This window comes from Rissa tridactyla, chromosome 1, assembly GCF_028500815.1.
Source record: "Rissa tridactyla isolate bRisTri1 chromosome 1, bRisTri1.patW.cur.20221130, whole genome shotgun sequence".
In the NCBI taxonomy this organism is placed as follows: Eukaryota; Metazoa; Chordata; class Aves; order Charadriiformes; family Laridae; genus Rissa; species Rissa tridactyla.
Genome location: NC_071466.1, coordinates 103,435,633 through 103,496,580, shown reverse-complemented (window position 1 = coordinate 103,496,580; position 60,948 = coordinate 103,435,633). Strand labels below are relative to the sequence as shown.

The following is a 60,948-nucleotide window of genomic DNA, read 5'->3' as shown; positions in this document are numbered from 1 at the left end:
ATTCCTTCTCACCTGTCCCTGCTGTGGTGTCTTCGGCCCACACTTTTACCCCTACAGCCCCACTCTTCCTTCATTTCTCAGCTGTTTCCTTCCAGTCCTTCCTGCAGGGGCAACCCTGCCCACGTGTCTAAGAGCCATATTCCCAGCTAGATACTTCAGGAGCCCAATGTACGAGCTTACAACAGCCCCGTCTATTAATATTATCTCCTTCACTTCAGCTTTGCTTGCTCATCTGCTCCTTTGGGACTTCTGATATTTCACTGTTTTGACCCAGCTCCATCTGTCACCTCTTTGGAGTATGTCTAGACCACAGTCACTGCTGTGACTGCAGAGCCACGCGGGTGTTCCCATGCACCCATGTACTCCCTAGTTCACCTGCTGTAACCTCAAATGTACAGTGCTCAGCTACAAACCTTACTGAGAAGGTGAGTAAACGCTAGGGAGAACAGGCAGGTATCTGTGTCTGTATCTATATCCCTGTCTATAGTCTGTAGACAAACACCAGTACAAGCAAACAAAAACACACTTGGCAGTGGAATTACTCTTTCCACAGGCGATCCCCCTTTTCTGCTGACACCTCGGAAAATCTGTCCCGATCTGAAGTTCAAGACAGCCAACATCCTAGTCCTAAACCTGTGATAAATTTTAATTTGATATTGTGCACATATCACAGCTAGAAATTAGAGGAGAGAATTGGCTTTTCTGTGGTGCACAGAGTACTTGTTTCAAAACTAGGTATATTCCATCATAAGAAAGAGATCACCGAAGTGCAATATAGTTGTGATTAGAGAGGCTATTAATGGTAATTTTGAGGTTTTAAAAGTGCAGTATTTTTTCTTTCATTTTCCGCCTTAATCCTGCCATGCTGGACTAGCTTCTTTGTCAGGAGTCTATGAGATATTGCATGGCATTTTTTAATTCTCTAAAACATTTCCAAGAGCTTTTTCACAGAATAGGTTCTGTATTTACATATGCATATAGAATGCATGAGGACATATTTTTAGCTTGTGCTTTATTAGAAATAGTGACGTTATTCATTAGTGCTCTCTGTGCTGCTCTCTGGCATAGGGATGGATGTGAAAAACACTAAGACGCAGAGAGTATGGTTTGCTTTGTACCATGACCAGCCTCCAGCATGAAAAAGTCGTGACTTGAGCCTCTCAAAAGTCAAAAGTTTACACTTGTTACTTAAAAAAAAACCACCTATATTGGGGGGCGGTTGTATTTCCTTACTGAGTATTTAGAGCATGGCTACTACACGTTTTTCAGACCTCCCTCTATAACTGTGTGCTTTTAAATATTAAGTGAGAGTTTCCTACGGTCTTTGGATACTTGTGGTTAGCGCTTTGAGGAAAAAACAAACTTGTGAGATTCAAGGTAGCTCATACCTGGTGGACATGCTACACCGGTAGTGAGAAAGTCAGAAAGTGTAAGAAATTCCCACAAAGATACGGGCCGTCGCAGGTGCATGCAGTGGTCGGTCCGCGAACAAGTGTGCACATAGCTATACGTAGGCACGATGCGTGAGACCAGACACCCATACGTTGCGTGGCATGCAGACACAGACAGATATAGTCACTCTACCTGTATTGCTAACATGCATGAAAGACCCTCAAGCATACACATCTCATTCAGCAAATATATATAGGCATGCCTTAGGTCCCAGGCACAAGTGTTTCTGCATGCGTGAATAAATCCCAGGTGCACATAAAAGCAGACTCAGGCTTCAGTCTTATGTTTGCGGGGTCTTGAGATGCAGCGTGGAAGCACGGGCGTGGGTGGGATTCACAAAAAAGAGGGGAGAGGGTTTGTTGGCCACATACACATTGTATTTGCGGGGCTTGCATGTGGAATGTGGTTAGAAGTGAGTATGAACAGTGAATATAAATGTATATCCAACTGAGAATCAAATATTGGCATTTGAAAGCAGCACTAGATATTTCAGTATATAGACTTGGGGATTTGCATAAAGTTCTGGGTGAGAAAGACTTCATGAACAGGGATTGAACATGTTTCCTTCCTTCTGGCAGAGGAGCGTTTTAAGCAGGTAGAGCGTTGGTAGAGCTGCAGGGCGTAGGGGTTTCATGTTGTGGGAAGAGACCAGTGTGGCTTCCATGTGACTGCTGCCACCACTGGCAGGGAGCACCGGGAGGGTGGGAATGGCAGTCCGATGGTGTGTGTGTACGACAGGGATGCCTGGGCATTCTCACCTCCATTGGGCACCACCATCACTTACAAACTCCCTGGATTTCCTCTGGAACTGACCAGGCACCTGCTCAGAACAAGAAATAAGCGTGGGGCAGCCAACACCGTACTGAAAAAAAAAAGCAAGCAACGTAACTCAGGGAGGGCTTGTGCATGGTAAGCACCAACAGGCCGTAAATTAAACCTGTCAGCTGCCTGGCAACTTCTGCCTAAGCACTGGGGGGGGCTGGGAGTTTGGGAATATGTGTAAACACCCCTGCATAGGCAATTCATCCTGATAACTTGTAGCAGTGCACAAAACGGCTCCTAGCACCCACCTGGGCTTTGTTGTGCCTGCAGGGCACAGTACCATGCAGGGAACTACCTAGAACTCACATCTGCTTTAGATGAGGAGGGCCCAGAGCGCTGCTGGTGCTGGCTGTGCTGCAAGGTAGGGTAGAAAGCGCTGGGAGAAGTTTTCAGTTTGTGATACCTGCACCTGGGATGCGTTTCGCCAACTACGCTATTACCCGCCATGCAAGCAGAGCAAAACCCAAATGACCTCACTTGGTGGTGGGGCAGGGCATGGCTGGGGTTCCTAGGTGAGAAGCTGAGGCCTCTCTTGATGGGGCAGGCTTGAGATTTCCTAAAGTTTTTTTTACTCTCAAGATTTGCTTTCCTTCCTACTGCCCCTTGAGCAAGAACACGGTGGCGCTGCTCTCTCCTCCCCTGCCTCCCTTTTTTCTGAGGGCAGACAGGGCCAAGCGACGAGGGCTTCAACACCTTGGGTACAAACTTGGTGTGAGCTCGGCTCTCTTTAAAGCCACCCCATATATTGGTGACTGACATACATGTATGAGGGAAGGGGGTACCCCTGGAGGGATGTGTCTCTCCTCTGGAAGAAATAAATACTGCCCAAACAGACCTGATGTACACCAGGCTCTCCCAACGCCCCTCTTTGGTGGATGCAGGTGGCTGTAGGCTCCCATCACAGCTCCGGCTGGCCGCCGGTGTCAGATGTGCTGCTGACAGAGGGTATCAGTGTCACTGACCTTGATGGGCGCCTGGCAAGTACAACACCAAGGCTGTGCCCCGAGCACCCACTGGCTGGCAAACGTTTGCCCAAAAGCTCCCTCGCCAGCAGCACCCCAGCATCAAGGCCGGCCATCTTCCAGTTGTGCCACGGTCCCTCCAACCCTGCTGCCCCTCGGGTGCCCACACCCATCGTGCTGTGGCTGGGTCCCATCCACCTGCGCTCTGGCCAACAGGCGCAGAGACCCCCCAAGGGCCCTGGAAGGTTCTGGAAGAGCCCAGGGGGTGCCCCACACGTGCGGCCTTGCCCTGCCGCCCGCTGCCGGCGCCGGCCCACCCAGGTGCGTGAGGACGAGGGCCGCTGCCGTGGGCGGCTGGCAGCCAGGCGCACGCCGCCCCCCCCGCGCCGTGTGCGGTCTCGGGTGGTGTGTGTGTGTGTGTGTGTGAGCGGAGGGGGGGGGGGGGGAGCGAGGGGGCGGACTCAGTGGAAATTTCCACTCCCTGCAGCAGCCACAGCCGCCGCGGCGGCGGCGGGAAGGAGGAAGGCGGGCGCAGGCCCTGAGCCGCCGCAGGGTTGGGGTGGGGGGGGGAGGCGGCGCCCGCGGCTCGGCCCGCCCGGCCTGGGCCCGCTCCCCGGCGGCGGGCATCCCCCTACCGCTGCCCTCCTTCCCCCCCCACCCTCTCCCCGGGCCGGGGCGGTGGGGCAGCCCCCAGGCGGGCGGCGGCCCCCCGGCGGGCAGGCGTGTGCGCGGCGGAGGCGGCGCTTGTGGCGGGCAGGGGGCGGCGCGGCCGAGCCTGCGCAGCTGCCGGCGCCCTTTAAGCCGCGCCGTCCGCCCGCCCGCCTGGGTGTCTGTGCAGCCCGGGAGCAGCGCGGGCAGGAGCCGCAGCCAGCACCGCCGGGGACGCACTCTTCTTCCTCCGGTCATTCCCCCCCTCCCCACTTCTCTCCGGCATCGCCGCCCCCTTCTCCCCACCCTCTGCCCCGCCGCATCCCTGCTCTTCCCGCCACAGCCGAGCTCTAAGATGCCCCGCTATGAACTGGCTTTGATCCTGAAAGCCATGCAGAGGGTGAGTGTGGGAGGGGAGACGGGAGGGAGGGAGCCAGGTGGGACCTGACAGACCCCTACCTTCAGCCTTTGGTGCCCCCTCCTCGCTTTCCCCTCGCCGTGTGCTGGCCGCCGCACGCGCCGGCCGGCCCCTTCCCCTGGGGGCGAGCCCTGCCCGCCCTCCCCGCCGCGCCGGGCAGCGGGGTTGCGCAGCGTGCTTCAGGCTCTCCCCCGTGCCTCTCTCTGCCGTCTCTCCCCTTACTCGTTTCTTTTTCTTTTTTTCTTTCTTTCTTTCCCTCCTCTGCTCCTTTGGAGAGTTTGCTTAGTTGCTCCCCTGGAGCCGCAGTCCCCTCCACTCCCCCCCCTCCCCCCCCTCCCCTTCGTTCCGCAGGTAAGCAGATCCCACACTTAGCGAAATAGATGCGTTTTTCCTTCTCTTACCGCCCCCGCCACCCCTTCCCCACCCCTTGCCTGGTGCAAGTGAACTTAGCCCTTTCCTTGCCCCTGTACGTTGGTGCCTCTCTTCCTCTGCAGCACCAGCGCTTTGCATCGCCATGTGCTTCACACTCCACCCCACACCCCCCTCCCCAGCACCTGCTGTGTCTTGGCTGGGTACCTTGCTAGGTCGCAGCAACCACCAGTCTAGGTCCCCTCGCCTCTGGGAGGCCTTGGGGTGAGCCCTGGCAGGGGAAAGCAAGGACTGGCTTTGGCAAGCTTCCTCTCCCTCCCGGGGTGCCAGCTCCCCTGCCTTGCAGGCCCCTCTCTCTACCAGGGAAGTCGCAAGAATATATATTCTTTAATTACTTTTTTCCCCTGCCGTTGCTAGCACCAGTTGAGCTCTGCTGATACGGCTGGCCGTATCACCCACGGGAAGGGTTGCTAGCCGTTGCCGCTGTTTTTGGCGGCGTGATGATAAGCCGTGGCGTGAGTGAGTGAGGTTATATGATGCTCTTTCTATTTTACAAGGGCTTAATCAGTGGGGGGGTGTGCGCGTACTTGTGCGTAAAAATAATAATAAAATAGAAACATCTCTGTGTAGGTGGGACCCTTTATTTGGAAAATAATAGTTGATACTGGCCCTTCTCTAGTACCTTCTATAGCCTTTGTTTATCTGCTACTTTCCAGCTTAATATGCAGTGCTGGTCTTGGAATGTAGCAGCACGTCTGCTAGGCTGTAACCCTTGTGATCTGACCCAGTGTGGACATGCTTGCTCTTGCATTTAACCTTCATTTAAATGATCATGTATATTTGTCATAGACTAGCAGGAAGCTAAATAGCATTGCTGTGTTTCTTTTGTAGTTACGGGAGCATGTTTTCATGTATTACATGTGCCGCATATACTAGTACATTTCCATTCATTTTACATGTACCATCCACATGTCAGGGTTGGCTTTTTTTTTTTTTGACTTGGCTTAACTGCGGAAGCTGTAGTAGACTTCTCAGGTGAGTCCTCTAGTGGAGAAATATGGCAACAGGGAAAAAAATCTGGTGACATTGCTGCACCACCTCACAGAGCAGCATTTGCTCTGACAAAACACACTGCTTCTGGACTTGGGTTGTCAACATGTGATTTTTATTTATTTATTTATTTTTCCCACAACCCTCCCCATCAGTGTATAAGCCATAGGTAAAGTGATGAGATGCTTTTTATGTATACATGCTGTTAATGTGGGAGTTGCATTATGCTGTGCAGGCACTATGAATGCAGAGCAGGACAGAAAGCATAGCAAATCTGACATAACACTGACACACGAATAAATTGACTATTCTGAAAGGATGCCATGGAGTGCTGTCTGGTGGAAAGGGTCTTTGGTTCCTAGGATGTGAGCACAGAGACGCAGGGATAAGCTTTTAGCTGTAAGATGCTTCTAATGAGCATCGATGCACTTTAGATTTAACATCTGCAACCTTTTCCTCTTTGAAGTTTGACTCTCTAGTATATTCTTTCCTAATAGGTGTATCTTAAGGATTTTATTAGCTCTGTGATTATGTTAAAACACTTAAGTTTTGATTCAGGTGCACTGCTGTTTATAACCTACCCTTGTTGTAACTCTAAAATTTAGAGAGTCTGTCTCTAGATGCTGAGTTTTTGTTTGTGTTGACAGTACACCAGACCTGTGTGCTTTTTTTGAGTTCCAGTATCTTGCTGCTGCCTTTCTTTTGTAATGAGAACACTTGAAAAAAATTTCTGTAGTGGTTATATGCTACGTGGTCCTGCTGAATCCTGGCAAAGGGTTTGCTCTAATGACCCCCATAGCGGTGCACAATCTTGACTGTAATAATAAATTAGTCAAAACATGGACATCTGAGTATGGGGCTAATAAAACAGTCTGAAATAATGGAGTGACTACATAACTCCTTCCTGTAGAAGTTGGAGAGATCATATACGGTCCTGAATAAATTATTTTGCTTCTTAACACTAGTGCTTCCTGATGAAGCTGCCCTGGGCAGGTGTTCACTGTCTTGCAGTGTCAGTCCATCTGTGTGGTGGCTGCATGCTCCGGTGCCTGCTTTAGTCTGAGACCTGAGCAAGTGCTGAATCTTCTCTTGTTGTCTGTGGCATCCTTCTCATCTCTGACAGCTCCCCTGCCTTGCCAAGAAAAAAAAAAAAAAAGCGCCCCTGCCGCCTGGCTTTCTTGTGCTTTAAGGCTGTCATTAACTCCTGTGAGCTCCGTGGCAGCTTCAGTGCAAACCTTCTCAAAGCTACAGTCCTGTAGACTTTCACGGCTCTCTTTGAAGGCAAACTTCATGATTCTGTGGGTTTCTCCCCACCCACAATTATTTTTAATAGTTAAGTTGGCATTTTCATAGATCTAGGCAGAATAAATCCCTCAGATTCATTTTCGTTGCTTTAAACTCTGTTACTCCCTAGCACTGCTTGTGATCAAATCAGGGATCCCTCCTCGTTCTTTTCTTGCATGTGGCTTCTGTTGTGAACCATGGACTCGGTTGTGCAGCTGGTCTCCTCCCTCTCCAGCTAGCCTGGACATGGTTACAGGGTGAGCATGACCCCTCAGTCCTGGTTGGTGCTCCCATGTCCCCTTGCTTCCCGGCAGACCTCCTCAGAGCCTCTTCAGCTTTCATTTTGTGTCTTAAAAATGCAACACCCAAGATCTTGGGGGGAGGGAGGGAGTGGATGGGCAAGGGGGAAAACTTTTACTTTCAGACTTTGTCAGCAGTTGTCTGCATGTACTTTTCACAAAAGTTCCTGACTTCCTTCTGAAGTCAAAGCTGAGCAGTCATTCTCTGTCCTGTTTTGTAGGTAATGTATGATCAGGTAATTGACTTGCACTAGAAATACTGTATTTGGAAATTGCCTGTGGACAGAGTCCTTGACCAGCAGAGATCCCAGTCAGTTTCTCTTAGGAAAACAATAATAAAAAACCCCAAAAAAACCGCCAAAATAAACAAAAACCTACTTCTCTGTGGCATCGCCATGTTTGAAGCGTAACCACAGTGAGGGACTTGGACTCGTGTTACCCTTGTGCGTGAGTGTATGGAGGAGATGCTTTGGGAAAAGTAAGGTATGAGGCCAGTGAAATGACTGGAACTTAGGGTGGAAATAATGAATTTTGCCCATGTATGTGGCTTTCTACACTCCAGCATGCAAATAACAAATAGTACGGTGAGCTTGGGGAGTTTGATGTCAGACTTGTTATCAGTAGTGTACAGATGTAGGTAAATGACGTGTTGCCTACACTCAAGAGCCCGAGCCAAAGACTGCAGTTGTGGTGAAGGTAGAGGTGCAAAATGAAGACACAGCTGTTCATGCTCTAAACTTTACTATTCATAGCAAAAGATGAATTCCTGATTATTTCTAATGTTCTCCCAGGAGAGTCATCTTCGGCTTTCAGCGAGAGGGATTATGGCAGAGCAGGACCTTCAGCAGGAAAGGGTAGTGACCCGCTAGTGAGTTAGCAGGAGTTGTGGCTTGCTGGAGAAAGGAGAGCTCTTCAGGGAGGCTTCCTTTTCCTACCCCTCTTGTCCCTCCAAAACTCCCTTGAGAGCCCGGGGAAGGAAGTTGGGGGGAAAGGGAAGGAAGAGCTGGAAATGGCTTCCTATTGCTCTGATGCTGTTTTGCAGACTGACCACAGGGCGGCAATGCGAGACACCCTCCAAGGAAAATTGGCAGCTTGGGGAGCCTAGGACAGACAGAGGAGGTGGCGGTATTCCCATGCTGCTCTTGCTGCTGCTTGACTCTTGCGAGCTGGGACACCTGTCTTCGACAAAAGAGCTTTGTAACTGGAACTGAAGTGAATGGACAGTTTGAAAGTACTTTATATTATTTTACTTAAAATGAGGAAGCACATCAATATTTTATTAGCAGCATACTCTTCTGAAACCTAATTACCTTGTTTCAGCAAATACTCGGACTAGGGGACCATTCCACCCACCTCTGCAATACTGGAGTGAATCTGAGCTCTCAGTTTGACTGGCATGTTTGCACAACATAACTTGCCTTTGGTGTGTTTTTGTTGCCTTTGGAGTGGGTTGCCATGTTTCAAAAATTCCCTGCCTGCTGTGGGGATCACTGGCTGTTTTAGGAAAGCCAAAGTAATGGGCAGCAGTGTTGCTCGACATCTTGACTATTACACTTAATTGCTGTGGAGGCAGCTGCAGCAACTGGGCTTTTGATATCTTAGTTGCTAGGAAGAAGGAGGGGAGAATGAAGAGGGCAGTAAGCAGGCAGATACTGGTTTTATTTTCTTCCCTTTCTGGTGAACCTACCTGTTCTTACATTTGAATTGTACATCTTCCCTGCCTCCCTCCCCTACTTAGCAGGTTAAGATTACGCAAAAGGTTTCCTCTATTTCCTTTGACTTTTTTAGTGTATTGAAACAGGCTGTTCTTCACAGTATTCTGCCTAGCAGGGAAGGACCCTTGTGTTGGGGGTGGTGCTGGAACAAAGACCAAAGAGTTGAAACTAAAAGGCAAGATTAGAAAACTACAAGATCTAGCATTGTCTCTCCTATAGGAGTCAGCCTTTCTTTTTCTGCCTTAAGCGTTTCCATAAGAGTAACACTTTTCAATCTGAAGATTTAGGAGTGGTCCTCTTCCAAGTTTCTGCCAAGTGTGGGATATGTGCCTGGCTTGGGTGTGGGGGGAGGTAGGGGATTATTCTCTTTTACAGAAAAGTTTAAGCTTTTTTCATAGCAGATAGTTGTTAGCTAGGTGGATTTGGTAAAGTTGTCCAAAGCGAGTACTAAGTTGATGGCAAGAGTAAGGGACTCGAAAGCCTCTTGGTTTGCACAGGCTTCTGCAGTGTATCGAGTGATGTGCTTGAGTGAGTGTATGTAATGGGATGCCCTGGTTAACTTGGCCACTCTAGTTCCCTAAGCTGTAGAGCTGCAAGCCTGAGTGCTGAGGCAGGACTGTGGGCAGGCCCTTGTGTCCATGCTGAGACTGGCAGACCTCAGTGGGATTTGGCTATCCCCTCTTCAGTGGCTGGGGATGGCGGCTTAACCTTTAAGATATGACTTCTGCGCTTCGCCCCTGTTACTGACTTAGCAATGTGCTCTTCTCTCTTGACTGTGTATCCCTTCTCATTTGTTCACTGTGTGTACGTATACATGTGTCTGCATCGTGTATATAAAGAGGGAAATGCTTGTACAACTTCAGCATAAGAGCAGATTGTCTATCCTTTGACTGTTGAAAAAAGAAGAAAGGAGAACCTGTTGTGATTAAAATAGCATTATTACTCTCGGTTGGTGTAAAAACCCTCAAAAGTGACCAACTCTTTTAAAGATGTCCATTCTATCACTTAGAATAAGCTGTTAAGTTATTTCAAGTATGAAAGTGTGTATATGTTTGCTTTCTTCTAATACATCGTACATACCATATTTTGTAGTAATGGAAGTTCTTTCTTTCTTCACATGTTCTATCAGGAGCTGATTTCTCCAATTGCCTTGTTCCAGAGCCATAATGCTGGCAATTTCCACCCAAAAATGACTTTGGTGGTTCTTGGTTATTGATCAAGTAACTTTGCCTTTTGTCAGATTCCAGCCAGAGCAGGCTGCTAATTCTTTGAGCCACAGCTGCCCAGACCTCCTGTGCTACAAGTCTGTGGCAATGTAAGAGTTACTTAGGTGGAAGCACTTGATTGATAGAGCTGCATATACCAGCCCCTGTGCTGCTTATCCAAGGGCAGCAGAAACCACTGGGCACCAGGTTGTTCTCTTCAAAACCGCCTGCCCAGTGCACCAGCAGGAATATGTTGGGTGTGCAATCTGTAGAAGAGCTGATTAGAAGGTGAAAGGGGTGAAAAACAAAAGGGAGGACACATGGGCAAAATATAACTAGTTACAGAGAAGTGGGACAGGAAAGATGGGAAGTAAAAGTATGGAAAATAAGGCAAGATCTGTGTAAGTGAAGGACCTGTACTGTGGGAGCACTAGTGCAGATACTGGTGCTGGAAATGAGGTACTGCAGAAATGCATCGCTCCTGATGGGATGAGGGGAGGGAAACAAGCAGGTGGTGTAAAGGAAGGGTCATGAACCCTAGAAATATGAATGTGAGGAACTACATAGGGACTATTTTTCTGCTATTTCTCACATATTTTTTTAATTCTGGTTTGTCCACTTGCAAGCCAGTCTTTGTGCTTGAGTTGTGCAGACATCTAAGGAATAATAATTAAAAGCAAAGGTACATACAGAGCATGGATATGGGAGGGGTAGGGGTTCGGTGGAGTTGAGGTGTGTGTGTTTCAGACTAGTAAAAAAAGAAATCAATGTTTGGTTGCTGTTAATATAGGTAATTACAAAGCTTGATGTAGAATAGCACTACTTGTTTTATATCTAAGATAACTTTATTTAAGCTTTGTTTTAGTGTCTTAAAATCCCTAAGAAGTATCAGAAATCTCACAAGAGCACCTGGGAGAGTACAAAGCTTGGAGGGCCTCAAACTTAAATTCTAGGATTATGTATGGCCTGGAAACTTCTGTCTCACCTTTCAGTAAAACTTATGATGCTTTATGTTCTTGGAAAGATTGTGGGCAGCCATAAATGTGATGGGAACTTGGGGAAGTCCTAAATAAGCTCAACGAGTCTGGTTTTATTTTTTTTCTTACCCCTAGAGATTCTAGGAAGAATTTCTCCCTAGTATTTTGCCCAGTTGCATGGTCACTGACAATTACACTACTCCTTTCTCCTTCCCCAAGTAACTTCTGAAGTCTGTAGTCTCCTAGCCAAGATCCTCTTCAAATGGGGAGAACCAGCACGTTCTTCTAGGGTAGGAGTATGCCAGTTACATCAGTTACTAGTGAATGGTGATAACCACCAACTGGATCACATCTTTATACCTTTCAGTTAAAGAAAAGGGTCATCTTCAGTAGTGGTGGAGATTTTACAACACTTCCTGATGGTGTGCTTCTAATAGAGTGATAAAATTTGTCCTCTATGTCCAGAAAACTTGATTATGTGGTCCCAGATCCTCTATAGAAATCAAGTACATGCATGTTTATTATGCTTTGTTTTACCGATTCTCTTACTGTTGCTTGTAGCGACTAAGAACTTCATCAGACTAACTTCAGTAAATAGTACTTGCCAGCAGTGGTGAAAATGTTTGTGCTTCTGAACTTTAGGTTGCCACAAAAAAGAATTGGAGTCTTCAGGCTGTGTCCCTCTGCAGCTTCCAACTTAGTATGTCAGCTGACGTCTTGACACACTTACCTGGCAGGAAAAATTCTGCCCGATGCTGCGTGATGCCAGAATCTTCTAATTTTTGCCATCTCTTGGAGGAGACACCGTGTCCCACCTCCATTAAAATGGCTTGCTTTCCCTCTTTGCCCTATTGTGCTCTTAGTTACTGTTGACCACGTGCCTTCTCAGTACCCTCCTTCCTCTTCTGCTTCCAGTTCCTGTGTAGAAGGAAGAATGTCATCTGTCTGCAGTTTCAAAGAAAAACATCATTTCCTTGCTGAGGGATGGAGCTGCTTGTCGTGAGAACCTGTCTTTGCACATTTGAGCCTCTGATAGACATCCCCTTGAGTTATGGAAGAGGCAGGAATGGTTCAGTTCATTTGCCAGGGAAGAGTGGCCCAGTTACTCTGTGGTGCTGAGCAGCAGCTGTACTTACCCCTCTCTTCAGAGAACCCAGATAACATCTGTTGCCCATGTAAACATCAGCCTGCTCTTTGAGCTGAGGAGGGAAAAAGGAAGTACTTACCTACATATTTTCTTTAGACTAGCAGCCAGTTTAACTCAAACTGATGAGCTAGTCTTTCTTAAGAACAGAGCAAGATGACTACAGTATGCCTAGGTAGGCACAGAGGAGGTGGTCCTTTCTGGTATCTATTTTGACAAATAAAAAGGAACTTTATACCTCTTCCCTTCTGTTGTTGTCCACTCCCCCTCCCCCCCCCCCAAGCTGTTAGCAATTTTCAGAAGAACATCGAAGCAAATAATCTGCTGTTCCTGACAGAGCGCTGGGGACTGAGTCATGGGGAGAGAAACCATCCAAATGCGAATGCCACAGGCAGTGGCACAAAGTGGCTTGCTGAGGCACTGATGATGATGTGGGTTTCGGGAAATAAGCGACCTTCCTCTTGCTTTGCAATTCGGCAGTACTGTAGCTTCTGTTGTGTTTACAGGGTGCTGAATGAGCACTGCAATAAACTGCATCCTCTTTCTTCTGCTCTTCCCATTGCACCTCCCTGCCCCTTTCCCACCCCCCCCCAGTCAGTGACTTGATAGGTTGTATAGGGATATGCACTTGGTATTGGGGGGAAGAATGATCAAAAACACAACTAAATTGATCTGCCTCTCTAACACTGTCATTCACAGTGCCCTTCAGCTTCAGTTGGCCTTCAGTTCTCTAGTTACTGGTTCTGTAATAGTCCACAGTAGCATTACACTTCTGACTAGCAAATGCAGCGTAGTTCTCTGTTTCTTCTGCTGAACTGCATGCTGTGAGGTTACTTATTTTTCTCGTGTCTCCTTCAGCAGTCCTTTAGAAAAGAATCGAGAAGAATGTATTGCGGAGCAAGCTTCTCTTTCTGATGCAGCAGTAAAATGAAGACCAGAACTGGATCGATTCCTGAAACCCCAGACAAACAAAAATGCATTATGTGTTCATAACAACTCCTTTGAGTGACTGACTTGAACCTTGCACCTCAATTGGACTTTTATGGTAGTGATGATTATAGAGTTGCCTCTGCGGCACCTGTGTTCTCCAAGGCCGGCAGAAGTGTTGATGCGGTACTACTTTGGGGCAGCAGAGCACGTGTGGCAAACAGGTTAGTCAGGTCGCTGCTGGTTCAGGTAACTTGTGAATGTGGTACTCTCTTACTACAGCCTGTTTAGCTGCTGGGAATGCCAGCCCAGGCCTTAACTGAAGTTATTTATTAGATGCTACAGGTCACCTTCTGCCTCCGAGCTTTCCTGCTGCCAACGATGTACCCTGCTTGTCTCAGGTGGGATTCCTGCCCGGCTCCTCTGCCCCATCTCCTGGTTTATGAAGGAGAGTCCTGAAACTGCAGTCATGGATATTTAGGCTCTGTTGAGCAGATGGCAAGGATAGCCCCTGCTTTCTCAAGGGCATGTAATACATAAAGATAAGTTGCTGTGTATCAGTTATTCTATGAAGAACATTTGTGCTGCTTTTTTTTTTTGTGTTCTAGAGTGCTGCAATAAATGGAATGAAGCTCTTTCCTCCTTTTTTTTTTTTTTTTTTTCCTGAGAGATAGGCTACCTCAGCCAACATTGTGTCTACTGTGGAGCAGTGGACAGGTAGGAACTCACTTGTGTGTCCATAGCAGGTAGCCTGCAGTGTGAGCAGGCCAGACAACACACTCAAGGGGTTGAATGTTGTACAGGCCCGCTCAAGGCATGAGACTTTTATTCTTTCTTTTTTTTTTTTTTTTTGGGGAGAGAGATTGTTAATGCTTGCCATGTAGGTGTTGAACCCAGCAATCTAAGTACGTTTCTTTCATGCGAGCTGTTCAGTAGGTAAAAGGTTACTGGTATGAGTTAACATACCCCTGCTTGAAGAAGGTGGGAGTGGAGGAGAAAAACACTGTTTCTAAGAAAGAACCTCAAAACTACTTTGAAGTCTTTGAACAAAGTTCAGTATGTACTTAATTTGGTAACAAATGTTAGCAGTGGATGCTCCGTGTGACCTGGGCATCTGCATCCTCAAATAACCCTTAAAACGTTGGTCATTGGGACTGATTCTTGAACTGCAAGAGAAAAGGGAAGTCAACTGGGAAACTTCCCCATCTACTGAGAAGAGAAGTAGACTGAGCAGAAAACAAATAGTTGCTTTAGGGCTGGCGCAGTTTGATTCTGGCATGTTTGAAGACCCATCTTATTAGAAAAGCACTGTGGAGAAAGTTTTCCTTTAACAATCATACAAATTTCTCCTAAAAATCCCACCCTAAATCTGCTTCACATTATCTAATGTCTCTTCAGGGAATTGCTTGAGACTTTTTTTTTTTTGAAAGGACAGGCTGCCTGTTGGAGAGACATATGCATTGTTTCACCAAAGCTGTAGCCCTCTATCTTCAGACAAGAGGGAAGCACATTGTTTTGTGCCTTTGATATGATCCAGCCAGAAAACAGCCCTAGGGGGGAAAAAAATTCACAGTCCTTGGCAGCAGTGCTGTCTTTCTGTCTCTTTTTTATTCTTTTTGTCAGTGCCACAATGTGTGCTGTTCTAATAACTTGAGATTAAACTCGCATGGGGCGTCTCAAAAGTCCTTCTTAAGACTTGAGGTCATAACTTGCTGAAAGTTCAGAGGGACGAGTCTCATTTTCGTAATGAAAAAAACTTTCAGGGTTATTTTAGAATTAGGTCTAATAAGAAACTGGTACAAGAAGCTACTTTAGTACAGTAATTTAGTGACAGTGCAGCAAATTTGTACCGGCTACTGAAAACTTTCCACCTTCCTGCTCAAGTAAGCTGAACCCTGCAAAATTCAGATGTTGATTACAAAGGTGATGGTTCAGGTCTCTGTAGACTGATAATTTCAAATGCATGGTCTGGCTGTACCTTCCAATGTAAAATGCCCAAGAAACTTCACGTATTGTTTATTTTGATTAGAATGAGCCCAGAGTAGTTTGGCAAGTATCCTAATTGAGAAATGTCACAATTTATTCAAGGGCAGCTGCATCTTCTACTTACACACCTCTCAGAGGGATTGAACATGCTTGTAATAGTCATACTATGAGCTGGGTACCTCTTGTATCAAATAGACCTAGTTTTAACAAATATTTCTGTGATTTATGCATATTACTGTACAGTATAGTTTTGCAAGGTCATTGATTAACCTACAGGGAAGATGTTGGGAGGTGAACTAAAGTTCAAGTCTAACATATTTTAGCAACAGAGCAGGACAACAGAAGAGGGAAAATAATTGTTTATTACTATTTCTTTAGCTTGCCCATTATTCTAATTTTCTGTATAGTAGTAGCTCTTTTCACTGTGTCTCAGTAAAATCTCTTCTTCCCCTTTCCTTAAAATATTTATAGTTTTGGTATAAATGTTATAATGTAGTTTCATTTGAAAATTTAGCTGAATGTAGCACTATTAAAGTGTTACTGAGAAGTGCTTAAAACTAAGAATAGTACATTATACTTGTATCTGATGGCATCATATGATCTGAAGTGTTTATAATTTTGTGTCGGATTAAACTAATAGACTATTTAACTTTCACTGCATTTGCGGGTGGGGATAAATATGAATTCTTCTGTAGAAGAATTTCACATACATCTGTGGATTGAGGCTTATGAGCATGATAAATTTAGCACACTACTGTAATCAGTTCATTTTGTGCCATGTCTCTGTAGTCTCATCATTGGCTATAACTCCAGCAGAATGAATATCTGTATTCTCCTGTGGGTTTGTGGTGGTGGTGGGGAACCCTTGTTATCTTGTTTGATTCTGAACTACTCATGAAAAACAGCTGCTGGTACGAATAATGTGATTGTGAATTTCTCCTTAAGGCTGAAGCTGTGGTTTGGCATAGGCTTTTTCTTAAAAATACATCTGCCTTAATGAGAAATGGACATTCTTACATCAGCACTGTTGCTGCCTTCCGTGATGCACAAAGTAAGGCAGAGGGGGGAGTGTGTGCATTTTCAACCATAACAAAATTTTTTGTTATGGTCTATCTGAGAATTTTTAATGTTTTTATTTACTTTTTTTTAAACAAAATGAATATGCTACAGCAATGCTAAACAGGCAACCACCCAAATACTAGAATGTTATCTGGGTGTTTGTATTAATCATAGATGAATTGATAGGAAAATTTGAGCTTCAGTGTAGTGCCAGAACACTTCTGCAAATTAAGTGGATTGGGGAATGCCTGAAGCCAATACTTATGACTTCTAAGGCTGGTAAACCTTATGGTCAGAACAAAGATCCAATGTTTTTTGTGCCTTTTCTAGTGGGTGGGAAAGAGGAACAGAGCCAGACCCTGTTCCTTACTCTTCCGTAATCATCTTGAATACTAAAGATTTGTGTTCTGATCTTTAGACTAACCTGGTTCTTTGCTTTGATCTTCTTTTCCCTTGCTATGCCCGTTTAGTGTAGGAAGTAGCAGAATCTACATCCAGCATTCTCTAAACCCGTTAAATGATTTTGGGTGGGTATAGGTAAGTGATGCCTCTCAGGGCATTAAATAGGAGATAGGAGCATCCTACCTCCATGGCAGAGGTAGGAGCCACTGAGCAGCTCTTCGGTGCCCCTTCCTTTCCCACCTGTCCAGCTCCCTTCCAGCAAGTCTTTTTATTATCCCCTTCCCTCCACTTTGAGCGCTTCAATCCTGCTTGCCTAAATGAGTGCCTGTTTCCTGATGTGCTTTGGTAGAATTGAGTGTGACGGGGGGTTTGGGAACAGAATGACAGGATATGCTTTGCCTCAAAACCTTCAGCCTCTGATGTTAACATGATCCTCTTCATGCTTGGATGCAAGTGAATGGTGCAGGGAACAGCACTTCCTGGCATCCTAGTAACATTGCTACCAAAGTCCATCCAGTTCTCCCTCCTGTGCCTAGAGTGCTCCCAAAAAATCCTGAAACCGTGCAGGTATGGGTATCAAAAGGCACATGGCAGACAGAATTACCCTAGAGCTTGATGTCCAGCATAGTTTTGCTTTTGTAACTTGGTTGAATGGGAATTTTTCTTCACTTAGATTACATGGGAGATGTATGAAGAGCTTTCAGAGTAAAATGTAACCTTGTGATCATCTGTACCCCAGACAGGTGCAAGCTTGTCTAAAACCTGCAGAATAACATGGTTCTCCAGCTGGTCTTAAATTTATGTTGTTTCTAAACAGTGTTGTGACTTCACTTTGATTTTTAGCTCTAGCAGTCAGCTGGTGTCTCAAGTGCATGCATGTGACGTCAGGATCTATCAAGATTTGTGGGGTGCAGTGCTAAAGCAATAGAGGAAATGACTAGCCAGGTTAACACTCCTTAGTGGTTGCTTTCCCCTACCACCCCTAAGATTGCTTGAAAAAGGAAGGCCTGTTTAGTGGCTTGAGAAGTAGAGTTGTGAGAGACTAAAGAAAAATAAAATGTATTTCTGTTCCTTGCCTTGTTCTGGGGAATCTGGGTCGTTTAATACTCTAGGATTGCTGCGTCTCTTAAGGTACTTGAAAGTCGACTTTAATGTTTACAGTAGGCATTACTACTTAGTTGTACAAATATTTAATTATGTGTATTATGGATTGCATAAATAAAGCAGGATATATAAGGGGGACAAAAATCTGTGGTGTTCAGTCATTGTTTTGCTAGACTTCAAATTTTTTCTCATTACTTCATGAAATCCTTCTCTAATTCAATCTTTGTCTTTTGTCTTTGCTGCCTTGCAGGGTTGGTACAGTAGGCCTCACTAAACTTAGCTGCAACTAAGAATTTCTCCTACATCAACTGAGTTAAGGCTGATGCTCTTGTGGAATGTGGATTAAAAGTGCGTGCTAAGTTCCAAATTTCCATTTGAGAAGCGGAGAAAGTAAATGTACCACAACCACCAGCATCAGGACAGCAAACCAAGGGACAAAGAATTTGATCCACAGTGTTGATATATGTTAACTGGTTCACGTGTTGCTTAAAAGACGTTTGCTGGGGGGCGAGAAGTGGACGTCAGCTGTGCGAAGTCATTTTGTTTACAAAAATGAGGGCTTCTTTGGAAACAGCAGACATTGCCATTGTGGCGCTGTACTTCGTGCTTGTAATGTGCATAGGTTTCTTTGCCATGTGGAAATACAATCGGAGCACCGTAAGTGGCTACTTTTTGGCAGGGCGTTCTATGACCTGGGTAGCTATTGGTGCATCTTTATTTGTGAGCAATATTGGAAGTGAACATTTCATTGGGCTCGCAGGATCTGGAGCGGCGAGTGGATTTGCAGTAGGTGCATGGGAATTCAACGCCTTAATGCTTTTGCAGCTTTTAGGATGGGTCTTCGTCCCAGTCTACATCCGGTCGGGAGTATACACCATGCCTGAATACTTGTCCAAGCGTTTTGGAGGGCATAGAATTCAAATATATTTTGCAGCATTGTCTCTAATTCTTTATATCTTCACCAAACTCTCAGTTGACTTGTATTCAGGGGCACTTTTTATTCAAGAATCGCTAGGTTGGAACCTCTATTTGTCAGTTATCCTCCTTATTGGAATGACTGCACTGTTGACTGTGACTGGAGGTCTTGTGGCTGTCATCTACACAGACACCCTTCAAGCTCTGCTTATGATTATTGGTGCCCTCACACTTATGATCATAAGTATTACGGAGGTTGGTGGGTTTGAAGAAGTTAAAAGAAGGTACATGTTAGCGTCACCAAATATTACGTCTATCTTGTTAACCTACAACATTTCCAATACCAATTCCTGCAATGTCGACCCAAAGCCTGATGCTCTTAAAATGTTGCGCGAGCCAACAGATGAAGATATTCCCTGGCCTGGATTTCTGTTGGGACAGACCCCAGCTTCTGTTTGGTACTGGTGTGCCGATCAAGTCATAGTTCAGAGAGTTTTAGCTGCAAAAAACATTGCTCATGCCAAAGGATCCACTCTGATGGCAGGCTTCTTAAAGTTGCTGCCGATGTTTATTATAGTTGTCCCAGGGATGATTTCACGAATACTGTTTGCAGATGATATCGCCTGCATTAATCCAGAACACTGTTTTCAAGTCTGCGGGAGCAGAGCTGGATGCTCTAACATTGCCTACCCACGTTTGGTGATGAAACTTGTGCCGGTTGGTCTGCGGGGACTGATGATGGCCGTGATGATCGCTGCACTGATGAGTGACTTGGACTCGATATTCAACAGTGCCAGCACCATATTCACACTTGATGTCTACAAGCTCATTCGGAAGAGCGCGACGTCTAGAGAACTGATGATTGTAGGAAGAGTCTTTGTTGCGTTCATGGTAGTTATAAGCATTGCCTGGGTCCCGATAATTGTAGAAATGCAAGGTGGTCAGATGTACCTTTATATTCAAGAGGTAGCAGACTATTTGACCCCACCAGTGGCTGCTCTGTTTCTTATGGGGATCTTTTGGAAGCGTTGCAATGAGCAGGGGGCTTTCTATGGTGGAATGGCCGGGTTTGTTCTTGGAGCAATACGATTGATACTGGCGTTTATCTATCGTGCTCCGGAGTGTAACCAGCCGGATACTAGGCCAAGCTTTATCAAAAACATCCATTACATGTATGTTGCAACAGCTCTGTTCTGGATCACTGGGATTGTGACCTTTGTAGTAAGCCTCCTCACGCCTCCGCCTACGAAGGAGCAGGTTCGGACGACCACTTTCTGGGCCGTGAAAAACAGGAACATCAAAGAGAACACCGCAAAAGGGGAGCTGTACAAAGTGCAAGAAAAGAGCATCCTCAAGTGCAATGAAAACACTAACCATATCATTCCAAATGGCAAATCCGAAGAAAATATTAAAAATATTAAGCCGGAGGATATCAATCTTCTGGTTACTTGCAGAGATGACAGCAACCCGGTGATTTCTGTGAGTCACTCTGAAGTTGAGACACCAGTTGATTGTTATTCAAACGGACAAGCTGCTTTGATGGGGGAGAAAAAGCACGAGGAAGAGACTGATGATAGAGAGAGACATTTGAAATTCATAGATTGGTTCTGTGGCTTTAAAAGTAAAAACATGAACAAGAGAGCTGTTCGGGAGATCGAGGAAGAGACTGTTTGTTTACAAATGCTGGAAGAGACTCCAAAAGTTAAACTATTACTAAATACTGGACTGGTCTGTGTCTGTTCGCTTGGAATATTCATGTTTGTCTATTTCTCTTTGTGAGTGAATAGTGAACTTTTAAGGGTATGGCTAAACATACAGAAGTTGGTACAGGTCTCTGGAGATTTTGTTTGTTTAGTGCTTTTTTTTTTTTGTTCTTTGCAAATAACACAACTGCAACCCAGGCATTGTTTACGCTATAATTGTAAGATCAACTCAACTTTAGCCTATTTAGAGACCATTTGAGACATGTTGTCCTATCTCTGCTGAAGGCAGAAGTGTCATGTGGTGTCTCTCTTTTTTCACTTTTGTCCGTTTTTTTTTTTTCCATTTTCAGTACTAACCTTTTATTTTTCCATGTATACATGTATAAATATACCAAAGGCAGGCAGGTGGCTGTGTTTGAAGTCAGGCAGTAACAGAGCTCAGTCAGCATTAAGGTGAAGATAACCGAGTAATCATTTATCGATGTGTAAAATCTAAATGATTAAAGCTGTGTTGAAAGGTTGTTTTTTGTTTTTTTTTTTTGAATGTAGGGCTGTGATGCACATTGCTGTGTAGCCATTCTTTGTAACAGCTGTATTACCTTGGCCAAATTAGCACTCTCTAATTTTGCTCACGCTTCTAGTTTTTTTCGGTTTCTCATTTCTCTTATGGCAACAACAGGAATATATTTTGTCTCGTAGCGCTTAAAACATGATAGCTGTTAGTAGCTTTATGTCTTTTTTTTCTCTGTAAGAAAGTTTTTGTTTTTTTGATTTTTATCCACTGTAAATTCCATTACTGAAAAGTTGCTGTATTTAAAAAAAAAAAAAAAAAAAGGGAAAAAAACCCACACCACCAAACCCTGGAGATGACAAACTGGCAATGGAGGAGAAGGGGGGGAAAAAAAGGAAATACTCCTTATTTGTGTTTTGTAGTATATTGAAATAGAAGAGTATATATGTTATGTTCACCCTCTTCAGTCTCCAAACCTTGAGGACATAATTAGGATTAGCCTCTTTTTAGATAAAAATATGTACGTAGGCTCTACCACATGGGAAAGAGACGTGTGAGACTTTGCATGTCTTCAGTTTGGTAAGTGCACTGAAAAATAACTCTTCTCCTCTGCTGTATACATCTAGAAGGAAATACTTTGCAGCCCCACCATTGCTGTGTAGCAAGCCTGTAAGGGGAGAAAAACAAGTGGGAAGACAAGAGGGAAGGGGGAGTGGGGGAAAGAGGTGGAAGTGGTCCTTATTTTTCAGAGTCCTTTTGCCTTGTGTCTTTTCCCACTTCCCCTTTCACCCTGTCAGACTTTTTTTTTTTTTTTTTAAGGAATGACTCCCGAGGGATTCTGTGTCAGGAGATAAGGAGCGTGTGCAGTTGTAATCTGTGTCGGCAATTGAGGTCTGCCCTTAAGATCCTTCAGGAAAAAAAAGTGAAACTTTTCCCAGGTGATCACAGATGATCAGTAGGTCTTGAGATGCTGAGGTTCTTTTCTCCCAAGGGATGGATGCCTGAGGCAGGGATGAACAGTTTCCAGGTGTGGAGGACATGTCTGTGCAGCAGGTTGGTGGGAGCTTGGCAGACTGAAAGGTTGCAGAGCTCGCTTCCACGTCCCCCTTGGTAAAGCAGGAGAACATGTTGCCATCCTGGGTGCTCTCACCCTTAACGCTAAACCAAGTCAGGGCCTGTTTTGGGACACAGAGGCCAGCTGACAGTGTGTGGCTGCACTTGTAATAGTGAACTCCTTTCCCCTCCAGGACAAAGTGGTCATATCCAGGCTTCCCATGAAAATAATTCCTCCAGTTGTTTTTGATCCCGAACTTGTCTCAGGACTTGTTTGGGAGAGCACAAAGTGGCTAGGCCAAAAACGGTCTGAGGGACCATGCTGACAGTCCAACAGCATTGATTCAAGGGTCCAGCAATGTTTCCTTGGCACATAAACGAGAACCAAGCCCTACGGGTGAAACAGTTCTGTAGAGAGGAAATTTGGGTTAATCCTGCCTTTGACTGCTGGAGAAAGTTTGCTTTCCAGTACAGTGGTGCTGTAAGCTGCAGGCCGTCCAAATACCTTTTAGTAGTATGATGTATAATACATATTTCCAGATAAAATTATCAACTTCCATTTTTGTGTGTGTTTTTTTTTCCTTTTTCTGTTTGTTTGTTTTGTTGTCTTCAAATCTGTTCATTCCGAGACTTTAAGCAGAGGCCAAGATGCCCCACCTTTCTCCACTTTGTTTAGATGTTGCTGCTGGAAAGTGGACTGCTCTTAACTGGAAATACAGTAACAAGTGTAGGAGCGGTGTTGCAATATATGTAGAAGAGGGGAGTTACCATACTTGAATCTTGATATTAGCACCAGTGTGACAAGATACATTTTCTTACAGTTTGTGTGGCTGGCTTTGAGAATAATATTTTAAATCGTTTTTAATGGTAAAATTGTAGTATGTGAAATGTGTTAATGGCATCTCAAGTTAAATCATTAGTGGGCTGGGAAGGACGGTACTATAAGGAAGATGTAAAACATAGTTAATTGTTTCTATGCAGAATAAAGTAGGGCAAAATTTGATCCTAGTGGGATGAAAAATAACAACTTGTGGAGGGTAAGGATAAGTCTCAGTCCACCAATATCTATCTTCTTGAAAAGGCTGGGATCTGGCTAATATGCCTAATTTGGCACAGGGAAAGACAGACTCGTGTAGCAGGCACTGTCCCTTAGTAACTTGGCATGTCTTTCTATCAGTGACTGGTACTTGGATTTTCCAGGGCGGTCCTCTTTGCTCTCAATATTAACAAATGCATTGCCACTGAACCTGTGAAGCCAGGTAAGCTCAGGGACCCTTTTGCTTGGCTGCCGTTGCTTCATCTGTGCTTGCTTTTTTCCCAGGGTGCCTTATGTGCTTATGAAACTGAAGGCATGGCTCTTACTGCCACCTGAAGAGTGGTTTGCTTATAACGGCTTTTCCCTGCTTGTTTTACCTCCTCTCTTCCCCAGCCTAAGTCATGTGCTGTTTAAAGAGTTAATACACAGGATGCCTGTATCCTGTGCAGTGTAACTACAGTCAGATCCACGGTGTGGCAGGGAGTCGTAATCCTTCGCAAATGTACGGGGCGGCCTTTGACTGTTGAATCTGAGATACTCCCATCTCCCACTTAACGTATTCTCACTTTTGCTAAACTAACAAGTTGCTGCATTAATCACAGCAGTAATTGGCAGTCAGTCAGGATCTTAATAAAGTAATGCTTTGCATTCCCCCCTGTCTTTAGACCTGTTATCGTGAAGAAGCTTTTAAGCAAATTATTTCTCCACTGCTTTTTTTTTTTAAGTCACTTCAAAATGTATTTCTATGCTACTCTCTGCCTAATGCCGGCCTCTTTGGTCGTATTCTGTTTTTATGTCTTAGACATCACAGAACACGCTAATGTTCTTTGCTGCATATAACCACTTAATTAAAGGCCTTTATTATGGGGGGGGGGGGAAGTTACAAAGCTTCAAGCAAACTGTCTTTGTGAGCAAGTACCTTACCCTGTGTTAGGGACCTTAGTGTAAGAACTTGCTTGAGGTTTTTTTATAGCGTAAACATGCCTTTGCTAATCTGATTGTGATCTATGTGGAAGAGGTGTTAACCCAGGTTAATATGTTTTGGTTTAAACACCAACTTTTTGGTCTGGTAAAACTACAAAAGTGTCTCCTACAATGGACAATCAGTTCCATAAATGTTAATGCCTGGCCTCCTCCTTGGTGGGACTGGCTAGTCATGCAGGTGTAGATCCAGGAGGACACGTGCTTCTGTCTCGCAGCGATTGGTTTATTTATTGCCTTGAGCTTAGAATGACAGTCTTGAAAAAGTTATTTTGGAATGACACCTTTTTTTTTTGTTGTTACTTCCATTAACTTATTTTTTTCTGTTAAGATATTTGAATTTTTTCCCAGAAATTTCTTCAGAAGCTTTTTATTTTAAAAAAAGAAAAAAAAAAAAGAAAAAAAAGAGGCTTCTTGAGAGCTTAATAGTATGTTCTGGGAGACTATTCTTATTTAATTTTTTTTTTTAAATGAATGATTTGATGCTATTCTCTGCCAAAGTTTGGATTGTTTTTTTTTGTTGGTTTTGTTACTTTTTCCTGTTAGCTTTTACTCATACCTGAAAGGAAACGGTGAGAGATTGTAAGAAATTAAAATGGCCTTCAATATACCGCTTGTGTATTTTCTACTTCTCCACTTCATGTTCCCCTTTCCACCGTAATCCCAGAAGGGCCAGCATGAGACTTCTGATGCAAGTCATGGGAGTACTGTAACTGAGTAGTGAAAAGGATTTCCCGCAAGGTTACAGTGAAGCGGGCAGAGCCACTAAAGGATCTCTGCGCGAACACTTAAAGCAGAAAATGCTTACAACTTTAAAACGTACAGCTTTATTTTTTTTATATATATATTTTTTTAAATCCTAAGATAAAGGAGGTGTTGGGAGGTGCTCCCTTTCAGAGAACAGGATACATGGAAGAAGTTAAGAGTTGCGAAGCTCTAGCTTTCTTGAGGAAATCTTTGGATTTAGCATGTATAGCGAAGCAAAAATACTCATCTGTTAATTTGGTATTCTGTATGTTCTGTGCCCTTAAATGTAATTGTTTTGAAAATAAAACTAACCTTGTTTTGTGATGTTAAAAAGCAGACTTGTGTGCAATGTTTTAAATTTTTTTTAAGAAAATGTTTGTATATAATTAAATGGTTTAATGTGCTTTAATTGGCCTAAGGTAAAGAGTAGTCCTAGAATGTAAACATATATAATTAGGATTTCTGATTTCACTGTGAGATCTCTGAACTCTCTTGTTTTTGCAAAGTGGTTTGTTTTGTTTACAAAACACTTTCTATTATTTCTTTTACGGTGTTGGTTTAAAGGCATTTGCTTCACTTCTGTTCTAATACTGAATTCATGGTATAGTGACATCTGGTGACACTTAGCATTATCAGTTTCACTGTGTAAAGTCAGACACTTTGAGCAAAAATGGTAATGATATGACAATTCTCTGTGTCTATGAATACACGTTTTTAAATGAGGTGGTTATAAAAATAGTTGCTGTGCAAAATGTTAGTAGTCTTCTTCAAGAAGAAAGCAAATTTTCTAATATCACTAGAGCAGTCTCTTCATTCATCTTCTTATTTTTAAAGCACAGTGTCAAAGTGATGCTGCTTTACCTTGTATCTCTGATATAATGTTTTTTCAGATATCTGTGAAGTATTTTTGTTTTTTGTTGCCGTTGTATTTTTCTGCAGATTTTATATAAAATACCAGTTAATGAACTGCCTTTTTGTTTTTTTAACTATTCAACTAAAATACATTTCAGACCAAAACCAAATGATATCATATAGCATTTGAAACCTGCCTTTTTCCTTGTCCTTTGTGGTTTTTTTGTGTGTTTTTTTTTTTTTTTAAATAAGCCAAATGGGCATGTAGATAAGATCACTATAATGGATCCAGGTCTCTTTTGGTAAAGTGTTATTTAAAGGTCTGTTAAGATCTTATAAGACAATATACTGAAAAAAAAATATTGTAGTAGGAATATAGATTTAGAAGTGTTGATGAGATTAATACAGCTTAATTATATTGTAAGTTGCTACTGTCCATAATGACAAGCTTTTTGTCATAGAAACGATGTATGATAAATTAATTTTGGTCTAGTGTATAGAATTATCATATTGCTATAAATCTTTGAAGTAAATCTGATGCAAAATTTTCATAGTTAGCATTGCTGGCCCTGTGTATACTGTTCTTTGTATACTGTATGCATATTATTTTGCCTACTGCATTAGTCTTCAAACTAAAACTCTTATTAGAGAGTATTTGGATACTTCAGACTGTGTTTCTTGCAGTTTACATTCCTTTACCATGGCATTTTGTCCTGTCTAAAAGTATTGTATGGAAATGTTTAAAACTTCTGTACAAAGTTTCAATAAAAATAGAGGAAAAAAAAAAAAAAACAAAAACCAGAACAGATATTTGTGAAGCTATTTTGGAGAGCTTGTCCATAATTGCGTCACACGTATTCTTAGTTGTAGCAGGGGTTGCATCCCTATAGAGATACTTTCCATTTTGCCCCCATCATTAAAAGGCAGTCCTCTTGAAGCAGGGCATGGGCATTTGGTTGGAGAAGTTAAAAAAAAAAAAAAAAAAAAAAAAAAAAAAAAACAAAAAACAAAAAAAAAAAAACAACCCACAAACTAGATTATTTAAAACTGCAAGAAGAACTTAAGGATCCAAACCTTGGTTGTGGAGTTTGGCTGTGAAACTTAACGCTGATTCATGTTGTGGGGAGGTGGGGCTGGGGGTGGTCTGGGCTGATCTTTCTGTGACCTGAAGCTGAGGATGCTGGCAGGGCAAGGCTGGCCGCCTGAAGCACCCTGCAGAGCAGCAGGCTGCCTGTGAACCAAAATGTGGGTGAACCCTCATTTAATAGAGCAGTCTTGTTGGATATCGTGCAAAATTTGGGGTTTATTTTTTTCCTCTTGTTTTTTCTTTTTTTTCTTTAAATGCTCTGTTCAGCTGCTGCTAACTAATTCTTGAGTGGCACAGGTACCTTCTCACTCGATTCTGGAGTGTCCTTAAATATCTCCAGTTGTGCTTTGGTATCCCTCTGGGACTGCCCCAGCCTGGAGCCCTGTTTTGTGTTTATTGCTGACTGCAATCTAGAAGTAGGTCCTGGTGCCTAAGTTCTCCAAGGAGCTCGTGCCAGCAGTCACGCTCTGAGAATGATGTATGTGATGCTGTCTTCTCTCTTGTAGGAGGCAGTTGCTGTGTGTGGTGGTCAGTGCTTAGCTCCAGGGGAATGGAAGAATACCTTGTAATGACTTTTATTTGCAAAAGATTACAACACCAACAGAGTTCCAGAAGAAGAGACCAAACATGAGTCTTCGACTTCCTTCTCCCCCTTATTGCTCCCCCATAGGGATGTATTTGAGCTAATAGCCATGGAAAGCGTGGTGTGAATCACGACGTCTTTGTTGACCAGTGGTGACAGTTCAGCAAGGAAGGGGACAGATCTGGTGGCTAATCACCAGTGGACTGGGCATGAAGATGTAGTTTTAGAGATGGGTGTGTTGGCAAAAACTGTGGGAAGGACACTAAAGCCAGATTTTCAACTGCAGTGGAAACGCTGCATTCAACAAAATGATTCTTGGTATTCTCTTCTTTTGCTGCTGTGTTTTAAAAGAAAGGTGGAAGCTGTTGGTTGGTTGAAGGAATGGGTACAAAACATACTTGGGGAACAAGCTTTGTATTTGGGATGAAAAATAAGCAGAGCTTCCAGCCTGCAGACTTGGTATGGATTTGTGATTTCCAGGAGGGAGTGAGACTCCTGTGTTTTTTATTAGTTAGCTGTTAATTAATTGGTTATCTAATTAGTGATTCAGTGAGCAGCTTTCCATTTTGTTGATTTTTAATAGAGGTTCAAGAAGCCTCTTCATCACCATCTGGTTTCATTTGTATTAGTTTGACAAAGTCTTTGTCAATCCCCAGTTTACTGATGTTTGAGACTTTGTGGAGTCCTGGCCCAGGCAAGTTGTGGGCAGGTTCAATAAATGCTGTGGCAGCATTTATTTTGAGGGTTCACTGGACAAACCCAAGGAGATGGTGGTAATGAGTACTCTGTGCCTGTTGGCTCTGAAGTGAACTCTCCCTCCTTGGATGTGGCTGTCCCAGTTTGCCCTGTGCGTGTTCTTGTGCCAGGGAAGTGAACAAGCCAGGAGGTTTCACCTCCATGCTTTCTTCCTCCTGTCTTAACAAGCGTGTTCAATCGAGTTGTACTTGGTAATTTGCTTTTTTGATGGGTTTTTTGGGGGGGTTGTATACTGCTGGGAATAAGGTGACAATCTGACTTCATGGTCATGATGCTTATAACCCTTTTATTTGTCAGCAACTATTTTTAAAACTTGACTGAACCACGAAACTAGTTCTGCAAGTTAGCTTTGAGTATCCCCGGTATATATGCTGTAGTATACAGGAGAACTTGTGCAAGAAATTTCCAAGGTTCACTTTCACTTGTGCACACCGGTTGGTCTAAACAGTGTGACTTCCACCTTAAACGCTCTTCTGGTTCAGAGCCAAGGATAGTTACTGTACTGCAAAAGCGTGAGGATTTGAAAGTTACAGCTATGGTCCTCACACACTCTTTGGAAAGTTTTTTACTAACCATGTTCAGTTTTTTCTTAGTCCTGACTCTTCTTTGTTCTTCTGTGGCAGTAAGGATGTGCGAGATGGATGTAACAGCAATGTGTTAGGAATGAGATTTCTAGTCCTTGAAAGATTTCTCTCATCGAAGGGAGCTCTTCAGTGGCTTAGACTAGGCTGGACGGTGCTAGTGGTGCATTCCAGTGCTGGAGTGTTGGGGACTTGGAATATATCCTGACGTCCAGCTGCTACAATAGATGCTTTGGACAGTTGCAGGTATTTCTCCCAAGGCCAGACTATTGCTGGCACCCCAAGGCTGGAAGCGGCTTCAGCGGTGCCTGCGCACGTGCCCTGAGCGAGCTGTTCCCTGCGGGGAAAAGTACCAGGTTCGGGATCACCTGGCAGGGGGGTGGCTTGGGTTGTGAATTCTGGTCATGTTGTATACCGCTTCCAACACACCGAAGCCCTTCTCCTTCTTGATAAGACCACTGACTTTGTCCCTGAAGCATCCAGGGAAGCAAGTGGTAACAGCTGCAGCGTGACGGTGCTTTGATCCGTGCCCCTTGCCCAGTTTGCTGAACGGAGGTGCCAGGCAGCTGAAGGAGCCACTGGCTCTGTGTTAACGCGGCCTTTTCCTTCTGAACACTTGAGGTGAGGGGATGGCGGGCTTCAGTTTACCTTGGAAACAGCAGCCATCGCTTTTGGACCCTTTCTGTCAGTGTCTGTAAGTCTTCCAAGCCGGTGTTAAATATGCGGGTGAATAGAAAAGCTTAAAATAAGTCGATGAGAGAAAATGCTAGGGGAGATGGAAACAAGGCTGAGTTTTAGAGGAAGGGTATTGAAAGAGTTTATTTGAAAGTAGAGATCTTATCCAGAATTAAAATTCTTACTTAAAATTAGTCTTGTCTTGAGAAATTTGACAGTATAGGTGACATTCTTGAGAAATAAGCTTCCAAACTTAAGTTCCATCTTAATTCTGCTGCTGGGTTGTATGCATTATTTTTCATTCATAGCTCATTGTCATGGGAATTATGTCATACTAAACATCTTATTAGGTAAAATTGTACCACAAGACCTTTTATCCAGGAGAGGCATAACCAGCTTTCTCAAGAAAGCAGAAAACTGTAGCAGCTGTAATCTTGGAAGATGGGGAGGAAGAAAGAGCAAAACTTCTGCTCTCTGTGGTGGTTAAAATCCTAAATATATCTAAAAATATTGTCATGAACAGGATTTCTTTTTTAAATATGCCTAAGGATGACTTGTTGCAGCTCTTGATTAGACTAGGATGCGCAGTTAAGTCTGGCTTTACATTTTGCTTATCTTGGGGTCTAGTGAAGGTAGATCCGTGAGGCTGGGCAATTGCAGTCCAAATGCTTGAGGAATCAAAGGGCAAGTTTGGGAAGTCAGAAAAAGTTCCAGGGTGTCTTAAAAACTGTCAGATCATTGCTTTTGGGAGAGGACTTGATGACCTGAATTGGCAAATTGCAACCATGTATTCCCTCGCAGTGTGCTCAGGAAGGGCTTTACCAGGGATAAGTATGGAGATGGCGAAAGAAGCACGGGGTTCTTGGCCGTGGCTTCAGCTTCTGTATCACGAGATTGGAGAAGGCTTCTTTTCCTCCCACCTTCCCCTTTTTATGCTCCTACTGTTATCTTTTTGTTCTCTTCATTGGAATGTCTTCTGTTTTTCATCTTAAACAACAAATGTGGAAACAACAGGAATTGCATGTGAGTGCATGCGTGTGGGTGTGTGTGTGTGCATGTGTTCCAAAGACCAGGGAGAAAAGGTGTTTGAAAATAATTCCCTCCATGGGTTTTTTCGTGGGTTTTTTTTTCCCTTTCCACTCTTGATTATTTAGGTTTAAGGAATATATAAAGGAAACTTGATGAAATATATTTGCATCTGAAAGTCATGAGAGGAAAAAAACTTGTAGTTTCTGGTAAGCTGGGTCTTAGCAAGTTTCTGATAAGCAGACTTGAGCTGACCAGGAGCATTGCATTTGAAATCCATGCTATAATTTATTGTGGTTGAGAAGAAGAGGGTAAGTTTGTACATGGAGTTTTAAGGAAGGTGTTTAATTGTTTCTGAAGTTGTGGCCAATTGTTACGTTAACTGTTTCTAGTAATAAACCCTTGAAATGGCCTTGAGTTGTGGAGGATTTGGTTGCTGTCAGACTTAAAAGACACCTTCTAGAGTTCTTTTCAGAAATTATTAAGAGTATCAACTCCCTAAAATGAATTAAATTCAGCTAAGTTCAGTGTTGAGACTGATGTGTTAATTTAACTGTGACTTGGTATTTATAGGGTACTTGTATTGCTTAGTTTTTAATTCAGTTTCTTTAATAATTTCTTTGATCTTAAATACTGAGTGTAAAAAAAAAAAATAAATTAGAATTTAGATTCTTTGAAGAAGAAAGGTAGATTTCGGAACAGAAGATATACTAGCATCACTTTTTGACTTTAAAAGTTGCTTCTGCATCCAAGTCCCTGGGCTTCCTATTTGTGTCAGGTGAAGTTGCCAGTTACTTGTCTTATACCCTGTTAAAATGCTAATTAAAGATCTGTTTTGAGGATGGGGTGTTATTTTTAATTCAGACTGAGTCAATTTTGATCACTCCTCCAAACTTATTTTTGGTGACTTGCCTGCTGTAACTTTCTCACTGTTTGCCATAGTCCTTTTCTAAAATAGTATCACACCTTTTTGTTCAGTCAGTGTTTGATGGAAATACGAAATGGATATCATGGTCAGGAGCACCTGGGTTTCTCCCATGTGTTCTTTATTCTATATCAGGGAAAATTTTAACTGCTGTAGTTACAGAAACCTCTGTCCCTACCCAGTGCTGCCTTATATCCAGCTTTCCTTAGACCGATTGCGCCCCACCCCTGCCCAGGTCCAAACTTCCAGGCAGGTGTCCAGAGTCCTCAGTTTCAGGACATCCTGATTGCACTCATCAGTCACTTGCAGGCCATTTTTAGCAGGGGTGCAGCATGGCTCTCACATGAGCACAGGAAGGACATGGACCTGTTGGAGCGGGTCCAGAGGAGGCCACAAAAATGATGAGAGGGCTGGAGCACCTCTGCTGTGAGGACAGGCTGAGAGAGCTGGGGCTGTTCAGCCTGGAGAAGAGAAGGCTCTGGGGAGACCTTATAGTGGCCTTACAGTACCTAAAGGGGGCCAACAGGAGAGATGGGGAGGGACTCTTTATCGGGGAGCGTAGTGATAGGATGAGGGGTAATGGTTTTAAACTGGAAGAGGGGAGATTTAGATTGGATATCAGGAAGAAATTCTTTACCGTGAGGGTGGTGAGGCACTGGAACAGGTTTCCCAGAGAAGCTGTGGATGCCCCATTCCTAGAGGTGTTCAAGGCCAGGCTGGATGGGGCTTTGAGCAGCCTGGTCTAGTGGGAGGTGTCCCTGCCCATGGCCAGGGGCTTGGAACCAGGTGATCTTTAAGGTCCCTTCCAACCAAAACCATTCTGTCATCTTCTGTTTGCTTGATCTACTGTTTTTATCTTTATTTTGATCTTTTCTGAATAGTACGTATCCTTCAGTGGTTGTACCCTACAGGACTGCTGTTCTGTGGTGTTTATGCTTTTATAGTAATTGCAGCTTTGCATCTTGCACCACGAGTTCAAGTTTGTTTCCTAGGCAGATAAAGAACAACCCTGCCACTAGCTGTGTTGTATGCCTGGCATACGCTAATTTTTTTTTTTGGCTGTCCATTCTTAATCTGCTGATTATTTTTTCATCTGTTTGCGGTGTCGTCTGGTATACTAAAACAGGGTGTGACAATTAAATGACTCTTTCCCGCTTCCCCTTGTTTCTCATTGCAGAGCTCTTCTTTCTCATGCCAGTGTTGATCTTGGCTAGTTCACAAATGCATGTGTGGTTTTTTTATCATTTTCACTAATAAGTTTCTAGTGTTTTATTATGTAGTAAATGACAGTAAGGAGTTGATTCCTGCCCCCCCTCCCAGTTTTGCTGCTTTTGAATTGCAGCATTCTTCTAAACATATTGTGCATTCTTTGATTTCCACCTCAGCAAATAATTTTAGAATAACCTTTTGTAACTGTTTAACAACCAAAAAAAAGACATAATTTTATCCTATTATTACTACATTGAAGTGATAATCAAGCTAATTATGATGGATTTCTTTCTGTTTGTAATTTAAGGAGATGTGCCCTCTGACTTTAAATGCTTCCTGTTGAACTGAATGAGTAGCCAGAAGAACTTGAGTACAGTCCTAGCCCTAAAACTAAGTATTTGGTGTCCGCTTCCTTTTCTCTCTCTAAAGACTCTTTTTGGAGGAGTTTTGGTGGCTTGAGAAGACTTCTTTTTTAGCCAGTTCTGTTTTTTCTATTCCTTTGAATCTCTGTCTTCTCTTGAGCTCCCTCTGGCCAGCTAACGAGATGGAAAATTGAGCAGTGGCGCAGAGCCTTTTCACATGGCTCTAGTTCCAGCCACAGCGTTGTCCTTTCCTTTAGGTTTGGGTGGGTGGCTACTTGTTTTTTAGGAGACATCAGCGTTACAAAAGCTTTATTTCAAGCTCTTGCCATGTTTCTGGTCTGTCTCCGAGCTGCACTTTGCAGCTTCATGGCTGAGGAGTTCATGTCCATTTGGGCTCTAGTAGAAATGATGACGCTTTGCTGTCAGAGTATTCCCCGTTTTTTTTCTGTTCGCCTATTTTTAATACACTTGCTGGTTGCCATGCGAGTTCTGTATGACTGATAAAAACTGTGCTATTACTCATGCTGGTGGCATATAATAACTTCCCCTCAAGAAGAGGTTGTTGGTGCTGCGTTGTAGTACTTGCTGGTCATTACCAGGCATTTGTGGCTCTGATCCTGGGCGGTGATGGACTGTGCATCCCCATCCGCTCCCATTTGTGCAGCCTGGTGAGATGCGGCAGAAGTCTGAGCATTGAACAGCTTTCTTCTCGCTCGGGTGACGATTGCGACAAACTGAAAGACTGGTGAGGAGAAAGGGAGCAGACAGAGGCATGGCGGAAGTGCTTAGGGCATGGTATTCAGCTGTGGTTTGCGTGACACCTCAGGCTATGAATAACTTCTGGGCGCATGGGAATATGGAGTTTTAAATAAACTGAACTGGACTCTTTGTGGAAAGGTGCCTGCTGATCTTGATGTGTGTCGTGCCTGTGGCGTGGTCAGCAGCTGTGCAGGGTCTTCCTGGCGGTGCAGCCACCAGGTAAACATGGCCACAGCGATCCTCATCCGTGGAGAAGGCCAGCGTTATGCTGAAAGTATGTTTTGTAGCGTACCTCTGTTGTGATGGTTTTGCCCGGCAGGGCAACAGGGTTGACATGGTAGTTAACATACTTCTTCTGGGCAGCTGCAAGTTTAAAAAGTGTAGGGTGGAGGTAGCGGGGAATCTTGATCTGTAGAGAACAGTCCTTCAGTTACTTCCTCCAGGAGCAGTTTTCCAAGGAAAAGCCCTTGGACAGTCTGCAGTGACCTCCCTCCTCTTCCTTCCACAGCTTGGTCATGTCCAAAGAGCTGTAGTTTCTGAGAACAAGGTAACCACTTATGGCCGAATGACAGTCAACCAAGTTCACTAACGAAGTTCACCAGGTTCACTAAGGGTGAAGCCAGTCGAAAGGGCTCTGGGTTGACTGTCCACACAGGAGCGGGGACAAGAGCTAGAATTACATACCAGGGCTTACACGCTCTTTCTAGCGCTGCCTGCTCTCCAGCATGGATATCCTGGCACCAGCTTCCATTTTCTCCTTTTCTTCCCCCCCTCCCTGCCCCCAATCTTTGCTTCCCCACATCTGTGGTACTGGAATTACTGCTGGCTGTTCAGGAAAAAATGTTGTGGCTCCTGGGTTGGGAGCCAGGCAATACCATTTCCTATGTCCTCAACTGGTCTGGCTCTGAGGCAAACCAAGGAACCTGTGTCTGTGGATATTATGGTTAGCAAAGGCTAGCCTATATATAGTTTGGTTGATGGCTTTAGGCAAGCTATGATAAACCATGATCTTTTTTGGAGAGGAGGAATGAGAGGGATTACAGTGACAAGCTTTGAAAACCAACAATTAGTTTATGTTTTCAAAGTACGTCCGCAAGTGGGGAGGTTGCAAAAACACATAATATTTTACAATCCTTAATGTAGAAATCTGTGGCTTTCTTTTCTTGTTCTTTTTGTTTTGTTTTGTTTTTAAATACATGGGACTTGATCTTAGGCTTCATTGTGTTTAGAAACTGCACATCATGTTGGACATGCAGCCTCTCAGGGAATGTGCTGATCTGTTGGCATGCATGAGAGAGACAAAAAGCTTATGTGTCATTTGAGGGTATGAGGGGATGTAGAGGAGTAAGCTTACCCAATAACATTTAACTTAAATCTGCATGGCTGTTAAGAGGGGTATGGCAGACAGCTCCACCATTGGACACACAGCTGTTCGTCTAAAGGTCTCAGTCAATTAAGATCTCCTTTGAACAGAGCTCTGTTTATGGAGCAGCATTTTCTATGCAAGTGGGAGACAAGTAACAACAGTAAACAGTATTTTTATTCATTGACCTGACAGATTTCTCCTGCGATAATTGTCTGAGCACTGTGTAGGCTTTTGCAACCTAACCGCGCACAGCAGGCTCACTGGGAGAGGGCCTGAATGGCAGATCCTGTTACTTTCCCAGAGTGTATTTTCACGCCTAGGGTTGGAAGCACATACAGGTGCGCTGCAGCGCACAAAGTATTACAGCTGTTCAGTTAGCTGTCCCGTCTCTCCTAAAACTGCTCATTTCCCTTACTAATGGGGGTAAGTAAAATCCTAATGGTTGGTGTCAGGTTCTTGTTTAAAAGGCAAAACCTTCTAGATAGCAATGTGTACCTTGGTGCCTTCTTCACAAACTCAGTTGTTCTTGGTTTTCCGCTTCTTTCTTGAAGCCGGGTTTCTGGTATGGTTCTCACAGCATTAAACTATGGATATCACTCACAGCTCTGTTACCTTAGTTTTTGGCTTGCCTGTGCGAAGCTATTGCTTCACAACAAATGAAGATTTCTCACCAGTAGCTCCTGATTTAGGTGGATTTGAGTGCTGAAATCCTGCATTGATGGAAGCAGCATAAAACCCGCAGAGATTTTGGGCCAGCTTCTCTTGCCTCTCTTGCCTTTGTGCCATGTAAGTCAAGCTACAACAGCCATAAGGAGCTTGAGTAGATACTCTTCATGGGGAAAGTCTTAAGAAAAGAGCCTCTGCCCCCCTCTCTCCCCGTGTGTTTTGGCATTTGTGGAGTGTGGAGGACAGGGTCAAGTAAAGTGGAGCTACTGGCTGTTACTGGTGTTTCTCCAATAGCAGAATTGTGAAAGAACGCTTTCCACTGGGGCAAAACAACACGTGGGTATGATGCAGAATAAGAGATTTTGTTCTATGCTTTATCCTAGTTGCTGGCATTCTTGTGAAGACACTGCTTGATCTCCTTACTTGGCTTTTCTTGATTCTCTTCTTCACCTTCAGTCCTATCAGCTCAGCCAACGGATTTCACAGTCACCCTTCCCATTCCTTGGATACTGCTCAAAGTACTGAGGGGGTAACATGCCATCGCTGCTGCTTCCCAATTCTTCTCTGATAGTGTTTGCTTGTCCTTCTCCTTGTGTTTGTGGAGAGAGAGAGGACTGCGTATGGCTGCTTGGTGGTAGTTGTCAGACATACTAGAGGGTGAAATGCGAAATAAAATATGAGCATATAGAGAATACTAAGAATCCAGTCTTGGAAGAAAATCCTTGTGTTGATGGGATACTCTCTAGTACTTGAATCTAGTATGCAGAAGTAGAAATAGAAATTTCACACGCCAGAGCATGGGCTGCACTGCATGTTGTAAGATTCTGGTATCGCCTTTTACCACCAATTTCCATTAAGGGATCTGGACATTAAATAACCTTTTTCCTTAATCACGGTGCACATCTCTATCTTAGGCAATGAACTTTCAGTCATCTTATAGATAAGGTGATTGGAGGCTTACACAAGTTTTCTTCTGGCTGAGAAGGGACAGTGAAGTTATTACGGTGGTCTGATGTAACGAAATCTGAATAAAGCTGAAAATCAGCTCTTTTGTTACTTTTCCATTTACAGCTGTTGCCATCTCACTGGACAAGTAGACTTGGTAATGTATCTTGATGTGAAGCATTGCAAGGAGCACAGAAGAAAGCTCTGAAGTTTGGTTTGTGTTCAGCTGGACGGCCATTTAGTGTCCTTTCTCTGTAGGAGATCTGTTTCTTAAAATACTTCTTGTTGCTGAGAGTGTGTAAGTTTGCAGTTGTTCTCAAAACATTCTGATTTGTACTTTATTAACATTTTCATAGATACTGTTGAGTGTCATTACCAAAATGATTCAGCACTCTAAAAGAGCCCTGATATGCAGTGAGCAGGAAAATGTTACATCTGTTTTACCTACTGTTTTTTGGCTGCCTGTCCCTCAAACTTGTTTTTCTAAGGAGTGAAATCTCTGCATGTTAGACTAATTACTGCACGTCAGTTCCTTAACTCTTAAAAGGGCTTGGATGTCGGCTATGCAAAAGTGATGAGATGTGCAGTGACTTAGCCAAGGCTCCAAATATCTATTATGCACGTGCAGTTGAAATGACAATACAAAATGAATGTGGCGCTAATTGTTGTCTCTGTAGCAAGCCACAGATTAGTGTTCCTCCCGCACTGTTTACTTTAAATGTTGCCGTGAACAATATTAATGAGTATTGGTGGTTCAGGGACCTTAAAACTGTTGCTGATTCATAATTGCTCTTTGCCACATGTATTTACTTACACCTGTGCAAGGGTCAGCCAAAGTGATACCAGGTGAGTTGAATCCACTAACTATCTCCTGCCGCTGTTGGGACCTGACTTTGAAATCGGTGGAAACTTTGCCGTTGCCATAATTCACAGAGGAATTGGCTGTTTGTTCTTAAAAATTTTCTTCCTTAGGAGGAGGTCTGCTTCTGCTTCCACTTTGCCCTCCTGGGTTATGGCATGATCTCTTCCAGCGCTGAGCTGTATGAGTACAGGTGTCCCTTCTAATCACATAAGAAGAGTAACCAGATTTGTGTACATTTCTCCCTTTCTCTTTTTTTTTTTTTTTTTATCTTTTAAAGCCTGAGACTGCAGCCGTGCTGAAGCGCACTGTTGAGGCTCTTATGGAGAGAGGAGCCATTGTGAGGAACCTAGAAAACCTGGGAGAAAGGTCTCTGCCTTACAAGATCTCCAAGCACAAGGAGCGCCACAGAAGAGGAGGGTATGCATGATGCGTTTTTCCTTAAAGTCCTCTGAGTGCTCCTTTATAAATGTACCTGTGTAACTCTCATTGTTTGGTCTTCCTTGTGCTATGTGGGAGTACACCTGTAACGTCTGTGATCTCAGTGAAGTGGTACGTGGCTGTTTGTGCGTGCATGTGTTCTGCTTCAAGTGTTTTCTGTTTTATTCTGTGTGGTGTCGGCTTTTTGTTAGCGTTTAGTCGTCACAAGTAGCCCGAGTCCAGGCCTGCAGAACTACTTTCCCCAACATACACAATGCTATTTTGTCATGTCGTTTTCACGTGGCTATTTTCCAAGCCAGTCAGGCTGTTTACTGATAAAAGTCGTATACTTAATCTGCTGGTTGCTAATTGGCAGGATTGATTCTTTTTCTCTAATGCATCTGAACTAAATGTTAATTACCATGTGTATCCTGTGAGACTTGCTTGTCTTTCTGATACTTTTTTTTTTTTAAGGATATTAAAGATAACAGTGTGGTTTACGGGAAGTATGATAAATGTAAATGAAGCTGGGAACTGGCATCTGGGATGCCAGGCTTCCCCCGCGGTGCCGGAGGAAGGTGCTGTGGATCGCACTCCCTGCTCGCTGACGCTGCCGGCGTGGTGTTGGTCCTCGAGGCTACCTCCGACATGGATGCTGGCTCTCGCAAGGACCGAGAAATGTTGCTAGGCAACCCGCACTGCGCTGGGGCTGCCTGCGGTAATCAAAATAACAACTGGCTACACGCTCCTCCTAATCCCTGTAAATGAACTGCGTGTAACCGGGTGGTTGGCCAACCTGCCTACCCGCCGTCGTCCTTGAGGGGTGTTTGGCACCGGGGAAGGCGAGGTGACTCCAGAGGTGCCCCTTTCATGAAGCCTGTCTTGGATCCTCTCCCCTGGGTTTGACTCACGGTTTCACTCCCTCTTCTGAGGACCTCTTCGTTCTCCTGCGAAGTGGGGGTGGTGACAGCTGCCACTGACGCTTCCGTCAGCAGGCTGACAGAAAGGGTAGGGGAGGAATCTCCGCCACATGCCTGTTACATAACTGAAAGCAATGGCTTTGTGGCCGTGACCGTCTTGCGCTCCTGCTCCATGGTGTCCTTCAAAACGTGGCTTTATCCTGACAGTTCTGCATTTTAGGATGAAGTCCTGTTGCCTACACCCGGCAGCTAATCAAAGCCTTGTCTCAAGACAGAATTACAAATTACCTTATCCTTCTGTTGGAGTAGCAGCATTTTGTGAACACTGAAATCTTTTCCGATGGCTTCAGCAGAATGAGGAGCTGGCGTTACTCTCTTTGTACAGGTGGGGAGCTAAGGCAGAGGGACAAAGTTCCACTAGTTTTGGATACTAAAGTTGAGACTTTTAGCTTCTAGGTTTGTTTGGATTTTTTTTTTCCCTAGAGTACTTAGCACTCTGTAACATTTCACCACTTCGGATGACAGTTTGTGCTTGGCTTGGGTGGCAGTGCTTCTGCAGGTCAGGTCTTGGGTTCTTCAACAGGGAAACTAGGACAGGCAAACACAGTAACCAGCATCACAAGAACTATGTGGCAGAGATGAATAGAAGCCATATCTCATGGGGATCTTTCAGGTGTGTAAACTGGCCTAACCCGAAGCAGATCTACTACTCCTGTAGCAGATTACCTACTTAATAAGCAGGATGAGGGGATCTTTAGACTATAACCCTCTTTGCAGGGTCCTCAGAGCAGACATATTTTATGTTTGAATGAGGCAAATTTAAGTAGGAAATAATTGCGATCGTGTCTTGAAACACAGGCAGGAAGCCATCAGATTAATGCCACTGTCGCTGTGCCTCCTCCACCTCCCAGTTCAAGTGTCTCTGAATATTCAGCAGTCATTCTGCTTGCCCTGGATTTGGATCCTCTGTGTTTGAATATGGCAGTTCCCTCCCCTGTATTCCTTGGCTTCTTGAAAGGGAGAAGTGATTGAGAGAGGGTACTACAGGAAATAGTTGTTGTTTTGTGTGCTTTTAATTGGAGAACTCAAATTCAGGAGAAGTGAGAAGTTACAAGGGGAAGCAGCAGGCAGTTTCAGTGCCTGGTAATGTGGGAGAATCGTATTTCTGTAGATTTCGCTGGGGAGATTGCAGTTTGGTGTTCAGGTATGGTGGATTCCTGATAATGCCATCCAATATTTGATACGGTCCGGAGAATAATTTACCCAGGATATTAAAGATAATCTAGGAATAGGAAGTGAAAAGTCAGTTCTTGATCCACCTTATAAAATTGGTCGGTTCTACCTTACAGCATCTGTAAAAACTAATATTTTTTTTAACAGGACAAAGTTAAAAAACAAATAACTCTTAAAGATACCTCACTAAGCTGAATATACACCTCTGCGTACTAAGAAATGCTAATGTCTTTTCTTTCCCATGGCCAGTTTTTAGTTCTGTGTATGTCACCTTTCTTAGCAAGTTGGTGTAGAGTGGTGTATGAAGTAGTACAGAGTGTGTCACCTTCTCCTTAGGCTGGGCTTTTTCTGAAGTAACTGAAAGGGCTTCTGTGAGAGTGCAAATGATAGCATGGGGGGGCAGTGTTGATTCTTTCAAAGCTTTTCATGTTGGGTTTTTGTTTGCCTTTTTAAAAAATGTATTTATTTTTTTAGCTTTGTGATTCTTAGCAGAGCTTCAGCTCGTTTATCTTCCACTAGTATGTAGATGGTTGGGGGCTTAGGATGTTTGCTGAATCTGTTATTTCCCTAGACCTCCTGGCTGGTAAATGATACGAAAATTAGTGGAATACAATATTCATAGCAACAAATTGTATGAAAATGAGTGCAGTGCAATAGTTGTGGCATGGGTCACAGCTTAATAGCGTGTCTCTTAGAGACAGCTCTTGTCCTGGTGACCGTTGCATGAACCATCTTCCTGTCACTCAGAATGGCATGGGATTCCCCCATCTGTGTGGGGTGTTTGCCCGGAAAGCAAAATTAAGCAATCTTCCTCTTCCTTACCAAGTGTCGTGACGTAGCTGTGCTGCTTTAAAACTCCCAGAGCTATCCAGGCTGTGTCTCTTACCTCGGATCCAGAGCCATCAGTGTGGCAGCACCAGCTATTCACAGGTCAGCTGAGAGGTGCTTTGTGGCATGCCTACTGGTCGTCCTTCTCCCAGACTTTTGCTGTACGTTTTCTTCGTGTAGTTAATTCCATTTCTTAACTGCAATTCAAGTCTATATATACAGCCTGTCATAAAACTGAGTGATTGACAGCAAAAGGACAAGTGCGATGTGCAAAAGGACAAGTGCGATGTGCACGACAAAGCTACTGCTGGACTTAGCCAGGTTTTGGTAGTGTCTTTAGTGAACAGTAAAGAATTAAACTGGAAAAATACATATTCATAGGTCAATAGGGAGGATAGTTGTCTCCTTAACAAAGTGCTTTTCCTGCTCTGAGTTCTGTAGTGCTTTGGCATCATCTGTCTCAGATATACTGCACTACAGGCACATTACAAATTTAAGAATATCCAGGAGACTTTACAGAGAATGAGAATTTTCCTGCCAATTGATCTGTAAAGCTGAGATTTTTTCAAAGCCTGCCATAGGGGATTGTGGCCCGCAGCTGTCACTGGAATGAGCAGTTCTGCTTTCCCAGGCAGCTTTGAAGACCTCAGATCATACATATAATTGACTTGTTTCTTCTCAGGAAATTATATTCACTGAGCAGGTGGTGCATTATATATATGTATAAAAATGAATTTAGGTCCTTCTCTTAAATGCATCTCTTGGCAGAAAACACCCTCCTTTTTTTAGAGTCCTAATATTGACAGCTTTTGCATTTAAGTAATTATGAAAGTAGTATGTTTCAGGAGCTGTGTGGATATGTCTGAAGAATCAAACTTTTAAATCACTGGTTTACTGATATTTTAAACTGAAGTTGAATTAGCTGCTAATTCACATTTATGGTATTAATTGCCGTAGTAGAACATTACTGTTTTGTTTTTAAAGTATTTAAGAGTGTAATTCAAGTAACATCTCACTAAATCATAACAAATACTGTTCACTTTATGGATGATTAAAATATGACAAGGACACATCAGTTCCAGTGTTGGTTAGGTATGTAAATTTAGTGGAGGTATTAAGCCTGAGTGACTTGCCCATGGCCACCATGGGCCCAAAAAAACAGTAGGAGAATGTAAATAAGGATTCCAACTTTTATCTGCTAACGGGCAATAGGTTTGTGCCAAGTATTTGTTTTACTAGCCACTACTTGTTTATCATTTTTAATGTGATGTATTAAAATTGCTTTTAACATGGTGCATTTTTTTTTTTTTTAATACTGTATTACGTGTATCAGGAGGTGGTTATTTCTGGAACAAACAAAAGTGAACTGATTTAAATAAGGTGTGTAATAGTATTTGAATTCAAGGAATGTTTAAGCTCCGGATTTGTTTGCTGTTTAAGATGATAGAGAAGCATTGAATCTCTCAAAGCAGCTTTCAAACAAAGGGTCCAGGCTGGGGCTGGGCGATGACATTGCAGAGCCACTGCTGCATATTTGGTCAGTGCTAAACTGGAGAATATTGCGACTGCTTGTAAAATGGTAGATCTCAGTAGCACAGTCTGTGGGCTTGCACTTTGCGGCGTACCTGTTTTCTTTGGCCTCGCCAGGCTATGCCTTAATCATACGCTTGTGACACTTCATGCTTCAGGGCATCAGATAAAGGAGGTGGTTTGGGGGATGCGGTTGGTATGTAGGGTATTTTTACTTTGGGGAGATGGTACAAGGGTGGCTGCAAAACAGATCTTAAAGAAAAAAAACCCCAAAGATTCAGACACTCCTTTGGGAAGGTAGTGGCTCAAACTTTTTGCAGACCAGCGAACTGGAAGGAGCTATGACAGGGGCTTTGGGGAGAAGAAAGTGGCCAGGTGTAGCTGGGTTTTGAATACTGGGCATCTTGCTGTCCCCTAGAGATTTGTTGTGAGTGATTTTATCCCGCCCCCCCCAATGTTAATTCTCTTCTTATTTTTGTTATCTCAGTTGTAGAAAAGATGATATACATCAGCGTGATCAGTCCTCAGATTTAGTACAGTTTTGTAAATAGGTAGAGCACTGTGGCCTTTCCCTTCTATTTTGTTTTGTGTATGTGGGTGCTTCCCCCTATTAAATCTACCTGTAATACAGTAATATTTTTAGATCTTTCTCCCCACATTTTTATTATTTCATTTATTTAGGAGTTCTTCAGCTACGCTGTGTGTAATTCTGATTATTCATAACAATTTCCATGTTCTATTTGCCAGTTTTTCATTGCCTTGTTGTTTTTTTCCCTTTCAAATTTGATTTTGAAAAGATGGCAATTTTCTTTTGTTATTTGCTTGCTTGCCTCTTAATCTTTTTGTTTTGCTGTTCACTCCCAGTTATCTCATCAGCCCACTTGTTCTCTGAAATAGCAAACTCAGGTCCTACTCTTTGTTCTTGATGAATTGTATTTTGGGAGCTTATCTTAACACGCGCATGGGGAATTTTCTGTAGAAGGTGTGCAGGGACCCTGGTGATTGCCAGGGTCCACTAAAGAGCACAGAGTATATGCACTGAGAGTGTCTAATGGGATCAGGAGTCAGAAAATCCAGGTTGCAGTGTTAGTTGTGCTGTGGGCTTGTTTGTGGGATGGGGGAAAAAGGCAAGGCAAGGAGGTCTTTGCCCAAGGATGCAGCATGATGAACTCAACTTGGCTTCCAGTCCCTGCAGGGCTGCGATTCCTCCCCAGGAGCTGGAAGTACCAAGCTACAGCGGCAGGGAAGGCTGCGGGACCATCCTGGACTTCCCACAAATCATTCCCACCCCCTCTGGGTGGTTTAGGGTACCTCCTGCGGGACCACCGTGTGTTTTGCCTTCATTATGTGGCGCAGGACGTAACGTTGCTTTGCCAAAGCGTGTACTCAGACAAGGCGGCATGACTCTCCCATTTCTTGGTGACGTGGTGGCCCCACGCACAAGAAATAGATCGTTGTTAAGAGGAGCATTTCAGTAATTAAGAGGAGTATTTCAGTAATTAAGCATCATGTTGGTTAAGAGATTTCAATATTTTGGAAACATATCTATGTAAATTATGTTACACGTTCAAACTTTTCCTCTTCCCATAAAGTATCTGAGCTTACACAACTTATCTTTAAACAAGCAGCTTGTGGCAGAATAGTATTCCGTGTGGACAGGAGATGCTGAAGTGTCTTCCAATAACCCACGCTGTTTGGATACGATTTTATTTACTTTATTTGTAAGAGTAAAATAATAGTTACCCATCAGAACTGTTCTCTGGAGCGTTTACAAGTTTTAACAACCCTTCTCTTCTCTCCATCCCCGAGCAAAACACAAACTATTGTATACTTAAAGGACTTCATCCTGCAGATAAATGTACCGACATGTTTAGCTTCACTCAGGTAGACTCTTGATGATTTTCATGGCTATTGAAGACCAAAGAGGAGGAAAGAAAAAGAGATGAAAGGGGTTGCGAAGAAAAACAGATGAAAGAGGTTGCAAGCTTTCCTTTATTAATACCACCAAATGAAATTTATAGCTAATGCACAACCTGTGTTGTTTGTTTCTGTTCAGATTTTAGAACATCTGCTTCAGCAAAAAGGAGTTTTGGGTCTGTAATGCACTTGGATGAGAACAAAACCAGTTTGAATATTTGAGTATTATGCACATTTGTAGTATTTTCTGCTAAGTTGATTGTCTTCTTCCACTAGATGGGGCTTTCTTCATTGATGAGTTGAACCATTACTTTTCCTTAAAATGCTTTTGTCCGCGTGCACATGCATGTAAGTGTGCATGTGCCTCAGCTATCAGAGCCCTCAAACGGTTATTTTCCCCTCACCTTATCGGTGGGAGTGCAGTTTGCAATTTTGGTGCTTCTGAGAAATAGTTGCAATAGTTTCAGAAATGGTGCAATAGTTGGTGATGTTTGAGGCACCAGTATCATTTTCTGATGCACTAAATTCCATAGTGTCCTTGTGCGAGCACATTGATTCAATGTGATGGCCGCTCTTAAGTAGCGGGCCTGGTGGGATGGGACTCAGTCAGCATTTTGGTGGGTTTTAAGCTGTGAATTGTACAGAAGGCAGAGAAGTGACACAAGCAAAATTAATACTTGCTGTGCAACTTCAGCCCCGCTTACAACAATTTTGCAAACTTTTCAAATGCTGCCCAGTGAGCATGACTTTTCAAATACTCCAAAGATGTCAGGCTGGTTTCTTTTTTGCAGTGTAACAGTATTTATTTTTTTTTTTATTTTTCTACAGTGCTGCAAAATGTCTTTCCATTATTTAATTAGCATAATAACAGGCATCTTTGTACAGGATTTGGCAAATGAAATTTTTGAAGACTGTGGGTGGTAAAATGTATTTTTCCCCAAAGTACTTGCTCATTATGGATTACTTGCGTCATTGCTGTGGCACAGTCTGGTTACTAACGTACCAGCTTTTGGTTTTGATCTGGTACTTCCCAATTGCTGTCCTTGTGACTTTCAAGGGACGTCCATCTATTCCATACCTTTTTTTAAAAAAACTAAAGTAACACGTGTACGAGTCCTTCCAGCTACAAAATGGTGATCCTTCTGAGCACGAACTTGCCAGCCTGCTCTGCTGAGGAAGGGTAGCTACCACCAGAGTCGAGAAGAAAAGCAAACTACGTCTCTTCAGAGCAACGCAGTGGTCCCAAAGATGAAGTGATCGTTCAGGTAGCAAAACAATTTCATTTATATAGGGTTACCTTAACGAGGACGAATGTCCAGCTGCTCTCACGCGAGTGCCACAGCTTGCTTTCCTCGAAGCAGTTTCCTGTTTCCCTGTTCAGCTCTACCTGTTCATCAAAACATTTTTTTTCCTTTGTATCTTCCACTGGGGAAGCTCACATAGACTTACTGCCACCGTGTAAAGGAGAAATTTAAGCATACAGACCTTTTTTGGGCACAACCATGGTACCACACAGCCTCTTCCAAGTCCACCGTACGTGTGCTTTTCCCTCAGCTCCCCAGGCTGACAAAGTTGTATTCTAGGAGGATTTAAGAGTGAGTTTTGATCCAGGTGCTTTTCAGGGTTCTTTGAAGTCCTAGGCTGTCTATTTGAAAGCAAAATATTTGAGTATCCGTAGGACTCAGGGTTCAAACAATTTCTGGCTTGAACATGCTAAAAAAGATAAATGAAACCTGGCTTTTTTTTTTTTCTCCCCTTTTTTTTTTTTCCTCTTGTGAAAAGGTATGTTCTCCTTTATTAGAGATTTTTAAATTTTTTTCAGTTAAATCGATTGTTTTAATATGTTTCAGTCTGCTCTCCTGTATTTAAATCATCCTTCTATTTACAGTTGAGCAGGCTGACAAAAATAACTGTGGTCTCATAGTGAATCAGTGGAATTTTCCTGCATTTCTCCCCTGATGACTCGGCCGACTCCTAGAGAGCCTAAATGCTTCTGCATTTTAGCTTGCAAGAATGAGGTGGTTTCCCTCCTGCATTCCTGTATTTTTCCCTGTCTTTAAGTCTCACTGGGATTTGGTTTTGTTTACTACACAAACAGTAGCTACAGCCTTGCGTATTGGGTCATAGATCACTGCCTGAAATTAAGGTTGCTGCTTGCCTTATTGAGGGTGGATTAAAAAAACCCACAGCCTCGTGACAGCTGATTTAAATGTGTATATTTTGGGGGAAGGGGTTCCAGATCTCCTCAGGAATTGCATTGTCAGTTGTGTTCGGTTATTGCTTTTGCAGCCGTTGGTTTCTTCTCTTTCTTTAATGAAAAAATAATTATTTTTTTTTTTTACGCTGGCCCTCTTTTCCTTCTCTCTCTTTTGGCACAGGAAGGCAGTCGTTGCTTGTTAACGCTGAAGAGGTGGTGGTTGTTTTTTAAAAACTCGCATTGTCCCCAATTACTGCGGTTTTGTATCGTCAGATAAAATACCTATTCTGCGAGGAGTCATAAAGATATGCTGTAACAGCTCATCCTCCCATCCCCCCCTTCTCCTTCAGTTATCAACAGTGCGTCAGTGGAAATTTCCACCCTTTGCTAATGTGAGAGAAAGCACAAAGTTGCAAAGCAGCCTTTGGAGGGGAAAAAAAAAAAAAATTGCCGTTTTAGGAACACAATGAAAAGCAGCATACGACTTGCAAGCAGAAATGAAATTACATTCTGGAGAAACGGTGGGACTAAAATGGTGCCGCAAAAAAGAGCACGGTTTGCAAGACGAACGAATGCTCTTGCTAAGGGAAGGGGGCATGAAAGTGGTAGTGGATCACCAGCTAGAATTTCTCCCCCCACCCTGCTTTCTGTAAGTTGCGACTGTGAGAGGATTTGGAAGGCGTCTTCCCAAGCAGAAGAGTTAAGTGTCATCTGTTAAATTTACCAGTGGCTTTTAATGGCTTTAACAGAAACACGACTTTCCCTTTTTCAGGGGCATGCATCCTTCAGATGTTGCTGTGCGGTATTTATAACTAGTTGTCCAAGCTGAAAAATTGTTTTTCTCCCTAAACTTTAACTGGGGGGCATGTCTTAATTATGGAGATCAGAAAATGGTAGGCAGTTCAGTTTTCAAATACATTAAGCCAAGTCCCATTCCCCATTGAAGCCTGTGGGGATTCACAAGGAGGACTTGAGCCCACCAGAGTTCCTCCAAATCCTTCTTGAGGTAGGTTATTCCTGTAGCTCTTGGTAGCCCTGCTGCAGTCAGAGGAGCAGCACCTTCGCTGACGTGACCTGGCACCGGTCCCTTGGCTTCAGTGACGCTCGGCCACAGCCCGCACCAGCTGGGCATCTCTTCTGGAGGACTCATTGCTTCAGCACGGGCTGCAGGGAGATTTTTTCCACCAGACCCTTCACATACGAGAATTCAGTGCTTCAGCCTGCTCTTTCTGAAAAAGACTTCAGAGCTGAGTGGTGGCTATTGACATTTTCAGGATTAGGTTATCTGGCTACAGAGAAGTTTCTTTGCTGTGTTTTCCACGGGTGGATTCCACCCCTGTGCAGTAATCCAGCGCGCGCCGCTTGAGTCATTTTTGGCCCAACGGGTCTGCTTTGTGTGTAATATTTTTGATGTAACAGATTTAGTTGGATGAAACTGAACTCTGTGCAGCATGAAGAACGTGAGTGTGTCTGTTGCTCGTGACCCCATCCGCCTGTATTTCCTGTTCAGACTCAGAGTTCAACTTCTGGTCTTGGGGACTTACCACTCAAGGTTACCTTCATGAAGGTGGACTGTGCAGTGTGATGCTCACGCTATAGCTGCCTTAGTAAGAATCCGTACCTCTTGCAGAACAAATTCCTCCCTGTTAGGTACAGTTTTTAAATGAAACTGGGACGCTTGGTCCTGCTTGGGTAATATGGCTTCATTTAAGGGATATCACTTTCAGGTTATACTGATGCTTCATGGGGAGATGTGCTTGAGTGGACTAGGAGGAAAGGGGAGCTGTCATAATAGGATCCGTAGAGGTTAAAATGAAATAGCAAGGTGAGAAGTGCTGTGCTGTACATTTAGTCTTTAAATGCTAGCCTTGGAAACAAGGGGAGTGGTTAGTCCTCAGTAGGATTTCTGACACAATTGTGGTGTCTCTTTCATAGAATCATAGGTTTTCAGAAGAGCCTATGCCAGCCACACAATGCCTGTAGCACCTAGAATCATAGAATCATAGAATGTGTTGGGTTGGAAGGAACCTCTAAAGGTCATCTAGTCCAACCCCCCTGCAGTAAGCAGGGACATATTCAACTAGATCAGGTTGCTCAGAGCCTCATCCAGCCTGACCTTGAATGTCTCCAGGACTGGGGCCTCCACCACCTCTCTGGGCAACCTGTTCCAGTGTCTCACCACCCTCATTGTAAAGAACTTCATCCTAATGTCTAATCTAAACCTACCCTGCTCTAGTGTAAAACCGTTGCCCCTCGTCCTATTGCTACATTCCCTTGCAAACAGCCCCTCCCCAGCTTTCTTGTAGGCCCCCTTCAGGTACTGGAAGGCCACTCTAAGGTCTCCATATACTACATTATAAGCTCTCTATTACTATACTATAGTCAATGCCACGCCAAATGCAGACACAGTGATTAAAAAGTGTTCTGGTTACAGCTCTGCTGATAGTGCTGGTCCATTCACAGCATTTCAAGGCGAGAGGGATGGCCAGTGACAAGGGATGGCTCGCTTATTTTTTGCATTACTATGATGGCTGGCACTAGGTCACTCAAAATTTGCAGGAACAGTAGACATCATGTTGCTAATGAATTTAAGGTACATATCACATACGCTCCTCGGGTGCCAACTATGCAAGGGGGCATTGCCTGTATGTGGCTTCAGATCCCGCCTCAGATTGAAAATTTCAGCCATGTTTGCATCAAAGATGTGCCTAATTTGGGATAAGGCCATTTCCTTGGGTTTCTTTTGCTGGTTGAGGTGTTTTTCTTTTAATTTCCGTTCAGCTCTGAGGCAGAACTTTAAAGGAAGAAATGTGCCTGTACGTATATAAGCTTGAGACGTTTCACACTGGCATCTGTTTCCCAAAGAAACAATGTTGTGAATTCAAAGGAGCAGGATGCATGTTCTAACTGAAATGAATGTACAACCCTACTTTTTTTTTTTTTTTTTTTTTCCCTAACTGTTCAGATCGAGGCATGGAAGTGAATGGAGTAGGTACAAGAAGAGTAAGCTCTTCTTAGTCCCCCTGGGTAAGCGGTGCTGTACAACAAAGAAAATTCAGGCTGAGCCTACCTCAGTTGAACTTTTCTTATTTGAAATCAAGATAATACTGAGCTTTTATTTGAAACAATACTGGTACCAAAATGTAAGAAAAGACCTGAAAGTTTCACTTAAGAAATCACACAGAACAGTCACTTGAATTGAAGTTGTTGCAGTATAGGTAATTTTTTGTGTGTGTATGTTTCTCATTGCAGGTATTTTTTGATAGACTTAGAGGGGCCACCTTCGATTGTGTCGACCATGATGGATCATTTAGGACGTGATATTGATGTAATTAGACGTGCTTTTATAAAGCATCCTGTATCAAAGACAGAAGAATGCAGTGGCATAATCCCAGTCAACTATGAAGATAAACTAATTGCCAAGAAGAAGTGAATATTCCAAATAGCATGTTTAAAACTTTTTTTAAAAAAATTATTTGGAAAACAATTGTGATAACTAATGTCCATCAAAAATAATCAGTTTTGGCCACGTTGTGTATGTGGTATAGTACACTATCTTAAATTATTGTAACATTTGATGTTTCTTTTTGTTTAAAATAATTTGAATAAGGTTAATCCGTATGTTTATCTTGATATTTGTCAACTCTGAAAATTGATTTTCTTTTCTCTTAGAGCATTACACTGATAATGAAGATTTATCCATCATCAGAATGCTAAAAATAGCATTCTTTTCCAAAGACAGATTAGTTCAAAATATGTATATTTACATAAGAGATTAAGAACTCTACAATGTAAATATAGCAGTATGGGATGTGATTTGTTGGAGGTATTTTTTTTGCTTGTTTTTGGAAAAGGTAATAAAAGCGTGATTAAAAATAAAACTTGACTCATTTTTTAAAAGCAGAGAAGGTACAAGAAAAAAAATAACGTACACTGCCAAAAGACACGTCATACTTCCTTCTTTAAGGTAATAACTCTATTCAAAGTACAGGTAAAAAATTATTCTCTATAGAAAAGGCCAGAAACTTCCAGGTGCCATGTTAGAGAATAACTATGCTTATATATCAACAGAAGAATAAAAGATGCTTTGTTTTACCATCAGCAAGACACAGGTGAACGTTTCAAACTGAGAAAAACATCAGGACAAAGGTCTTGGCGTATATTTTGTCTTTCTTTTGCTCTTGCGAAAATCAGAGAAAAAGAAATGCACGTGAAAGATGACATCAGTGTAGTGCGACCTCCTGCAGGTCTGCCATAAATTCAGTAGTTTCCAGCGGATCTCCGTATTTCCCCCGTGCTACTGAAGGAATGCACTGGCCGTTTCTCCTTCTGAAGGAGTGCGTGTGTATATAGTTATTTCTGTAGAAGAAAGTAAGTTGACACTGATATGTTTTTATGCAAAGAGAATATTCTTTACCTGAATGAGCTTCATCCAGAAGCCAGCTCCTCTGGCACTCCAGCTTTGTGCGTTGCTGTCCTGATTTGAGGTAAAACAGAACCCAGAGGCCAAGGGCAGATTCCCAGAGACCTGTGACAGGTCTCCTTGGTGAGACTACTCTCTAGCCTGCTGTTTCATCATGGGTTTGTCTCTCTCTCTCATGGAGGTAGCTGGGTCATTTTTTGGGTGGGGGGATGCTGGTTTTTTCCTTGGATGCAGAACTTCAGGGTTGGGGTGGGAATTTTTTCTTCTGAGGGGAAAAAATGCATTAGAAAAATGAAAGAGGAAATTTTCTTTCTGTACATCTTTATTTAGGAAACATGAATGCGCGCGTTTTGGTGGGTTTTGGATTTTTTTCTGTTTTTTTTTTTTTTTTTTTCCCCCTGCTTTTAAATCTACTTTTCTTTTAGGAGCAGACTGTCCATTTTGTCTCTTCTTTCCTGGAAAAAATGTTGGAAGAACAGAGGGAATGCACTGCATGCTCACTGAAGCTGGATCTGTATTACACGTGCTTTTATTTTTGCGGTTACCGCTAGTTTCAATCACGTGGTTGCTGTCTGCACCGATACCTGCTCCAGGCAGAGCTTTTCCTATCAATGATTTTTGCTTGTAGGAGAGACCTTCCTTTCATACAGGTGTGAGCTCAGCCAGGAGGAGCCGTAGGTTTGTAAGTCTGGGTTTGGCTCCCTGAGCTGCCCTTTCCGGTGGGCTGCCGAAAATTCAGCTTCACAGCATAGAAAGCGCAAACTACAAATAGGAAAATACAGAATGCTTTAAAGAATGTGTCTTCTCAGAAGCTTTTCTTAAATAGCAAGTGGATGGAAAGCCTATAGTTTAAAGTCACTTTGCTTCTGACTAGGACTTTGGGGCCTAGATTTTGTTTGAGTAGAAAGGAGAATATATAAACTTTCAGCTTCACAAAATGAGCAAGATATTGTCAACAGAGGCTGTACACGTATAAATGTTGTATGTTTGTCTTTATTCAATTTCCTTTAGCATAGTATTAAATTTTTCATTTAATTTGTTCCATTTTCTAGGTTGATGCCTGCATTCAGTAGCAAAATCCTAGACGCTCATTAGAGATGAGCCTGTCATATTATTATTAAATACGTGACATCATTTGTTGTGAATTAGGACCTTTGGTCAGTCAGACATTCATGCCCCTCTTTTCTGTGGGGCCTATTTCAGATCTTAGCAGAAGATCGATGGATGCCAAGAGCAGAAGACTTGGGGTCCCGAGTCCAGCTCATCCCAAGAGCAACTGAGCAGCGGCACATCTCTCAGAGCCACAGCTGATCCCAAAGATCCCAGCTCTGAGGGAAAGTGGTCTCCAGTAGGCCACAAAAGAAGGCGTAAGGAGATGATACCAAGGCTGTTTTCCTGTCTTCTGAAGGGGAGTGACTGAAAGTCAGCTTGGCCTTTGGGGTAGAAACACTGCCGCTGAAACTAGTGGCCACAAGCAGAGTCATGCTTGCCGGACGGGTGCGTGGTTACATGAGCACTGGTGCTTTCTCAGCAGCAGGATTTATTTATAAAAAGTCTGCTGAATAGCTGGCTCTCAACTGGATGTACTATTTTCTTCATAATTGATAGTTTCTAATATGAACTTTTTTTTTTAATAGGGGGTGGGGTGGGGGAGGCTAAGGAAGAAGTCTTGGGTTGCAATTTATTTAGGCCAGTCAGCCACCCAGACTGGTAGTTAGCTATTTTGGGAAGCTAATGCATAACAGTGTGCGCCTTCTCTCTCAATAGCTCCAAGCGCAGGAATGGACACTGGAGTATATCAGAAGATTTGAGCAGTTCTGGGTTTGAGCAAACAGTCTGGGTTGTGCCATGGAAGAAAGCGAGTAACTGTACCCTGAAGGGTCATAAATTCTTCCTGCAGAGGAAGGGAAACCTTAGCACGGCTTTCAGATGTGTTTGCCTTTTTGGTTGTCGATAGCTGGTTTGTCCCACTGGGCTGTAAGCAACTCTTGATCTCCAAGAATAAAATTTCAGGACACTATGTGGTGTTGCTGGAGAGCCAGAAGAGTCTGTGCAGCCAAACCATGGCCAAATACCTAAAATGTCAAACTCCATTGGTATTACCAAAGGCCTAAACAGTTTGAATACCAGTACTTTAAATTTTGTTTACTGAAGAATCCGATAGTGAAGCTCTTCAACCCTTCTTTAGATTATGTTCCCAAGTGTATAAAATAAGTAGTTTTATGCTCCTAGATACTCTGGTTTTCTTGTTTGTGGATTGCGGACAAACACTGAGTTGGGTAAGTATTAAAATAACAACTGACAGTTTTCCTGGCTCAGGAATGTTTTCTCCGTCTTAACCTTCAGCAAACAAATGAGCATGAGTGGTTTTATGGTGAAGATCTTAGGTATGTCTTCAATCACTCCTTTTTTTCTGATCTTCTCTCTCTCTCTCAGCTGAGTCTTGCGCGCTGGAGGTTTCTTCAGCAGACTGAGGGCTCTGCATCATCAAAGCACTCAGCACTCCGCTTGCAAAGCGCTCGCTGTGGCCACTGGCTTGACCCCAGGAGGTTTGTGCACGCAGTGATTTACTCCCAGTGTGGACCCAGAGCCTGTGCATCTTCCGTACGTCTGACTAGCCTGTCAAAATCCTGTTTGTTGATAGTGTGAGCTTAAAGAATTTCAGGATCCTCAGTGTCAGCAGCATATTTCTGTCATTAAATGTTTTAACGGCACTCTGAAAATCATCTTTCAGCAGGACTTCTACTTATAAGCAAGCTGTTGGAGCTGCAGGCTGAGCTGGGTACAACAAACGTGCGGGGATGTATTGCTTTGGAAATCATCTGAATGATTTAGAATCAGTTAGAATGGCAACAGTCGACGTGACTCATGGGCTCCTACCGTTGAATCTGGGCTTTGATCACTGAAACACATCACCTGTCACTTAACGAGATCAGTTTCTGTTTAATAAGTTGCTACACTCTGTTAGGAAGGAAGACTCTGAAATGTAAAGCAGTCCTGTCGGAGCCATAGAAATTTCTCTTCAGGCATGGCCAGTCGGCCTCCCATTCTTTCCGCTCAGAGCGGCTCCTAGGATCTGTCCAGCACTGCCCATGGCTCCAGCAAAAATGTTGAAGAACCATAAGGCAAAACCCCTCCAGATATTTGGAACCCAGGGCATGTAATCATTGGCTTAAAAAATTGTAAGCGTTGCTTAAAATGTGAGGTTCTTTTTATTGGCCTTTTGGATTTTATGATTCACTTTTTTCAAACTTTGTTGCTGGCGTGATTTTCACGTAACATCTGACTGAGGAGCTCTTAGAGAAAAAACCAGCTAGAGCAAATCAGATGCTTGATAAATTCATTGGGACTGGTGCTATGTCCCTCCACCCAGTGAAACAGAACAAGGGAAATTAAAAAGGGAGTCATTATTGTGTCCTTTCCAAGAATTCTGAGGTTCAAATAGGATAAAAGCGAGAATTGATACGGAGCCAAAGCATGCATTTTCCCAACTGCTGCACGAAGGAAAGATTAAAAATGTGTTACTCTCCATGACCTATGTAGTGTGTTGCTTTCGTAGTGCTGCTTCAACAGACCTTTAAAAACACGCAGGCTGCAGCTGGTGGACTACCTTAGGCTAATGCTGCTCCTCTTTGCACAGCTATTTGTGCAATGCTGCGGAGGAGTGGGAGAGTCACCACTTATTGAATGCTGGTTAAGAGGGGGAGTGATGCATTGACAGATTCCAGTTCTGCAGTATTCAAGGTTGCTTTCTAAAAGTGTTTTTAATGGGAGGTAATGCTCACTGTGAACCTGGGAGAGTTTTCGTCCCGGTTATTTTTGCACTGTGCTTAGGCTGTCAAGTCAACCTTGTTTGGAGAATGCTAGCTGGCACGTAGAAAGTCTGGCTTATTAAAATCTTCAACACGTTTGTGTTGAGGGTGGTTTTGGGGGATAGTGCGGCTCCACTGAATCAGTAAGAGGCCTCTGGCTGAGTTCTGTAGGAGCACATATATCCTGACAGTACGATGCACTTCCTCCCAAGGGGAATCCTTTAGCCACCTTGGCAGGGTTTGCAGACTTCTGAACTTTTGCTGATGAAGATTCACACGGCACTTCTGCGCAGGGGCTGGTTGCTGCACCTTGGAAAATGCCTAATGCATGCAGGGCTCTCTGTGATAATGAGGTAAGTTTGGCTCAATTTTCTGCTGAGGGCTGGCCTGGAAGTAACGTGCAGGGAGAAAAAGGCTTTGACTTTCCCTTCACAATTCACCTTGAAAGCGGCAGTGGGGTGCGGCAGGGTGGAGAAGGCTTGTTGCATACTCGGTGTTCTCACAAGCTGTCTGCTCCACTGTTTTTCGTATGTGGCGGGCAGAATGAAAATGTCATATATAATCTGTTCCATCTGCATGCATTGGTACCTGGGAGATATACGACTGAGGAAAATGTAAAGAGCAGGATGTTTATTATCTTATTAAACCATGGGCATCATTCCCATTCTCTTGCTCAGTGAATGGGAATGTCACGAAAGAAATTCACTCCTTAAATGTCAAGGAGGTAGGCACCTTAGAAGCACTAGGATCCATAGCACTGGGATGGAGTGGTGAATGGGGCTGAGCAACTCATTCAACAGTAAGTGGCTCCAGCCATGGTCATAACGGACCACACTGGGTGAAAAGCGTGATGAAAAAGGGTGTCAAAGGAGTAAAAGGTCTGTGTGGAGAAGCTGAAGGGACCCATGCTAAGTACAGGCCCCAGAGGCGCGTAGGAATGTTGGGGGGAAAACCCAAAGCGTGTCCCTCCCTCCTGCCCTGAAGCAGTCTGTATGTTTGCACAGAGGAGTACTGGAGGCAGCTGGTGGGTATGGGTCTGTGCCCAGCATGCTCAAAGTGTAGACACAAGACTTGTGCTGCATCAGCGTGCTGGAGGAGAATCAAACCAAAATTGTTTGATCCTCCAACTTGCTAACTATGAGGCAGGGTAGGATATTGCAAGTTGTACCAGCCACTGGAAAGTGCAAATGGTTTGCTTTAGTAATCCCTGTAATCCCCTATAAATAATGCCCTCCCCTATATTGATGAAAAAAATTACATAACAGCTACACCCAGCCAAAGGGAAAAAATTAACGAAACAAAAAAAATCAACCAGTGTACTCGTGATGCTGGTCAGATTCATCTGAGCCGCATTAGGAGAGCTTAGGATTCCTGCCAGAGAAAAGAGGACTACCATCAGGAAGGAAAATCTATGTAATCTTGAGCTGGAAAAGTAGTTTTGAAGAAACTCCAGACCCCGAGGCTTTGTTTGTCAGGATGCAGGCTGAGCTGGAAGGTGTGGGTTTGGTACATTGGGTCATGTTCAGCTACTCGTTTATGGGGACTTTCACCCTGTCCAGTAGTCAGGTCAGTAGTAGCTGCCCCTGTTTTGATGTGGTGGCCCTTCCATGTTCCACGTGCACAGAGAAATTGCTACTGGCTTGCACTGACACCCTCATTAAGCTTCACTGAAAAGTGATTTAGTGGATCAGGAGACAGAGCTGTGAAGGGTTTCTCTCAGCGGGCTGGATATACTGGCAGAGCTGCTGGGAGATATTTGCAGTGCATCTGAAAGAAACTTTATTCTCTGGTTAGAGAATTACAAAAGCACCATCAATTGCCAACTGATAGGCCTAAGATTTGACTTTAAAAGATGCGTATTTCTTCAATGTACATGTAGATGCTTGTGGTTGTCCTGAGATCTTACCGTGTCTCAGGCTGTGCTTTGGGCTACAATCTGCAGGGACTCGCCTGTGATTGACAGAGCTGACAGTAATGCCCATTTGATGGTTGTTGGATATGCCATAGGGGTTATGGAGTGCACAGAGAGACGTGGCCGGTGAGTGCTGGTGCTGCATCTGCCTTTCTCCTTCCTCCTTTTCTGCCTTAGCCACCACCTGAGAAGCAATTCCCCACCATCCTCTGCCAGCCCTGCCCGGAGACTGCCAGCTCAGCTGCCTGAACTTCTTGTGAGACCTGGGCTTAAATGTTGGTGGCAAGCCAGAGTGAGGTGTGGGCAGGTGGCCTGTGGTAGAGATCAGGGGTGTCACAGCTGGTGAACAGGTAGGCCAGAACCAGAGTCACTTTGTGGATCCTTATAAGTAAGTGCCGCCTCCTCTGTCCCCAGGAAATGAGTTGCATCGCCTGGGGTGTCCTCCTTGCTCTGACCATGTGCCAGGAGGTCCATTCCCTCACTGGGCAGCCGATGCCTGCCTGAGTTGGAGACAGCACCAGGTGGGCTAGTCTCCCTGCAGCACCCTGGCTTTCCAGGGTGGACGGAGAGGGCTTGGCTGAGACAAGGAGGAAGAGGAGTGATAGCCTTGTGCGTGACAAAATGGTGTCAGGCCCGTGCGTGCGGTTCTGTGCCCATTGAGGCTCGCTGTGCCGACTGGTGCTGCCTGGGCTCTGCGTGGGTGGAGGAAGTCCGGGAGCCTGGTGGCAGGGTGAATAGCAAGTGGGACTCGCCTCTGGTGCCAGATCTTGCCGTGGTCCCCTGGCACTGGTGCACTGGGTGACGTGCGACTTCAGAGGAGACGCAGTGTCTGTGGCGGGACAGGGAGCAGTTTGGTTGTGCAGTGGTTTGGCCAGCGCTGTGTTATCCTGCGGGTGCGTGAGGGGTTTGGGCAACTCTGTGAAAGCCACCGATGAGGTTCTCAGCCTGTCATACTGAGGGGCTCCCGTGGCATCTCTACAGACAGTCTGAGGCCAGGGCAGCATGGAGGGTCGCGGAAGGGATGCCAGCAAGCATGCCAACAAGGCAGTGTAGATGCAGCCCATCTTTCCCGTTGAAGAAGGCTGCGGCAGGTTTCTCTGAAGGCTTTCTGTGCTCGGTGGGTGAATCACTACCGAGAAGTGCGACACTTCTTCTTGTGTAGGTCTGTGCTGCCGGCTTCTCCCCAGCCTCCGCTGACACTGAGTTATCGCTCAGAGACGAGTGGGGCCGATGACTGTGAAGAGGATTGTAAATCACAGCATCATAGTCACTCCTGCACGTGACATTCTGCTTGACCTCTGGGAACTCTAAAAACAGTTGTGGTCTAAAACCCCCAGTTAATTGCACTGTGAAGAGCAAGAGCCCCCTCTGAGTGTTATTATGATTTGAATTACATGGTCCTTAAATGCTGGCATTTAAGAAAGTACAATAGTGGTCTTCCTCATGTGAGAATCCACAGAAATGTTATGAGTTCTTTAAATGGTAAATGTGGCCAACCCACGGAAGCCAGTTGGAGTTCATGGTAGATGGTTTTACCAAAAGTATTTGCTAAGGTATTTTTGTGAGGATGAAAACTAAGAAGTCCAGATGGTCAGCAAGGTATCTCATTCTTGGAAACACATGCATATGGTTTGTTTTATTCCTATGTCATTGATTTCTCCTTGGATCTGGGGGAGAACATGTATTTACTTTGGCCTGCCCTCTTGATTTCATTCTGACTGCTTACTTGCACAAAGCTAAGCGCGTACCTGAAAATTTGCAGGATCAACAACTTGCTTGGTCTTGTCCACGTCCAAAAATCAGAGCTTCTTGCAGAGTCCTCCTAAAAGATTTCTAACACATGTTCCTTGAAAAATAATAGGTTGGGGCTTTTTTTTTTTTTAAATCTTGAAAATAGTCTAGCAGGTTAACCACATACCATTTACTTTCTTATTCAGATGTCAGTTTTTCCTCAGACTTGGGTGAAAATAAAAATTTTGGAAGATTTTACTGAGAGTCTAACCATTTTTACTTTGATCAGTGCTAGCAACAGAATTCTTTAAAAAAAAAAGAAGCAACTTTTGGCAGAGAAGACTCACTAGGTGGGCCAATTAACTTTAATGGGTTTTCTCCTCTTTGCTATGTGTGTCCATTATTTCAAAATACCTTGTAGAGTTCAGTTGAGAGTCTTCTGGAGTTTATGGAAAGCCTGTTGCCTTCTCCAGGCTGGCATATTTGTAGGCATGCTTAGGGAAAAATAAAGACTTTTTCTGACTTCAGATAAACAGATGTCATTTTTTTCTGACGTCTTTCAAAGTTCTGTCCCTAATCCTCTTTTTTCCCTTGTCCAGTTATTTGTAGGTTTTCTACAGTACATTTTGCCATAAAGAATTTCAGTTTGATTTTTAAATTTGAGCCTCATTGTCAGGAAACAAACCATTTCAAACAGGATATGTCAATCCTCTTTCTATTGTAGGAAACTCTGTAATTTAGAGCTACTTGCACTTAACTTGACTTTCAAGCTGTTCCAGGTGTCTTTCTATAATTAGATTAATTTTCACATACTCTTCTACACTTCTCTCATCTCTTCTTCAATGCATTTCTGAATCAATTTCTTCTCTTTTGTGTTCTTCTAATTGAGCACTTCTATCATTGTCCACGGCCGGTGAGCTGTTAGAGGAACTTTCTGTCATGTCTCTGCAGAGATTATGGAGGAGATTCAGGTGAGCTGTACAGCAAGTCACGAAGCATTTCTTTACAACTGCATTCTCATGGCTTCGTAGTGTTGTACACACCTTAAGGGCCAGAAGGTGCCTTAAATCATTTAGTTTAATCTACTGGCTCTCACAGGCTCTACTTACTGCCATACTCCAACCTGGTTTAAGTTGGCCCAACAAGGTTGGTTTGGCATAGATTTTCTCTCTGAAAGGTAACCAAATTTCAAATGAAGATTTCAAGTGAAAACTGATCTAGTCCCTCCTCTGGAGAACTTCTTCCACTGGTTAATCACTCTCACTGTAAAACATGAATGTTGTTTCTGCCTGGCTTCCTACCACTTGCCATCTGTTTGAGAGAAGCAGATTCCCACTTTCGGGTTTGAGAAATCCATAGATTTAGTTTCTGAAATGCATCTTCTCCTTGTCTCATGAGCTTAAAAAAAAAAAAAAAAAAAGGAAGATGAGCTATCTGGTTCTTCACTCTCCCAATGACATGATAAAAGCAACTGATCTCTTTGATATCAAATGGTTTTAAGGTAATGCTTTTTAGGTGCAGGTCTTTTCCAGATCTGCTCACTGTCTTTGCTAGCCTTCACACCATCTCTGGTGTTGCTTTTGTAGACAAGTGTCTCCACTTCCTCCACCATCAAGAGAGTGGAAGAAGCACAAAGTAGAAGGTGTAAGCTCGGAATAAAGGCACCATGGGACACTGTGCCTGTCACCTTCAGAACCAGAAGTCCAGCTGTATTCGTAAGAAGGCTTGTTTGTAAGTCTTATACTGCTTGTGATTATATTTCTTTGATGTACAATTAGTACATTATTAGGAACAGTCTTACGAGATGCTTTGCAGGAAAAGTCATCTATATTTATATAGCTATTATGTTTATTTGTAGCTCCGTAGATATTACCAGCAAGTAAGTCTATTCTTTGCAAGAGCCTTTCCCTGGAGGATTAGTAGGAGGCAAGATATCTCATTTATCAAGAGAAAAAGGGAGAGAATCTGGGTAAATAAAAGATACCAAAACTGGAGTAAGGGAGAGAAGGATGGCCAAACTTCGTATTTTTCAGCAAAAAAAGGGAGAGACTTGAAGCAAAGGAAAATAATGAAATAGTTTGAGAAAACACTTGACTGAAAAACCCAAGTGGTCTAATGAGGAAGAATAAAATTCAAGAGAGAGTGATGGAAGAAATGAATTGTACAAATAAATCATCCAAATTATGGCCTTTGGTAGTCTTATATTTGATTTCCTAAGTTGTCCATAAATTGTTTGAGATCAAAAGGTATAAACATAGCAAATGTATGTGTAGTTTCCAGTTACTTTAGGCCATATCTTCACACTTTAGCCTAAACTTGCCGTTCACACTCCCTGTGTATTGGCTTTCTCTGTACCTTACCTGGAGTACAGCAGTTTGCTCTCTAGGCAGGAAGGGGTAGTTGTAGAAGGGGATTAGCTTACTCCTGTGGGCACTTTTGATGTTACCAGCTCATACCACTTACACCTCCAAGCTCAGGTCTGGACTCCATGCCAGCCACCTTGACAGCGTGGATGAAGTCAAGGTGACCAGAGATGAATATTTGTTACTACAGCTGTGAGATCTGCCTGACTAAGAAGGCCCTTGTGTGACCCACCACTTCCAGT

General features: G+C 43.5%; 2 protein-coding genes and 1 long non-coding RNA gene across 6 annotated transcripts; 2 read left to right on the top strand and 1 right to left on the bottom strand.

Moving 5' to 3' along the window:
- Positions 1-1,648: 1,648 nt before the first annotated feature.
- Positions 1,649-5,096, bottom strand: LOC128904851 (uncharacterized). Of its 3 annotated transcripts, none has more exons than XR_008464651.1 (3): positions 4,879-5,096; positions 3,110-3,209; positions 1,649-2,314 (listed from the first exon to the last, which is right to left on the bottom strand). It is a non-coding gene; the product is annotated as an uncharacterized LOC128904851 (long non-coding RNA). The 3 variants fall into 3 exon arrangements; XR_008464649.1 differs by having other exon boundaries at positions 3,110-3,206; XR_008464650.1 differs by lacking the exon at positions 4,879-5,096 and adding an exon at positions 4,344-4,471 and having other exon boundaries at positions 3,110-3,206.
- On the top strand, positions 4,146-21,351 carry SLC5A3 (solute carrier family 5 member 3). 2 transcript variants are annotated; one of them, XM_054189677.1, is made up of 3 exons: positions 4,157-4,284; positions 13,204-13,496; positions 18,074-21,351. In XM_054189677.1, the coding sequence occupies exon 3, from the start codon at positions 18,376-18,378 to the stop codon at positions 20,515-20,517; it is 2,142 nt and encodes a 713-aa protein (XP_054045652.1). In that variant the 5' UTR covers positions 4,157-4,284; positions 13,204-13,496; positions 18,074-18,375; the 3' UTR covers positions 20,518-21,351. The 2 variants fall into 2 exon arrangements, with proteins under 2 accessions (XP_054045663.1, XP_054045652.1); XM_054189688.1 differs by lacking the exon at positions 13,204-13,496 and having other exon boundaries at positions 4,146-4,284.
- MRPS6 (mitochondrial ribosomal protein S6) lies at positions 4,151-50,346 on the top strand. Its single transcript, XM_054189703.1, has 3 exons — positions 4,151-4,284; positions 37,701-37,840; positions 49,718-50,346. Exons 1-3 carry the CDS (start codon positions 4,240-4,242, stop codon positions 49,896-49,898), a joined length of 366 nt encoding a protein of 121 aa, XP_054045678.1. The 5' UTR covers positions 4,151-4,239; the 3' UTR covers positions 49,899-50,346.
- Positions 50,347-60,948: the final 10,602 nt, after the last annotated feature.

Excerpts from the sequence above, each read along its gene's own strand:
- MRPS6 (XM_054189703.1), top strand. The coding sequence starts at position 4,240 with ATGCCCCGCTATGAACTGGCTTTGATCCTGAAAGCCATGCAGAGG. Across the intron at positions 4,285-37,700 it reads TCCTGAAAGCCATGCAGAGG|CCTGAGACTGCAGCCGTGCT; the intron begins GTGAGTGTGGGA and ends TATCTTTTAAAG. Across the intron at positions 37,841-49,717 it reads GAGCGCCACAGAAGAGGAGG|GTATTTTTTGATAGACTTAG; the intron begins GTATGCATGATG and ends TTCTCATTGCAG.
- SLC5A3 (XM_054189688.1), top strand. The coding sequence starts at position 18,376 with ATGAGGGCTTCTTTGGAAACAGCAGACATTGCCATTGTGGCGCTGTAC.